Source organism: Chrysoperla carnea, chromosome 1, assembly GCF_905475395.1.
Source record: "Chrysoperla carnea chromosome 1, inChrCarn1.1, whole genome shotgun sequence".
NCBI classification, from domain to species: Eukaryota; Metazoa; Arthropoda; class Insecta; order Neuroptera; family Chrysopidae; genus Chrysoperla; species Chrysoperla carnea.
This window is the reverse complement of record NC_058337.1, coordinates 31,624,607-31,696,695: the sequence shown is the minus strand read 5'-3', so window position 1 is coordinate 31,696,695 and position 72,089 is coordinate 31,624,607. Positions and strand designations below refer to the sequence as shown.

At 28.1% G+C, this 72,089-nt stretch overlaps 1 protein-coding gene across 1 annotated transcript; it reads left to right on the top strand.

Annotated features, from left to right (window-relative positions):
- The first annotated feature begins 15,038 nt into the window (after positions 1 to 15,038).
- Positions 15,039 to 50,405, top strand: LOC123299228 (phospholipase B1, membrane-associated-like). Its single transcript, XM_044881575.1, has 7 exons — positions 15,039 to 15,129; positions 16,760 to 16,902; positions 46,344 to 46,620; positions 47,433 to 47,819; positions 48,209 to 48,360; positions 48,668 to 48,836; positions 50,245 to 50,405. Exons 1-7 carry the CDS (start codon positions 15,039 to 15,041, stop codon positions 50,403 to 50,405), a joined length of 1,380 nt encoding a protein of 459 aa, XP_044737510.1.
- Positions 50,406 to 72,089: the final 21,684 nt, after the last annotated feature.

Sequence of the window (72,089 nt, the reverse complement as noted above, 5' to 3'; positions counted from 1 at the left end):
CCTTAAGTTAGATTATTAAACGGATGTTATTAAATTGAGGAAATGTTGCATTATGATAATGAAGAAACAAGTTATTTTATTTTATACATGATATTCCTGTTTTTGTTGAGAGTCCTTTACTATGTGATCTAGCCAGAAGCATCTGTCTTATATTTTAAAGAATGGAATTATTCCTTTGCTATTTATGAACTCTGGTTCGGTAAAGCTTGTTTTGATAAATTTTTAATTTTGATAACTATCACAAAAAGTAAATTAATTAATAATTCAACGGGTTTTACGACTTGATTTTTAATTCATTGACAATACATAATTGTGAACACTTAACTGCAAGATCTTAGCATCCTATTTTATGTGTTAAACTAACGATAGTTCGCTGATGTAAACTATTAAAAACTAAAAAATTAGTCCTGTAATCTATTTTCTATTATTGTGGTAAGTTATTCGTAAAAAAAAATATCTTATATATTTAAACGAGCAATTCTTGTATATATATGTATATATATATATATGTATATATATATATATATATATATATATATATATATATATATATATATATATATATATATATATATATATATATATATATAAATATATATATATCAACGATCTTGGAAATGGTTCCAATGATTTTCATGAAAATGAGTATGTAGGGGTTTTTTGGGGCGATAAGTCGATCTAACAAGGTTTCATTTTAAATAAACGTCGTTTTATTCGTTGTTTCATGAAAAAATGAAACATACATCGCAAGATATGACTCTTCCTGACATCTATTGGTGTATATCGTAGTTAATGAAATAAAATACATTACCGGGACATTCAAATTGGTATTTGTGTGGAGACATTTAAAGAGTCTTCTATTAGTGATAAAATTTGTGTCTTTTTAAGAATACCGAGCAAAGGAAGAAGAGAATACAAAGCTCGGTCATCCAGATATTAAAGATAATAAGATTACCATAACGGATTTTCGTTCAGAGCTATAGCTAACAAAAATTAAATATGACTAACCTAATTTGAACGATACTACAGCACACTTGTTCATGAATTGGATTATTTTTAATTTTTCAATATTTTTATTGATAATTCAACCTGGATATATTCACCTGGATATTTCAATTCGAAAAGTAAGTTGACGATCACAAATTATTTTATTGACAATGTTACATTGATTGGTTGATTATTTTGAAACTTAAAAATATTTATATATATCTTCTAGAATTTGCATAATAAGTACTGTGTGTATGTTACAGGTGCGGACTTAGGAGCGTATTTTCAGAAACGTACCTACCTATTTAAACGAAGCGCTGATCGTCGTGGCATAATTAAAGATTAATTTAAATTGTGATAATATTGATAGTCGGTTACTTATATATAAGCTTGCAAAATGCATACTACAAACATTTGAATGACCCGCTGCGTAAATGCTGCATATGTGAGCAGTCCCTAGCCCATGCCAATGTATAGCCAGACAGTTCGAATAGTTGAGCCCTAATTACTATTTCAATATTTTAACGTATTGGACGTTTGTACAACAAAAATTGTGAATTTTTAAAGCTCACGAAAAATGACCAGGGGCTGACCCTTCGAGCAGCCAGGAATATTTTGTAGGAACGCCTTGGAATGTCATGTTTACACAGATCTGAGAACTGAAGATTACATTAACTCTCTAGATCCGCTCCTGTGTAAGTGTGTAAATTTTGATATGTGTACAATAACCTTGTGAGAAGAGTCATAAATTATTTAATATTATTGCATTTTACAATTCACGAAAGTAAATTATGAAAAAATAAACTTTTTAATATAAATTTTTTAAAACGACTTTTATTTTCTAAAAATTAAAAAAAAGTTACTTCATAATTTGACCCATTGACTTCAATATTTAGAACTTTTATTTAGTTATTATTATTATTTTTTTTTTTTTTTTTTGTAAATAAACAAATAAGTAGTGAGTGGGTTTGGTTAAATTATAAACCGGTTAATTACAACAGTTTTACAGTTTCAATGTTTAAGCAGTTAACTATTTTGTACTACAGTGTTTTAGTTGCCTCCTGATATGTTGTATATTCGTGACTTATTATTTAGCCACGTCTTACAAAGATTTGTATTATCCAGGGGCGTAAGATACCTACTGTTAGATCATTAGCTGATAATGGAATGAATGTCCTTTAGGTCGGTTTACCAATCTTTTGAACTTGGAAGTAACAAAGAAATTGGCAGATATGAAGATATGCTGAATATTTCTAGTTACAAATCGCTAGCACATTAATGGAGGAAATTATAACGGCAGACTTGTAAAGTGCTGCAATAAATATTTGTGTGTATAGAAAATAATATCCGTGTATCCGTATTTGCGTGAGCTCAGCAAATTCCCTAAAAGATTGAAAAAATAGCACATTTTTCTTAAAATCGAATATTATTGCATTTTTAGTTTTTCAAGAATGTTTGCTTCGAAAACCAAGCTTGTAGAGAAAAAACACAAGAGTACTTTTATACTTAAAACTGATCAAAAATACAAAAATATTTATTTTGAAAAAAATTCAATTATGTTTTACTTTTTCTCATTAATTAACTTGACCTTTCGGATACCAAAACTTTTCTTGATACCAAATTTTACCACTAGAGAGGGGACAGACACATAAATGCATAGATACATATGTATATATATAAATTTAAGCGATGGTCACTTTTGACATCTATTACGTAGGATCGATGAATAATTGAAAATTTTTTTTTGAAAATTCTATCTTAACGATTGGATAACTTATGATTCGGCTAAGAAAACGAATTGGATTTAGTTTAAGGATCGTTAATGTAAATTATAAATCAATATATACACTATACGAGCCGCCACTAGTTATTAAAAATGTACTTTAATAGCTACAAAAATGAATTTTTATAACAGAATCAAAACAAAGTCGCTTCCCTATGTATGCTTAGGTCTTTAAAACTACGCAACGGATTTTGATGCAGTTTTTTTTTAAATAGATAGAGTGATTCAAGGTTTATATGCAGAAGAAACATTGTGAATTTTAGAGGTTTATAAGGTGATGTCGTAAATAAACACATTTTTGTATTTAAAGATATTCTGTGGTACCTATAATTAGTATCAAAATTCCAATTCATGTTTTTTATGATACAATGGCATTAACTATAAAGACAAATAACTTGTCGAGTCAACCATCCCCGAGTCAATTACTACTTGTAATTGACAAACTTTAAGGCTTTAAATTTTATGTCAGCTACTCTAACTTCCATAATCAAAGCTTTTGAAGAATTGAAAAAAGTTTGTTTGGTAACTTATAAAATTGAAAAAACTCTTAAGGGTCGCGTCAATGGAATACATTTTTTTAATTCTTGTGATTTTCACATATTTATTTATTTTTTTTGGATCATATTTTTGAAGAATTTATTCAATTTACTAAACTAATTTGGCGGTTTTTCTGGCAACTTGGAATTCGGATTCTATAGCTAAATTAAAAGCATTATAACTTTCTTGACCTATCAAAATCTTATTATTATTCGTGCATGGAAGACACAATCAAAATCTTTGTTTTAATTAAAACTGACTTAATGAAACATACATCATTATATTTTAAACAAACTATTTTTTTAAACTTTCCGAAACTTTCAAAAGAAATATTTGTGACAGGTCAAATGAAAACCTTGAAACAGTGAAAAATTACATAATTGTACAAAAAAAGGTATGCTAGCCGCAAGTACACATTCAATGATTCCAATATGTAAGAGTTCACATAATTTAAATTAAAACTTGAATAGTTATTACCTATTGATTTTATGTTATTAAGAAAGAGAAAAACTAATTTCAAGTGTGTACATAAACTACGTAATATATTCTCTGAATTATTCAAGGGAAATGTAAATTTTTTTTTATTCTTATTTCTATTATCAGTTCTTAAAAGCTTTATAAATAGAACAAATATTAGAAGAGATATCGGTCAAATAGTCAAAAAGTAAATCGTCATAGTCACATAAGTCATAAACGATTAGTGATACAAAATAAAAAATTATTACCATTTTTGGTCTAAAGTGCAAAGTTATGGAGATATAGCCTAAAACGGTTTTCCTTAAAATGGATGCATTCTAAAGAATTTGTGCATTTACTTTCAGAACGTGATACTGAACCTATTTAAATAATAAAATAACTCCTGTAATTTAGTGCATTAGGGACAAGAGTAATGAGTTTCTGTATTACCTGTAGCATTAGAATTTTGACCCAAGAGCCAGTATAAATTAGAAAATTTCAAGTTTTGCTGTTCTATCCAGGTGTATACCAAAATATTTGACTTCATTTGACTGTGGAAAACTGACTGTTCATTATAACAAATGGACACGTTTATTTTCTCAAAGTGAAGGTTACTTGAACGGATTTCATCTCGTTAACTTGAAAAAATTCAAAAATATTTTGAAATGAGACTGTGCTGAGGAATATACTGAAAATATTTGAAGAGTTTGAGCAAAATACTTAAATCTTTAGCTAACAGACCAAAATTAAACTGAACTTTAATTCTGAAAGGAAGTTTAAATGTTTATTCTATTTAATAATTGCGCATAAGTTATCTGTTACTCTCGATGGTGGGGATGGCATTGGCTGGGATGCAAATTAAATTTATTTCAACAGAAATACATTTCAGAACAGTTTCTGTAGATTATATATTTCAGAGTTCTTTAAAGTTAAAAGTCCTGGCAAATAAAGAATTTGACAAATACTGAAACTAACATTTTCTCAATACAATGTAAAGTAAAATGAAAATGATATAAATTTATGTATTTCAAGTGTTTTTTTAACCACCGATTGATAGTGAAACCTTTAACAAAGCTTTCTAATTGTGTATTTTCAGATAATTATTTTCAATCAAAAAGTTTTTAAATATAAAAATTTTTTTACAAAAATGTGTAAAAAGTGGTTTAAAATGATTCAAAATTTCTCAAAGTTTTAGAAAACTTTATAATATGCAATAACCATTCATTTATTTTATAAATAACCATCTATTCACGGGGCATATTTTTGTATACCATCACTTTAAAATTTAATTTTGCTTCTAATAAAATACATTTTGAACTTAAAATCACTCAAAGTATACACGCTTAAAGTTTAGCCGTTTTTTCGAGTTTTTTACAAAATTTTTTGTGAAATATAAAGCATGCTCTTGAAGAGAAACAGTTACAAAATGGTTAAGTTACATCTAACCTATATGAAATTGTAATATTGCAAAACATTTGGATGTTCAACATTTTTTTTTTACAAATTATTTGAAATCAATCAGCAGAACAAATTAACTGGTTAATCATTTAAAATATCGATTAATTCATAAATTGAACAATTATAATTTTTTTTTTCAATAAAAGAAATGTAAAAAGTAAATAAAGATCATTGTATTTTGACTACTGAATAAGTATATTTTTTTTTAAATTTCTAATTACATAAATTAATTTCATTTTAAATATTATAATAATCATTTATGCAATAAACAATCGGTTTTAGAAAAAAAAAAACAGTATATGTATAAGTTTACACAGAAAAATTCACACATGTTCTCCTACCTGTTGTTTAATTTTGTGTTATTTAATTCAATAAAGTTCCTACTATCTAAACTATGCAAATGATATTTTGTATAGAATAATATTTTATATACAATATATCAATTTACATTTTGAACTCTCTTTCTATAATCGTGCCACTTGTATATTTAATGCAAAGAATGGTGATTTTGAACTGAACAAGTGAAATTTACAAAATTTAAAAAAACTCCGACAAACTGTCCTTGTAAACCGATTTTAGGAAACTTTGCTATAAAATATTTTCAATCAAGTCGGTTCGATCGTTTTGGGGCTACGATGTCACTGAGACGTACAGATAAACACTTTAAACTTATAACACTCTTTTTTAAATCAATATAAAAGTGATGGTCAAGCACATCAGATGAGATGAGAAGGATACTTAGAGCTACCATTTTTTGGGACAAATTTTTGGAAATATTTTAATTGAAATTGAAATATTTGAGTTGACCTAGTTCTTTTGAATTACCTAATTATTTTACCATTTCACTTTTCGAAATGAATCGAGCCAGGTTTATTTGACCATTTATTTCCATAGTAATTGTCATAATCGTCAATTTTTTCTTTTTTTTGGTACGGAACCCTAAACTCGAACTTGAAAATGCTAAAAATACTCTCCGTTATATTTCCTTTCAAACGAAACCAACAAAAGTAAAATTCGTTCACCCGTTTAGGCGGTACGTTGCCACAGACACACACACACACATAGCGGTCAAACTTATAACACCCCTTTTTTTAGTTCGATGGTTAAAAATAACATATAAAAGATACTGTACTATCTTGTGGAGTTCAGAAATTAGGAAATCGGCAATTTCAGCTTTCTTCGAAAAAATGGAAAAAAGTAAAGATGTGAAATTTGTTTTGTAATTTGTAATTCTGTACTTTTTTTTAATTGCTAGCATCAAAATTGACTGAGAAAATAGCGATATTTTTTATGAAAAGTGTTTTTTCATCTTATTTTAAAAGCTGACATGCGAGAAATCAAAGGCTTAAACAGTTCTTCCCAGATAACTATAAAACCGCACATTCCATTGAAAAAAGTATTGTCATACCATATAAGTTACTAAATAACAGACAGGCTCGAATAGTTTTTGTTCGTCTAAAATTTATAATTTCTGAGCTACGGATCGAAAAAGGGGGTAAGAGTTCATATTTTCATTATAGATCCTTAAATTGTTCTTGAAATTCCGTGAAAAATATTCCGTTTTTCCATTATTAAAAGTTGAATGATTCGATTTCAGTTTTCGTTGAATGCGTCAAAATTCGTTTGTACATTTGACTATCTTTCTTTACTTATATGACGTAAAAAAACAACGATTGCATAATCAACACTGTCTTTACATGGTATGTCGACAATTTACTCAGACAATTGTTTATTTTTATTTGTAATTTATTTTTAAATTAACTTCCCTGATTTGTAATTGATGAAAACCGAACATTAGTCGAGAGAAAATTGCTAGAGGAATTATAAAAATATTGGTTGTCTACTATCTTTTTAGTTAAACTATGAATTTGCCAGGTACACACAGGGAAGCTGGGGCTATTTATATACCCTTGTTAAATATAATAATGTTCAGTCATTTCAGAACATGGTCCTCTTTCGCAATCGAATAAAAATTAAATGTTAATTTTTAGTAGTAAATAACATTGCATTTTCCATTGTTCAATTCAATACCAAAATTTCAAATTAACATACGGTATATCAAGAATTTATTTACTTTTCCCTCACCAATTCTTTTCCATACTGTAGAGTCATTAATATACATATTAAACAAAAACAAAAAAAATTTATAATCACTTGTCAATATACAGAATATAATCATGAAAACACCGGCATTTTTTTATACAAATATATTATTGTAATATTGAAATTGAAAACTATCGTGTTCAGTTTACATTCGTAATCCTAAAAGTGATCTTACCAGTACTACCGACACTCACACACACAATCACACACTCGTTCCCACATACACACATACACACATCCACACATCCACACATACCACTGTTACACACAAATAAAATTTTGCTTTCATTTTTGAATGAAGATAAAACGTGATTTTCATTCATAATCAATTAGCCAAGTCAATAAGGTTTAAATAACATTACTTTTTTCACTTTTAACTTACAATATGATTAATTAATAAATAATTATTTAAGTGTTTATTTTTATTTGCATTTGAATTTTAAACAAAAAGAGTGTTGTTTTTTTTTGTCGCATCGTTTGATAGATTTTTTATTATCATCGTTTTGAAATGTTAAAAACTGTTTTTGTAAAGAATAGTGTGATGTGTTTTATGCTTGTTGTTTAAGGTGATAAATTATAATTATTATTAATGTTAAAAACATTTTAGTTTTTTTTTGTATTGTTTGTGGTTTAATTATTTCGTTTTTTGGTTAAAATTAATGTATCTATTAATTTGTTTTTACAGGTAATTATTAAAAATTTTATAAATACTAGAAAAGATTGTTTAAATCAATTTAAACATTAATTATTGAAATAAAATAAAATGTATGGATTTAAGTGGAATTTTAATTATGTATCGAAAAAGAAAAACCTTTTAACTATCGAGCATTGTAGATTATGGAATGTAATTAATTTTATAAATTAATTTACCGCTTGTGAAAATTTTATATCTATTTTTTAATTATGCATAATCAAAATAGTTACGTGAAGTGTTCAAAGGCTGAAATTAAAAAAAAAAAACTATTAGTTTTACTTTCAATTCAAGAAGCATTTTAAAAAAACTCTTGCATATTGATTTAAAATTTTGAAAGGTTTCTGCCTTTAAGATCTTTCATAATTTTTAAATGCCAGGAATCGTTTTGTAATCCATATTCGATTTTAAGATTTGAAAAAGAATACATTTTCGTATTCTCAGTTTGCCTGATTTGAAAGTTCAGATGTTCAAAAAAAAAAAAAATTGAATATATATTAGATTAAATTTAATCATTTGAAAATTGACATTTATATAAATATATTTTAGAGCTTTTATTTTAAACGAAGGGCTATTGCAAGTTGTATTATTTTTCAAAATTTTATGGGCAACAATAAAATACAACTTTGGAAAATTATATTTTATCTTGAAAAAATTGTAGAAATACCTACACATTTATTTTGCAATCAACGAATTGATTAGGAGAAAATAATTTATTTTTAAATCATTCAAAGAAAACAGATTAAGGTTTAAAAAACTAAATTTTAATAAAATATTTATCAAAAGTATAAAAATTTTAAAGGGTTATAAAATTAAGGGCAGACTTAGTGAAAATAAAAGTATATGACATATTGTTTTGTTGCTAATGGTCTCTTAGTGTAGAATAATTTAGTAAAAAAATTGCAACTGTTCATCAATATACACTGTTTTTATTAATTAATTAATTGCAAAGCCTACTATATTTTTATCGATAATTAATTAATTCACATACTGTTTTTTATAAAATAATTTCAACATCTAATAAAATTTCCACCCCTTCTGAACTTACTGTAACTAAAACAGAAAATACCCTATTATTATCGTTTTCGTTCCCCAACCTTGAGATATAATTATTACAGAAATTTCGAAATGGTTTGATTGAAAAAGAAGTAAATTATTTGGAATAAAAGTACAATTATGTGAATAATATGCATTAAATCTTATTTAATATTATTTAGAATACACTTTATTATTTTCTTAATTATACATATTTAATATGATGTGAAATCATTATTTTTTATTTTTTTAATTAATTTTATTCATAAAAAATAGTTCAAAACTAATAGATCAAATTGCGAAATCACTATGAAATTCTGGCTTAGAATCAAGTTCGTCAAGAAGCATTATATGGATAATTTTCTAAAACACAACCTCTAAAAGTATATACATTATTAGTTTGATGACAGGTAAATTTGTTATCTAACATTTTTAGCAAGTAAAGAAATGTTTAGAGAAATAGAAAATGTTGAAATGATGAAATATTTATAAATCGAAAAAATGTAGAAAATTAATGTATGGAAATTATTTTGTACAATTTTTTTAATCTATGTTCAGCATTTTCAACATCCCTTCTGAAATGATTGAAACTGAAAAAGTATTAAAATATTTGTGAAAATGAAATTACAATTATGTGAATAACATATACTAATAAATCTTAATAATTAATATAAATCACAGATTATAATTTTTAATTTAAAACAGATATGCAACTCCCTGAGAAATTTTTACTACTTTTAGTTCTAAGAAGGTGCGTTACTCCAGATGGCTCTACACGATTAAATGATTGAGCCATCTATTTGGAGAATAATTTACCTATTTCAATGGTTATTGGGGAAGCAATATTTTATACATAGTAAAAATAAATAAACAGTACGTCTTTCAAATTTTCCATGTCGTTAAAATTCGTTAAGTTTCTTTGGGTGTATTCCAATTGATTGCGCTTACTAACTTTCTTTTGGACCATTTGTGTAGTGACTTAATTGAAGTGTTTAGGCCGTTTTCATTGCGTTCATTAACTAATTAGTGTAATTTAGCTTAGGTCGTTTTATGTATGATTATAAATGTATTTTCTGATTTTTTTTAATGGTATTTACTAAGTTTATTTTAGTGTTTAGGTCTTGTAAACCGTGATGATTACCTTTAGGTCGTGTTTATTTGAGATTATTATTGACTATTAACGAAATAAAATGGTTAGACATTGTATTTAACCAAATTAGTAAATAAAAATTTTAAATAATATTAGTAATAAAATGAATGCTATTTTGTTTTAAATATTGCAATAAATTTTTATTTTATTTTACTTGTTATTTTATTAAAAAAACCTCACTATATTTTCAACTCACTTTATTAGAAGACCAATAAGTACCAAATATTAAAAAAAAGGTTAACTAAATAGAAATAATTCAATTAATACCTAATTCCCACCTTTTAACCATTTAAAAAAAAGGGGCCCGTCGAGACTTTGTACAGAGGAAATAACACGTAAAACACAGGTTGGGGGCCGCGGAAAGGTTGACAATAGAGTGAGTTAAACATAAAAAAAAAAAAATTATAACAGAAGCAAAATAAAAAAAGAGAGAAAAAAAAGGAGGATGGAGTTGTATTTAAATTTGGATTTTGGGCTTGTTAAGGAAGGTGCAAATTGCAGAAAGGATTTCATACTTATTTAAGGATAGGAGGTGGGGAATATAGTAAGGACCAAAAACGCCCCTACGGGCTAGGGAGCTTAGTAGTGATGTGATTTATGTCGCAGTAATAATATCCACATCTACATCTGCTGTCTGGGACAATATGTATTCGATGTAGATGGGGAAAAAAATGTTCGGTTTAAGAGCCTTACTCCAGAAGGCTTTTTTTACAACATTTCATGATCAGTAGAGTTGTTGCCTCTCTATTTATGTAATAAACTATAATCTGTGATATTTATATTATTTAGAAATATACCAAAGTGAATACTAAGATCTACAAAATTCCCAAAATATTCGCGTTAAAGGAAAGTCAGCATTTTGCATATATTTTTCTGGAAGGAAATTATATTCATATATACATTTCAAAGTAGACATATTGTTATTTATAATATGTTAAAAAATGTGTAGAATAACCTAACATAAGTTTTGTGAGATAGATAGACAAACAAAATTAAATCATATTTTAATGATAAGAAAAACAAAACCAGTTTTTAAAAAGAAATATTAACTTGAATTACATATAAAAAAAAACATCTAACTTATAGAACAGACCTACACTATTACAACGAACGACCTGTCATTTTTATTTTTACTTAAATTGTTTGCTACTAACTTACGTATTAAGACTTTTTTTCTAATCCAGTTTTGTAAGTTATTTTTCATTTTGAAAATAATAAAATAAAAATAATAAAAAAGAGCATTGACGCTTATATCAAATCAATTACCACTCGAATCCCAACTATTTTCATAATATAAATAACATAATAGTGTATATGGTCATGGTTGATTTAGTTTAAAGAAACTATAATTAGACTATCATAAAAATTCGACTTCGAGTGCTCAGAAACAAAAATCAGTTCATCGTAGCAAAATTTAAATCGATTTAACCTACTACTACTTTAAGCTTCTTTCTACACAGAGAAAATATGCTAGATTTCAATTATTGTAAATATTTTATTTTTAAAAGTAAAGACATTATAGTGGAACGGTCCGAATGAAGAAATAAAGATTTGCATCACGTTACAACGATTGAAAATTTTCAATTTTTTTCAGGTTTTTTACATTTTTGTTTTGTAATGTTTCAGCTCAAAATCAGGTTCTGAAAAAAATCGTTCGCACTATCCGAAAGTACATAAAAAACCTACAATTAAAGCAAAAAATGTTAAAATCCGATGATTTGCCTGAATTATAGGAGCTGTTGCAATTTTTCAGAAAAATTCGTTTTTTTCCAAAAGTAATATTATGCATCGGGCTAAAATTTACCATACTTTTTTTTTTAATTTCAACTCAATTTCTTCATTTTTCGAAATTTTATCGGAGAAAGTTGAAAGCATGAAGTTACTGCGGTTTCTTGTAATTTTGAAATTATTTTGTGTAACTATGTATACATAACAAAGGACCCTTTTTTTTATTTGATAAATTATCCTAAAAAAACTATTATAAAACATGTTCAAAATCATCCCATGCTTTTTTTCTACTTTAAAATGATTTTTTCTTAATTAATTTTTTTTTACTTATAGAAATTATTTTTTACTTTTTAGTTTAGCTAGTTACAAAAGCGTGATTTTTTAGTTTTTTTTTTTAATTCTTTAAATTGTTATTTATTAATATTATGGAATGTTATCTGCGCTTCCACCATTAAAGATTTTTTAGTTAATTAATAAATAATCCTGAAGACCCTGATCAGGATAATCGACGTTTTCAAGTGGGTGAATATTACGTTCAAAGATTTCGTTACTTAGATAAATATATACCAAGCTAATAAAAGCGTGTTAAAAATCATAGTCATTGATAGCAACTTAGTGAAATTAATAGTTAATTTGATATTTATCCACATTAAGTTGAATATTTAATTGTTTTCGATAAATTCGTTCTTATCGTAAATTTGAAAAACGACTTTTTTTATAAGTTTCTAGATCAGTTATAAGATAACTAGAGATATTTCTAAAACTCTTTCGAATAGGGACTTGGTAGGTTCCACAAGGTCTTATTCGACTAACTAATTTAATTTCTTCAAATTTATTGCTTTCTACATGTGACTAAGACTAACGAAAATTAATCCTACATTTATCTCGGCCAAAGCGAGATTTCTTGACTGTCTCACTTAAAAACTATGTCCGTATAAGACACTATGCCTTTTGGGAACAAAAAATATTTCAAATATTTATTAAAAGAAAATGATATTCTTACAATTATTAAAATGAACAAAATAAAAGTTAACTTACAGAATGTTTTTCTAATTATCGAAGCAAAAACAGCGCTACAGCTAATTTAACTACAAGTACTTAAAAAATTGCTTAATTTTTATCTACAGAAAGATTTTCTGAGCTCAAAATGGAACATAGAGAGTGTGCATTTTTGTAAGCTTTAAGTGTCGAAGTTCAAAACTTCCGTAATCAAAAGAAACTGACAATACGAATGCCTAAGATGATGGCCTCTGTAATTATCACTTATTTATTAACTCACGTGATCAGGTACAAACATTGAAAACTAGTCTTTCTAAAATTTATTGAGATAATGAATTTATCAGAAAGTTTAAATTTAAATTATTCAGAAGTTCACATTTCAAAGAATTGGAAGTTTTAAATTCACTATTGTTTTAGTGAAATTTTAAGGGTCACGATATATCTATCTGTATCATGAATATATGTTAATTTTGATTAATATTATTCCATAATTTATTTTACAACAACTGAACAATTATTTCATCAAAAGTAACAAAACAATTATTAATATATAATAATATAAAAATGAAATTATGAAGATGTACTCTTTATTATTCAATGAAAATCCATTGTAGGTAATAAAAAAAATCTTAATTGATTTTGAACAGACGATTACAAAATAATTTATTATTATTGTTATTAAATTACTTTTTATTCGACTACGAAATATTAATTGAACGTATAATTTATATTCAAAATATCATATGATTTTTCAAAAAAAAAAAGGTCAATTTATATTTATGTGTGTGTACCTGTTATTACATCAATTTTTGAATAATAAATAAAAATGTAGTAATATAAAAAATGTATTAACCTAAATTGTATCTACAATTTGTAAACATCATGTAAGAAATGTAATACGAAAGATTAGACAAATTAGTTGTCAAAGTTTAAGAACATACTCAAATATTTTATTTTGAAACAAATTACCCGTTGACAAATCATATCGTATACGTCCAAGTATAGTCAGTGATAGCATAATACAAACATTTTTACAACTCTCGAATCGCATGACACACTTTTTTATTTATTTAATGTAATTTTTCATCCTTTTTATTGTTACAAATTTTTAGCCATTTTTAACTTCCCAGTATAGGAATCCACTTATAATGGGTCCGCTTTTCTAAATCGAAGTTTTGAGAATATCTATACGTTTCATGGTCAGGACAAAGTATTGAAACCAATTTGGAGAATAAATATGTATGTGTGTGTGTGTGTGCATTTTTTGTGTAAGTATGTGCGTACGTTCGAGGAGTTTTTTTCCTCATTGTTGAGGTGTCATTCGAAGCGAATTAACGGCAATATAATCTGAAAAGAATTCGTTCGAGTCGTTTCGTGTAGACCGAGTTTTTTTTAAAATTATTTCCCTATCGATATCATTTAAATTCAAATTGAATCTCTTGAGAATGACTGCAGGTTCGAAAAATTTTGAGATGAAATAAAAAAACTTGTAGTCATACACTCATAATATAAATTACATTAACTTGAATCAGTTTATCAGAGAGTATCTGCGGTTCTTCTACTATGCTTGTATTTGAAACTTTTAACCTTCTGCACTTGTGAAAACAATGAGATGAAACTTTTAAATTTAATTATACATTAAATCCTTTAGAGATAAGAATCACTGCCACGCAAAACATACCTAATTTAATGGTTTCAGATCTTTTACGCATGGCAGGGAACGTTGAATGAAATGGATAACTATAATAAATATCAATACAAAATTATGTCACTTTGATTTATTTTCGTATTAATTTAAAATTCTTAAAAATTAATTTCCTTGTTCTTTTTTGCAACACTTTGGCAGTGTCATTTATCATACACATAAAATTTTTTAACACCTTTTTCAAACTAATAATAAAAGCACTGTCATTTACAAAAAAAAATTTAACATGCAGTATATGAAACATTTCTATAAATTGTAAACATAACTAGAAGGGCTGACCACGCGTAGCTATGGCTAAAGCTCTTGTTATATTACATTGTAGTAAATTATGCAAGGGGAACAGTAGGAGGGCATCAGTCATGAAGACAACCATGCTGTTTTACATAGATACAATTTGTAAAAAAGCATGGCGACCTCCATGACTGATTTTCTACTACCATTAGACCTTAATACAATGAAATTATTATTTACAAACGAAGGCGGAAACGTTAAAGCTGGTAAAAGAATCGACTGGATTGAGATTTGAAAGAGAAGGACTTTTGAACACGATTGATCAAATTTTTCGTACAGTTTATATTAAGCAAAAATTAATATAAAAGAATTAATTTTACCATTTAATATTCAAATTTATTCAGTCTAACCTAACACGTGGCCGGTTATGCTAACACTAAAAATTGGAAGAGTAAGAACAATTGAATTTCACTGTATTTCGTTTATTACAAAATAAATTTATGGCATACCTTAGCCTCAACAACACGTAGTGGTTATGCTATTAAATTGTAGCTTATATGAAACGTTTGTATTTTTAACATAGCGCCATCTATTGAATACTTAATCGGTCCAGTCAACAGATATCGCCATCTGTTAGAATCGTTGTAGCTAACAGATAATTATGACAGTCAAATAATAGACAAGTAATTTACAATAAAATAATATTGTGACTATAAATTGAGATGTAAGCTATCCTATCTTTCTAGTTGGATCAAATTGCACACGGTGTGCAAATCAAATTTAAAGTCGATTCAGTAGTCTAAGAGTTCATCGCGGGCAAACAACGTGACACGTAATTTTTATTTGCTTAATAATTTTACTTTATTTCTATTTGCTATGTAAAAAGACGCTTTTCCTTAAATTTTTCTCTTAAGAAACACTTTTTAGGTGACCTTATTACGAGTTTAAGTGTAAAACGCCTATTAAGGTGTTCTGTTTCTTAAGGACTAATTTTTTGGATACCTTCGATCATGAATTGAAGTTTAAAAATAAACAGTTTTTAGTTATTAATGAAAATCACGATAATCGAAAGAAAATTGTATCTGAGGAAATTTTATTTAAAAAACATAATTTGAAAACATGCAACAGACTTACAACTCACCAAATATCAATATTTCGATTGTAACTCAATCATCGTCAGTGTAGATAAATTTATTCAGATAATACATCATTACAAACATTCTTTATAGGGTCAGAAATAAATATGTAAAAACATTACCTAAATTTCAATAACACTGAGAAAGTTAAAATACAAAATCGAAAAAATAAATTCTTAATAAATTTAATTTAAAATGTAAAGATTACTTGTATTGGGTTATACGAATAAATTTTAACTACTGACGATGATTGCGTTGTAATCGAAATATCTATATTTAGTGAAATGTTTTGTTGTTTTGTTATTTTTATAATAAATTTTCTATAAACTATGTCTCATCTGGAAGTCAACCAAAAATATTTCTAAAATGATTAACTAGAAATATTTAATTGAACCAATTCAAAACGAATTTTGAAAGTAGGTAGGTATTACTTTTACAAGTACATTATTGCATTTTAAAGATGATAATATAATGGCAACTCCCCAGTGTACTTAGTCGATTTTTAACGAAAATCGACTTACAAGATTATTGACAAATGTTAGAAATATTTTTCAGCCATTTTTCCATCGTTCCCACCAATTATCTTAGTCTATTTTTGAGCTTAGTAAAAAAATTTATCTATTAAATTTATTATTCAATTGAACGCGACGAATTTCAAATATGTATTTTTAAATAGTATATAATAATTAAAAATGAGAATAAGATTTTTTTTTTCGATAAATAAATATTTTTAAAATTTATCTTATTTTTTTGTTTTCAGATATGGCCATTACGGCGCGAACCGTTACATGTATAGTGAAACATCGCGTCGTTTTAATATATTTTATATTCTTAATTGGTCCTAGCATTCAACAAATTTGGAATCCTGTAGTATTTAATCATATCGTTCGACAAACACAAAAGGTAATGTAAACTTTTTGATTATTGTTGAACTGCATTCTTCCTTGTTTTCGAATAATTTGCATAACCTTTACACAATATATATTAGGGGTATTGTTTTGGATATTGGGATATTTCAATTATTAAAACCGATATTTATTCAATTATTAGTAAAACAAGAATATCAAACAACAATCTCTTTTTGTGCAAGAAACAAAAATTTCAATATCATAAACTACTTTTGAGTTTTCATGCAATTAAAATGTCTATTTTATTTCAACAACAATTTTGAAATTTAGCTTATTTCAATGAAAACATCATATGGTAATGTAGGTATCAAGGATGTTACGGAGCTCCGTTACCGTAATCGAAACTATAACTATCAAAAACGAAAATATATTCGATACTATAGACTAGCCGTAATGCAAATATGCCCGAAACTGTAGCCGAATTTGATATAAAATTATCGAGAAGGTGGTTCGGGCAGAAGCTTGCTTGTTTGTGGTAGAAAATAGGCGATTTGGGAAAGGTTTAAAAGTCTATCAATTGACAAACTGAGTTCGTACCATATAGAAATTATTTCAGATCGATTGCACATAAAATCAACCCCTTGATTCTCTGTTGGAAGGAATAGTTTCAACTCCTTTTTCAAATTTTTTAAGAAATTGATTGGTTTTTTTTTGTTTGTTTTTTTTTTTTTTTTAATTTTTTGTTTGAAATGTTTTTATTAAATGCGATTTTCAACTTTAAACCACATTAGATACTTCAACAAAAAAACAAGCATTTATTATTTTCTTTTAAATATTCGAAAATTCTTTTTTGTAAATAAAAAAGTATTTTTGTGAACTTTTTTCTTCGAGGCCGAAGGGACAGTTTCACATCTGAAATAGATGTTTTTCAAGAAAAAGTTTTTATTTCACATTCATATTTTTCTTGAGTAATTAAAGTTATTAATGTTCCAGTAGAAATAAATTGTTTTTCGAAAAAAAACCTAAATCCGAGATAATATTATAGCATTTTTTCTTCGATTCAAACAAAATTGAAATTCGGGTTTTCGGAAATTGATTTTTTACAAAAACAACAGCAATTTATTAATTCGCAAAAATGTCAATTTTAAAGGTTTGAAGAGGAATAAAAGCTTTTTTTTGGTTGAAGTGCCTGTAGTAGTTAGGGGTTGAAAGCTGCATGGCATAAAAAATTTTTCAAATAAAAGTTTTTTTCAGAAAATTAATTTCAGGAAAAAATTTATATTCCATTTAAAAAAAATCAGTTAAGGATTAGTTAAACCACTATTTAGGCGCCGGGGTTTTAACTCTATAAATTGATTTTGTATTACCAAATTTAGAATGTATATATTTGTTATATACATATTTGTACTTTCACAGTTCTTGAAAAAACTAATAGTCGTCGTACCTGAAACTATCCAAAACTGTCGTATAATCGGAAATAATTTTATATCCGTAGCCGTAACTGAAATCGGTATTATATTATTCAAATTCGTATCCATTTCCAAATATGAAATTTCGTATCAATTTTCGTAGCAGATATTACCTGATATTTCGACGGGATATTTTTTGTGTGTTTTAGAAATTGTACTTTTTTTTTGGATTAAACAAGTAAAGAAATCAAATTTTAAAATTAGAATTGATAAGTGTATCAATTGATTTTAATTTTGAACCTTGTCCATCATTCTAAATTTATATATAATTTATATTTCTATAAATAATAATTTCTATTAATATAAACTATAAATAAATCCAAGGGTAAAATTAACAATATTTCTAATTAACCTTTATTCCGCATTATTAATTTTAATTGTGTTCCTACTTCCGTTTAATTAGAATATTTAAATCAAGTATTCAAATGATAAATAACTGACCTGAAAATTACCTTTGTACATCGTATAAGCTCAAAAAAACAAAAATATTTCTTTTTCTAATTAATCTCAATTGCGCATTATTAATTTTAATAGTTTTCCTACTTCCGTTTAATTATGAATTAGAATATTTAAATCAAGTATTGAAATGATAAATAACTGACTGAAAAATTTTAAATCTTCGTAGTTTATTGGATGAGCTCAAAAATATTATAACAATGATTTGAATCGCTATTAAAATAATTATTAATCAAGGCTCGAGGCGAGGGCCGTATTACAAATTTGAGGGGCATTGGTCCGAAAATGAATAGGAGCCCATAAAGTACATACCATAGTTAGTTAGAATCGGTATTTTAAAAATATTCTTTCCTTTTTTGTGCATTTTTCTTCGATTCTATTTTTTTTTGCGAAAAATTTTTATTTTGTACTTTTTGAATTTGTATTTTGAGTTCATTTGTTAAAAAGACGTATTAGCTCATATCTTTAACTGTCAAAAACGCGGGCATCCAATTTGGTGACGTAATATCGGTATCATTATATGAAATAACACAGATAAGTTTGACAGATATATTCATAGACATCTGATTATAATAAATATGAATACTTATTATTTATGGATATATTATACCCAGCTGTCTACACTGAACTAACTGATGGTTTATGACTCATACCGATGTGACATCGCAGGAGGGCTTACCCGAGTAATATCATACCCATGCATAGGACATCATCAGTTATATACTTTTATTATACTTCCGATAAACATACTATATATAAATACTTAGAACAAGCAACAAGCGTGTTTTTGATTTTTTAAAACTATATTCTTATATTAAAGTATATTATTTATATGTTCTTTGCATCCCATAGGGAATTGCGATACTAGGTTTTGCAAGCAAAAAAAAGTTGTGTGTTCCTTATTTTCGGACTTTTTTCAGTTTTTCACCTGATACACAGTTAGCACAACTTATTCTTACTTGAAGAACATACTCCCCTAAAGGGGTTCTAAAAGGCAACTTTAAAAGGCGTTTTGCGGTTTTAACAAAATTTCATTCCTGTTCTATAATTTTTATCAGTTGAATAAAATTTGTGGATTTTATCAGTATAAAAACAGAAATTTCACAATTATTGAGGCAAGCAATGATTCTGTTTTTTTTTCTATTATAGTAATTTAGAGATCCAAAAATATCAAAATATTTTCGAAATTAGTTTGCTTCAATCGTTAAATCATCTTTCAATTGATTTAAAAGAAATTAATAATTAATTATTATTGATGTAACTAAATAATTAATTTTTATACATATTAATTAAAAAAAATTAATATTATATATACAAATAATAAAAAAATTAAATAATTTTTTTATATAAAATTTTTTATTTATTTACCTATTTAAGAGGTCTCTTTGAATACTTTCACAAATTATTACTCTTTGAAATTGCTATTATAGCCAGTTAGCAAACAAACAAGCGAGCAAGGCAATGAGTAAGTCTAATAACTCTTTATATATAGGTATAATAATATTATTCAAGTATATTTTAAAAGAAGCAAATTCTCTGAAATATGAAAAAAAATACGCACCTATAAAAGTTTATTTTATTATATATAGGTGGCAAATTTCATTCAATGAACACAATGTGGCTTTTATAGACATATAACATGGATAAATATGCATTTTGTGGTGATATTCCTGCGACTGTGTGAATTATTATTTTTTAAATTGTCTCAATTCTTTGTAATTTCCTATTTGCTTCATTACGACAGGCCTGATATTTTTTATAAAGGAAAAATCTCTAAAATAGGAAGGAAATTATTGAATATCCGTTTTTGTTGTTGTTTATTTGTTAGACTGTTGAATATCCGTTTTTTTTTTTATTTTTTATTTTTTTTTTTTTTATCTGTCCATTAATTAAATGTGATTCTTTACAGTCATTCTGCAGAGTTTGAGTCTAGCAAGTGGTTCCAATTCGTAGCCATGCCGAAAAATTCGAAAATGTTAATTTTTAACTTTACAAGATGACTGTTCAGTATCACATCTAGTGAATTATCAAACAAGGCAGTTTCCAGAACCATCAGAATTGTCAGACTTAGTGACAATTTTTCAAACCCCCACGTGGGTTTTGTATAGAAATTCGAGGAAACTTACAGGGTGACTTGGGGCATTACCTACTATCATATTTAAGGTTCAGCAGGCCGTAACCATGACCATCAGTAAATCATATGGCCAGCTCTCTAACTATATCTGATATCAATTGAGTTACCTATAACTAACAATCTACGTTGTGTAACTTTTATAAAACAATATGCAATATTTTTATTTTACTCGAAAACAAAACTACATTGACAATTGGTATTCAGCCTATCTGCATTCTGATAAAATATCCTCATTATAATAAAAATGTTGTTCAGTTATTATCAATATTTGCCCAGAAATACAGAGTGATTTAAGATAAATTTTAATCTAACTGCATTTTGCCGTATAATATTAAGTTTTACTTATACAATCTGCTCATGCAGTAGAGTCTCAGTAATCTGAATACCCAGTAGTCCGACACATGCAGTAATGCAAACAATTTTTTTCAACCGTGTAATACCCAAACTGTAAACGTAAAGTATATAAATCTGATTAAATTATTATATGTATAAATCTGATTATTATTATCCCACGGTAACATACTATAGAGATAGTAAGAGAAAGAACTATCGGGAATAATATTAATCCAGGTTATAAACTATCTGTGTTCTTAATTTCATCGAAATCCATTCAGTAGTTTTGCTTGAAAGAGTAACAATCATCCATCTGTACATCCACACATGCATCCTCACAAATTTTCACGATTATAATATATATCAGGTTAGATTAGAATAATCGTCAAACTTTACTAAAATGAAAAAAAAATTTTCGACTATATGTTTAAAAGGACTTTTTTTTGTAAGAAAGGAATTTCACATTTGATTTTTTGAAATACTAATGGTACACTCTGTACAAGGTGTCACTAAATCATCATAATACAAAAACTAACAAAAAAACAACTGTGAACGCCTTACGAAATTCTGAAACAAAAAGTCTTTTGACGTTTTTGACCAGACGCAATAATGTATCGTTAATAAATCAGGCCAGCTTAGCTTGTTTAATCTAAGAGAAATTTACTTATAAAATAAAAAATGCATACTTTATATTCTAGAATTTTGAACATAAATTTCTATGTAAGAATTAAAAATGTAAAAAATTTAATTAGAGTAAATTTTACTTCCAACAACTTTCCTTAATAAAAAAATTTAAGTTTTCCTCATAATAGTTGAGTAATTCTTAAACTTAAACTTAAGTCTACGGTGCTTGTAGAGACTTTTCGTCTTAGATTTTAGTTAGGAGTGTAACCATGGTAACCATGTTAACCATGTTAACTGTTTGGTCAAAGATTTTTGGCCACTCTGTATACGTCTAAGGTTACAATCATATTGTTAAAAAATTGATGAATTGATTTTTTAAATTATTATATCTACGCAATCAATTTAGTTATATATTGATACCGTGACTGACTTTCCTTATAAACGCGTACTACGTCCCACCTCCAAATAAATAAAATATTTAGTATATACCAAACCTAAACAATTCTTACGAAAATTAAACTGATTTAATTCGATTAAAACTTGCTTTAAATTTATAGAAATTTTATTTATTTTATGGGCAAATAAATTATAAAGCTTTTCGTTTACATTTCTTTTCAGGAAAAATTTTTGAGGAAAGCAAATAACGTTTAATAAAACTTATCTTTGAAAATTGATGATTTTTTTTCTTGTCAAATTTCGTACAAGAGCACATTTCTAGCACAGAAAATCATGCGTGCAAACTGTTTTTGCTACACCCTGAAAAAACAGTGTTTTTGGTATGTCCTGAAGAAAAAGCTTTGAGTGTCTGTACAATATGTCAATGGTTCTGCTTGCCTCTTAAAAGGATCAATTTCATTGTCTTTTTATTTTGAAGGGTGAACGCGATAGTTAGCTATATTTTTTGAAAATTTATTTGTGAACGTATTTTACATGGATGCGAGTGCTGGTAAATTTTTAAAACGAGTTTGTCACAATCTCGGAAGCTTCCACCATAGTTTTCTCTTTAAGATAAGTTACTAATTTTTAAGCCCCCACCAAATAAATATTGATGAACTTATTATTTCTGGTTGCTGTTTAAATCTATAAAAATGATGGATATTTTAAAGACATTCCCAAGGAAGGACAAATAAATTACGTTTTCTAAGGATCATATAAATCGTGTATATGCATTCTCATTAATGTTCTTCCAAATACAAATCCTATGTTGAAGTGCTTTTAAAATAATATTTTATTATGTAACTTTCTAAGGAATAATTTGAAAAACTATTATTCATAAGTTAAAAACATGATAAATGTTTTCCTATAAAGAAAATTATACTATACTAGAGTGATACCCACCCGCTTTACTGGGTTTAAAAGTAAAGATTGATAAAGATTGCTCCCGCTTATCCCTTTCGAAATAATGGTAAGGATTGTTTTACACAGGTAAAATATATTATTTTTTTAAATGTATAATAGTCGTAAAATTATTCATTGAGTATATCAGAAAAGATGGCCGTGCAATATTTTATATTGACTATTTTTACAGAAATCTGTAATTTATGGTAATGTCAAATGACTACTTTTACAGAAATTTGTAATTTATGCAGTCAAATTGATGAAGGTAGGGAATTTGTGTGTCACTTCTTTTAAGAGTGATTTCTTATAAATCATTAGACACAAACTTTGTTATTAGTTATCTCCTAACTTTTCCAAGTTCTAACAGAATTCGCTCTGAAAATTTGGAACGGAAGTCTCAAATAATTTGATACTTAATAATTTCATCACTTAGTTGGGAAGAACGTTCTTAAAAAAATTTGGGAATATGCTTACGGATTTTATTCATACGATGAATAATTAATTTCAATTTTTTCATGTAGCAAAATTTATATTTTTCAACAGTTGCTTTAAGTAAAGAACGTTTCATAACTTGATAAATTTAATTATTTTAGAAATTTGTGGCACCGCGTTAAAGTAACTTTGATTTCGCAAAGAAAATCATGTGTTTTATCATCCAGATGGCAGTAGTTTTAAGTATTAATTATTTGATGGCCCTTTAACAGAAAGAGATATGAAAATTCAATGTATAATAAAAAATTAACAATGATATAACCTTAAATAAGTTCCTTAATCGTGTAGAGGCATTATATTATTACCAGCGATGTCAAAAGGTAAATCATGTAATATTAATACTAAAATATAAAAAAGTACTTTCTCTTATGAAACAAAAATTGAGATGTTATTTCTTTATACTTCCTCATTATATCATCAATCATCCTGTTTTTAGGCTTCTAATCAAAACACATTGGAAAAATCTTTTATAATAATCAGCATTTTTGCCAGTCTCAATAAATTAAGTTTGAATTAAATTAAGTTAATATATTTACAGTAATATATGTTGTTTTCATAAAACTGATCAGGTTTTTTGTATTTCTATCAAAATAAAATATAAATATAATTTTGTAATACTTACCAATAATACTTCTAAAAATAACTTTACTATGCTGTAAGAAATCGGTTTTACTTAGTAGTGCAGTTCCTAAATACAAAAACTGAAACAACTAGCCAGATAAAAACGAGTTTGTCGTATAGACTTTCTTAGACGAACTGGGCACATGTCCAGCAGACTAAATTTTACAGGAGACAAAAAAACCTTTTTGTTGAATAGAAGGCTATTCAAGTTGCCAAATATTTTATGGAAATTTATAGGTCTATCCTAACACAATAGCGCCTGAATTTTTTTTAACCCCCGAACTAAAAAGGGGGGTGTTATAAAATTGACCGATATGCGTGTGTATCGTTGCGCCCAAACGGATGAAGATTTTGATTTTTTTGGTTTCGTTTGAAAGGTAATTTAATGAAGAGTCTTCTTAAATAGGTTTCAAGTGCGAGTTTAGGGTTCCGTACCCGAAAAACTTGTCAGGGGCTTTTAAATTTTGTAAATTTCACTTGTATTTTTTTTATTGGAAGTGATAGAAAATTAAAATATTGTGCTGGACTGTGCCCTTCCAAAATTTTCAAGAATATTTCAATAAGGAATATTTTGTACCGGAGCATTTTCGTCAATAGTCTCCCGTTCTTTGGTGATTCATTTAGTAATCTGAATATAAAATTTCTGATATTCTGATAGAATGTTAACACTTACTTTCTTTATAACAAGGAAGACTACATCACCTTCTCTTCCACAGCTTAGCTTGAAGCCATATGTGAAATTATTATCACTGGTTACTGGTGTAAATTAAATAAACAAAGATACATTGAAGTTCATTTTTTGTCCCTAGAGACTTTTTCCCTAGACCAGGGTGTTTTTTGTAATACCTACACCACCAAGTTTTATAATCTGTAATATCATCAGTTGTTACTTCGGACACAAAAAACTTGTATATGTTTGTACTTTGAGTTATTTATTGTTTCTTCGTATTGTTTAAGCAAGTAGACACGATCAAGTGTTCTTCACCTCTTTTGTCTTAAGATTGTGAACACAAAACTCATTCACCCAATCTGACGACAGTCAAAGGTTTCCTGAACGGGAATATGCGGAAGGGGTAGATCTGCATGTAATCTATACATATTTCCCCAACATTGCGTTTGTTTTGGGAAGGGCAAATGCCTTGTACGAATTTGAAATTGTATGAAATTTCCCTTTCCAATATAAACGCAGAAAAAGACAGTGACATGTTTCAAAAAGTATTAGTTGGACCAAAGCCATTCTCGGTGAAAACAAGCGTCTCTTAAGGCAAAGTGTTGCCGCAATACTTAACTCGGTTTCGAAAAAAATGTGGACTAGTGCCCTTCCCAAAATAATTGATTAAATTTTAAGTACACTATCACCTTCCTTATCTGCGATTTGATTTTTTGAAAGCATTTGATTTTCATTCAATAATTGTTTATATATATATTATATTAATTCTTCAATTTATGATGATTGTGATATTTCTAGACGAAGTTCTACGGTTTCATACAGTAGGTACCTAACCTTTTCTGGTAAGAAACTGTACTATATATTGTTATACAATACCATATTTCTGTAATATAATTAAATTCAGAAGTATTAATATACATGAAACGGCCTATAATAAATTTAAATATTTATTAATTTAAGAAAATATTTTTTATTTTTTCAATAAATTTTATAACTTTCAATTTCATAATAGTCAAAATGAATAATTCCTTTTTATATTCTTTAAAGAGCCTAAAAGAATAAATTTCGTTTGTCAAAATTCTGCCTCATGGTCTTTCCTAATTCTTTAATCAGTGGATAAGCGTGTACTCGTATTTAAAATCGACGAGTGAAATTATTGCAGTAAATATTTTTGCATCGAATCTTAAAAGAAACCACCTTTGTTCCTCCGAGGTGTCGCCTTAATAGCCTTTAAAGAAATAAACGTATTGAAATCTGCATATTCACAAAGTCATTTTCTAGACGTCCAATAAACATTTTTTAAATTATTTTGGAGAAATTTTTTTCACTTGTTAATAAACTCTAAGTTTTCAAGGCGAAAGTAAGCGTCCCATTAGCTAGATAGCTAATAGCGTTGAGCTAGGTAGCAAATGCTACAAGCTCCACGGACTCAATGTAAAAAAATAGTTAATGAAGACGCTGACCAAAAGAACAGAAGTTTGATTAACGAAGACAGGCAAGTTTCTTTAAAAGGGCTCTATAAATAATCGCAAAAAAAAAAAATCTTGTTGAATAACTCGAAAAATAACAATAACAAAGTTACGGAAAACAGTTTTGGGGGAAAAAATTTAGCTTTTTTTCAGCAAGTATTTTACCTCATAAATTTTTGTTTGCAACTTTATTTTTTTCGAGTTATTTAACGATCAAGACATTTTGTTGTTTTTTCACAAATTTTTTTGCATGACCGCGCAAATTTTTGTTTTTAACATTTTGTTTTTATAAAGATTCATTGACTTTCCTTGGATTCCGAAATTCTAAGAAAGGTTCTCTGTTAATACTAATACTACAAAATACTTCAATTAAATCCTATTTATGTGTACCCCCTTTTAAATCTGGTTTTGAGAGTGTTCTTTCACTACGATTTCAATTTATCATCTTGAATAATGTTTGTTTTAAGAAAATTTGTTGCACCGTTGTGTATATGTGGGATGAACTTTATGTTGATTTTATTTAACCTGATTGAAAAAATTAAATCACAGATACATAATTCAAAAATAATATATAATTTAAAATTTAAAAAAATACTCATAATTTCTTAATAATAATATATATAATTTCTATATTATAATTATTGCTCAAAGTGTATATACGTACCTAGGTATGTAATCAATGCTTTTGTAAATATTATATGCGATCAACGATGGTATAAATTAAATTATTTTCTAGGTCAAATATACCGGTATTAAAAAAATATTATTTTTATACAGGCTGATTTATTAAGAAGTTTCTTGCTCATATATTCAAAAACGAATTGGAATATCCAACAAGTAAAAACAAACAATTGATTGAGTAAATTGTTGAAATACCATGTATAGACAGTGTTGATGACTCAATCGTTTGTTTTTTTACGCCATGTAAATAAAGGAAGATATCCACTTTTAGATAACCGCACACATGAAAATGATATTCCTATATAATACATACTAAAAAATTTACACCTAATTTTCGCCCTCTCGCGGGTAAACAGTGATGTTTACGAAAAAATGTTTCAAACAAAAGCTGTTTATTTTTTTACATTTGAATTTTTGTTTTATCTCTAACGGTTAGCAAGATGGATACTACGGACCGAAGACCCAATTGACTTATCCTGCTCATTTACGAACTCAACCTTACTTTAATGTCCTTAGGACGCTATAAAATTTTCAACTTGATATCTTGTTTCGTTTTTGAGTTATCGTGTCGACAGACAGACAGAAGAACAGACAACCAAAAACGGACTAATTAGATGATTTTATGAACACCTGTCCCAAAGTTTTGTTGGTAGCATCAATATTTTCAAACGTTACAAACTTGGGACTAAACTTAGTATACCTAGATATATTTCTTATACATGGTATAAAAAGAGTAAAAAAAAAGGTCTTCTGATTTAAAGTGGAATTGAAAAAAGTGTACCTTGTTCTATTTTCCTCCGTTCAGGTCAAACGACGGTCAACTCTGTTTTTTCTTATTAGAAGTACCTATTCTTCGTAGCAGATTCTGATTCTTTGCCTAAAAAAAAATCAATTTTTGTTGAAAATATTTTTCTTAGACCTCATTTTTCGATACCTGTTTTTTACGACTAAAAACGGTCAAATAGTATAGGAAAAGAAGTTTTGAACGTAAAAATTACTTCCTTAAGAAAAAAAATAAAAATCTGTATAAAAAACCCATTATATTGACAATTTCTTGCGAAAAAAAATTGTTTAGTGAAAATTTTTTTACCGGAAAATATTTGAAATCCGGTACCAATAATTAAGGTCAAATTTTTGAAGCAGTTGTGCGGCATAAAACCAATATCTGCTACAAAAAGTATTTAAGAGATTGACCTCTAATTGAACCGAAATATTCCATCGAAAAGTATACCACACAAACTTTTTTACAGTTTGCCGAAAATAATTGGATTCATTTAAAAAAAAACTAACTGGAAACTTTAAGATAAATTATTCTGTAGATGTGTAAGTCGATCTATCTATAACATATACACAGTCTGGTGTAGGATATATTGGCACAGCCAATAATTTCTGATTCTGTAATTATAAAAGACATTCTTTACGCAATCAAATTGTTTTTTTAGATTTTCGACTTGAAAATTTGAAAATGTGGTTGATGCCTAAGATCAAGTAACACTTAATTTGCATTTCGTTGAACATTTTTATATCATTTCTACCTATATGGAATAAGAGATAGCAAGCTGAAATTTTTATAGCGTGCTCAGGACGTAAAAAACGAGTTTGAGTTCGTAAATAAACAACATGGGTCAAGTGGGCATCTTGTAAACTGTTAGAGATATTATAATAGTTTAAGTATAAAAAAAGTTTCTTATAAAAAATTTACAACTTTTGTTTGAAACACTTCTTCGTAAATATCACTGTTTACCCGAGAGCGTGCAAATTAAGTTAGAACATTATACATGTAATGTATTGTACAAAGTATATAATTATTGTGTATATGTATGTGTTTGTTTATTAATATGCCCACTGAGGAAGTGAGAAGATAGATACTCTTACTATTTTTTGGGTAAGAGTGACTATCTTTCTTTACTTACATGACGTAAAAAGCAAACGATTGCGTAGCCAGCACTGTCTATATATCGTATATCAACAATTAACTCAGTCAATTGTTTGTTTTCACTTGTTGTAGCAAAGACCAAATCTATGCTGACATATATGCTTCTTCGCTTGTATTTAGGCCTCAGTCTTAGATCTGTTAATTCTGATAATTTAAAAGGTTCGTTTAAATAATATATTAAATAATAAGGCATTTCAAAGAAATTTCAGTTGATTTTAAGGCTTGAAAAACACATGTGGCCACACTGCACTGACAATATTGATTGTTGCTATTCTGTTAACAGAAATTGATTCGTTTACACCTTAATGAAAGTGCAGTTATATAATCAAAAATTTTGATGAGTTACTAAAAAACAAATGAAGAATCCTACAATTTATAGAACGCCAATTTATCGCCAACGAAATAAACTACTCGATTTTTCCCGTTTAAGATATGTATGCCCCAATGTAGTCTAAATACTTCTTTTCGACCGAATGAGATGTTATTTATCCACAAAAATACAAGTATCTGCCAGTCGAGTATGAAAATAAATATCCTGTGGAAAAATTTTGGCATACGCCTTAATGAATGGCGAGAACATGTTTCTAGCCTGAAAAAGGGAGACAATTCACTGATTTCCTCTTTGATGCATATTAACACGAAAACGAGCCACTATTTTAGGAACTCTAATAATGAAATATACAAAATATTAAAAACCCCCGCCCAATTTTTTGGGTACGGAACCCTAAACTCGATCTTGAAACATATATAAGAACATTCGCCATTTAATTACGTTTTTCCTCAAAGCATTTTGAAGATCGTCGCCAATTTTTTCTAAACTCGCACTTGAAACACAGCTAAGAACACCTTTTAACTATTTCGGGTGTTAATAGTAGATGTGATTATGTATCTGCGTAAATTACCAACAAAAACTAATAACTACTAACTACGATTTATTTTCCAAGTAGTTCGCCGCTATATCCTATATGAATATATTATTTAATCGGTAAGTAAGATTCAACGAACCATACTCACATTACACAGATGAAATGTCTGTCTATGTGTGTGCTTATGTGTAAAATCACTTTTACTTTAAATTTTTACATTTTTGCATAAAATTATCAATAATAGATTAATTTCATTATTTTTTTCAAAAAACTAAATTTGATATACTTATTAGTACATTTCTTTGCAGATGAGGTAACTAAATTTTAAAGAACCTTGAAGAAGTTACATGAATCTTTTTTGTAGTAGTTATTGCAAATTATTTAGTTACTTGTTTTTGTTGGTGTGATAATAGTTTTATGAATTTTATAGCATTATTTTAAAAGACCTTGATTAGAGAAATTTTTTTCAAAATAATTTATGAGGCTCTAAGCGATTTTATTAATATATTTTAATTAAAATTCAGAACTCATAGATAACCATTTCATAACGAATTCTAATATTTTCAGGCTTGATCTTTTTATTCGAATTTTTAGCCCAATTAACCTACGGAAACCCTAGGATAAATTTGACAAAAATGTTATTAGAAAACAAAAAATATGTTCATGAAGAAGATTATAATACAAAAAAGATAGGGTTTTTTCTTTTAGCTTGACGAGTTTCCGAGGCCCTAAAAATATTTAAAAAAAAAAGTCCAGAGTTGTGATTAATCCAAAAAATTGAAATGTTGTTTTGAAAAGTTCTCAGACCAAAAAGCAATAATTTTACAAAAGGGCTTTTTTCGCAAAACTTAAAAAAAAAAACACTTATGAGCAAATTAATAAAGATCGATTTTTGCCGGATTTTCCGCTTTTTAATGCACGGCATTCGATAAGTTTTTTAAGACCTACAACTTTTTCATTTAACAAAAAGTATATCCAAAAATTAATTATTTATTTAAAACTCTGAACGAAACGGATGCACCGATTTTGAATTTGTTGTTTGTTTGAAAGATAATTTGATCGAGAGTATTCTGAGCTACTTGTATCTCTTTTTTAGTTGTCTAGTTGGATTGAACGTTATAAGATTTTTAAATTCAAAATTTCATTACGCCTCATAGTTTTTTATAGCTAGTTATATAGCTATAGCTAGTTATGAGAGGTTTTTCGATTTAGTTTCGTACATGATAGTACAAACGAGGGCGTAAGTTTCAAAATTCTAAAGTCAATGATTTTTAGTTTTACAAAATATTGAAAAATGTTTTCACATGCCAAGAATTAAAAAAATAATGAAAATCAGAAGATATTTTTGATTAGGGTACATGAAAATTTTTTCAATTTTTTATTTAAAAAGCCGTCTGTGCACAGTAAAAAAAAAGTTACCAAAGATCAGAATCAGAACTTATTTGTAGTATTTTTTTAATTACTGGCTTTTTAAATTTTTACTTTACATAGGAGTGAGCTTCGAGCGTTTAGGCTTTCTATTTTACCAATAAATGGAAGTAAAGCTTGTGTTTTCAGCGAGTGGAATTAAGCAAGACCACGCATAGCTTGTAACTATTAATGAATTCAAACGAGCTTCACGGACGAAGGCCCAACTCAGGTCAGATGATATAAAAATGCATAGTTATAATAGGTATAATGAAAAAATATAGAACTTAAAAATATTCCAGTGCATTGCACAATTTTCTAGAATGCACGAATCATGTCGGATTGACGTCATTACGGGTCCGTCATGTAACATTAATTACTGTCCTTTTGAAAATTTTTATAATCAAGTATCAATAATATTAATTAAATTTTTGCATTATTTATAATTTCTATTCAAAACACAATAACAAAAAATTAGACACGACTTCAGACAAATAGTGTTAGATGACCATTTCAAATTATTATTTAAGTGGTGATTAATATGCGTACTAAGAGATATAAAAATTTAATTACATAGTTAATATACATCACAGTACTTCTGTGATTTTATGATTCATATTGGCTTTGCATAGTTGTACCGATTGTAAAGGATATCAGGACAATGTGTGTTCAAAACTTGCATTTATCATTCATTTTTGATCGATGATATAATCTATATGTATTTTCAGTCATGAATTTATTGATTATTTACTCTGACGTAGGTAAAGATAGGTAATTTTTGAAGATAGCCTTAAAGTCATGTAAATTTTCCCTTACGTATTAATGTTTAATTTTTTCAAATATTGCATTCCAAATGCATGAATATCAACTGCAAAATTTTTATTACTATTATTTAACACTAGCCATTACCCATCCGCTTTGATGGGTAATTTCATCTTTAAAACGGAAAACTACCGCCTTGTAGCCTTCACTTCCCTTACGCTCACGTATTCGCCCTTTTGTTCACAATTTCATGGATTTTAAATTGTTGATGCAGAACTCTTATTCTTTTTCTAAAATAAAATTAGTCTTTTATTCCTTACTATCCCGAAATAATTTTCCATAAGATACATCTCTATTTCAAGTGCATCTAAACATACATCACTTCTATTGCATTTATAAATGAAATATATTTATTTAGATTTCATTTGCCCCAGGTTTAAATTAAAGTGCCAAGTTAAAAATATGCCAATACCAGAATGAAAAAAATGCTGAATCCTCCTAGGCCAGTGCCATGAAATTTGCGAGTGAAAATTTTATGATATAGACCCATAAAAATATGATTGTTTTAAATTCCGTACAAACGTATATCATAATACATATGTCTACAAAAAATATATATGTATTTCCATTTAAGAAAAAAATAAGTTGACCATCGTTTTACACAAAATTCGTCCTCAGAAAATAAAACTAGGCACATTTTTCATTTCCCCCGAAAATTACAAGACTCATGTTTTATTGTTTTTAGGAATTGCTATCCTGTTTTTATAAAAGTACCCCTGTATAAGAATGTAATGGAATTTTTCAAATCAATATTGATACACTCCAGAACGTCTGAATGATCTGAAATTTTTCACTCGAGAAAAAACCGGATAGATATTATAAGAATAATAACCGGCTCAGTGGTCGTGCGATTTAAATAGTCTTTAAAACGTTCGGCTACTGACTGGGTGGTTGCAGGTTCGAATCCAGGCAACAGCAGTGTGAGCAATTAGTAACCGACGAAGCAACCGACTCCACACACATCATATCGAAATTAAATACATTAAAAAATAGAATGATGTGGGTCCCCTCTGTTATAGACATCTGAAAAACGGAGGTTAAACGTCTTTTTATAAGAAGAATAAGAAGTTTTAATACTGAACGAAATGTTGAAGACATATAACATGAATCAAAAGATGGAGTCACTCATGGGGTCTGTCGACAGGAGCAAAAACTTAAAACTTTGGAACAACTGTGTTTAATTAATGATAGTATGAATAATACAAATTTCATAATTTGAAAATTGAAACCATTACCATGTATGTATCTCTATATATAATAAATGCGAAAGTAAGCATGTTTGTTTGTTTGTTTGTTTGTTTGTTTGTTTGTTTGTTACGCTTTCACGCTTAAACTAGCGAATGGATTTGAATAAAACTGTACAGCAATAAAGCTCATATATTAGAATAACACATGAACTATAATTTATAAAGATATATTTAAAAAAAATAAAAAAAAAATATTTTAATTTGACATTTGACATTTGACATTACCATAAATTACAGATTTCTATAAAAATAGTCAATATAAAATATTTCACAGCCATCTTCTCTGATATACTCAATGAATAATTACTATTATAGATTTAAAAAAATAAAAAAAACATACAATAAAATACATATATTTTACCTGTGTAAAACAATCCTTGCCATTATTTCGAGTGTTATAGAAAGGGGATAAGCGAGAGCAATGTTTATCAATCTTTACTTTTAAACCCAGGGAAGCGGGTGGGTATCACTCTAGTAAATAATAATTATTGCATGGGTGTCGTTTTTAATTCAAAAAGTTTTAGTTTCCTAGGTTACGATGGTATATTCATAACATGTTGCTGACGCGTAACCATAAGATTTTACCCTACCAAATATTGTTTACTAGCTTTATACCCGCCCGCTTCACTGGGCCTAAAATTAAAAATCAGCGCTTTAAAGCCTTCACCTCTCTTGATCTCACTTATCCCCCTTCCATAACTGTCGAAGGGATTGTTTACACAGCTAAAACATACGCAGTTTTCAATTTTTTAAAGTAAAAAATAGTCATAATTCATTGAGCATATGAGAAAAGAAGGTCATGAATTTTTTGACATTAACCATTTTAAATTTTTAGAGAAATCTTTAATTTATGGTTCAAAATGGTGACCTTAGATGGAGCAGTAAAATGTCAGATTAAATTTTATTTTAAATTTTTTTTAAATATATCTTTATAAAATATAACATCCTTACTTTCACATTTATAATATATAGGGATAATGATTATACATATATATACGCGCATATAGAACTTTCTACTTCACTTAACGCGCTTTAAACTTAGACTGTTACATTAAGCCCTAAACTTATCACGAACGTAGGCAGCACACAACGCTTTTTGGTATTGATTTTTCCATGATTATTAACGTTATTTTATAGTTTTTCGATCCCGTGTAAAGTAAGACGTGTTTTTTTTTAGCTTTTTAAGACTATAATTTATTTGTTTATTTTAGGATTCATATAAATAATAAAAATTCAAATAATGCACATATACCACTAATAATTACAATTTTCAATATGAATTTTGAATAACTATTTCTTCATCATATTAACATACATAACTATTAAATAAGATTATGGAAGTAAAACAATAAATTTTATTAACTAATTATTGTTCGTCATATTATAATAAATAATATAAATAAAAACATGTATGTAATAATATTAATTTCCTGTACACAATACATGCATTTAAATTAATTATTATTATTAATAAATTAATTTTTTACTGATCAAAAAACCTACAAACATATACCTAAACATCATATCTACATATTTAATAAGTGAAAATTATTGACAGTCATGCCTGTATCTGGATATTAAACAATAATTACCAGTATTTTATACATAAGTACTCTTTTGAAATAATTTAGAAGTTCATGGAATTTATTAATTCAAGTATCAGTACACAATATGCAGTTTTTCAATAAATTAGATTCGCAATAATATTTATATTTATATTTGTCTATATTTATTTGTAAGTAATTGTAAGTAATTGTTTAGGTACCGGTGTATTATTTATAGATTACACAGATTCAAAATACTAGTTAAGAACTCGTTAGTAGGAAATACAACGGATAACTTCTATTCGTTGTGTGCGTAGTCATGGTAGGGACAATAAAATCGATGCCAGCGCTTCCAGTGAAAAATTTTGGCATTAAAGGGGCCTGTTATGACTAATTTGCAGTTCTTTACATGTTAATGTTATAGAAATGTCAAATTAAAATTATTGAAAAACACGAATTAATTAAACTTAATGCATTAAAAATTGTGAAAATAAGAAATCAAATTGCACAAATATTATTTTTCATATGTAAATTATCATAATTATTTATTTAAATTTGTGAGACAATAATATTTAATTTTCAATGTAAGTCTTAAATGCAATCTATACAATTATATATGCATCCATACAATTCTATAATTAAAGTAGTGTATCGTTACCATGGAAACGAAACTCACGCACGGAGCGAATATCAAAATGTATAAAATAGGGATGTATCATTTAGGGAAAAAATCAATTTTTCTGCAAATAATCGATTTTTGTGGGAAAATCGACTTTTATCCCTAAATATCACATCTCTGTTTTATACATATCGATGTTGGCTGTACACGAAGGACACACTTAGGCTATAGAGCCCATTGTGATACCATATATGTGTTTTACCACCTTTCCGCTGATAATTTCATTTATCAGCTCCTCAATTATTTTCAGAGGCTGAGTAGTGCACCTCCTTGATGCATATACCATGCGCTACACCAGCCCATCACAACTATTAATTAAATTATTTTGGTTGTGACGGCGGGAATCGAACCCCCTACCCTAGGCATACCGCGTATGGAATTGGTTACGCCATAATCAACTGAGCTACAAGTACTACCACTAAAATATCGATATACTTTTGTGACCTTTTCTCGTAAGTGGGCCTTCTTACCAGCAAATTAACATTAAAAATATGAATGAATGTTCAAGTAAAAAGGAATTAGTAACCCTATCAGTAAAAATATTATTATATAAATTAAATAGGGGAGAGTAATCTAATCATCAACGGGAATGAACTTCAAGTTAATTCTTTATTGGGAAAATGATATCTAACTTATCATAAAAGACTTACGGTGTAACTCTTCGGAGCTTTTTTTTTTCAAGAAAGATTCAAAGGCGAAATAAAAATGTTTTTCAATCCAAGCAAAAATTAATTTAATTAATAGTTGTGATAGTGAAAATGACTAGTGAATGTATATGCATGAAGGATTGGCTTCTTAAAATATTTGAATGGCTGAAATAAGCGGCCTAAAGGTGGTGTCGTAATGGGTTCTATAATCTAAGTGTGTACCTTATGACCTATCCTAACCTTCATAAACATACCCATTTGATAAGAAGGTAATATCAAATCACATTTTTACTCTCAAATAAATAAAATTAAAATAAACGGTCCGAAACATCAGACAAGACTTTATTATATTATAAAATTGATATATTATTCTTGTAATATTATTATTGAAAGCATCCAATTGTAAGAATTATTTAAAAACAAGGAAAAGCTTCAATTTCTTAGCTTCACTAATTTGGCTTAATTAAGTTTTATTTATTTCTTTATTTGATTTATTTGATTATGTGAACAATTTGAATAATGATGAAAATCGGTTGAAAATTGAAGGCTCCAGCTTGATAACAGACATACCGACATACCGACGGACGCAAAATTTTTTGGAATCGCGAATCGGGGACCCTCAAAACGTGTATTTCCGTTGAAACCCCGATATCGATTTTTTTTTCGATCGCAATACTTTATTATATTTATAATATAATAAATTAAACATTTAGCACATAGTATTATAAGATATTTTTTACCTCTATGCATATACAAACAATAACAATAATCAGTAAATAATCATTGACTTTTCACTAGTTCTTTTGCTGATTCTGGGATTTTTTCACAACTTCTGTTCGAAATTTGTTTTCTCAAGCCTCAATTTTTAGCACCTGATTTCAGATATTTTCAGATGATTAAATTGTTTCCATCAAGAACATTTTTAAGTAGCTTCTCAAAAGAATAAATTTTTTTTGAAATTATTATTTTTCATCAAAAAACAAGTAAATTTCGTCCGCAAAATTTTTTTCCAATACTGTTCCTACAGTTAAAAAAAACATAAAATCAGACCTCAACGAAAATTGAGGTTGGAGTTTTACAAGATGAATCAAAATGTTTTCCGGCTCATTCACAATGACTGTAAAATAAATCTAAATCTTAAATCTAGCACGTTTTGTCTGTTTAGTCTGTTCACACTGTCACACTTGTCCAAGACTTTGATCACTTCAGAGTTTCGGTGGTGCTCAATGCGTGCTAGGTATCTAAAATCTATCACTGAAACGCGCAATTTCTTGACGCACTGTGGTGGCTTCGAGACTTCGGTGAATATCGTCATTACGCACATACCACGGAGAAACACTAACTGTTCGCAACACTTTTGATTGAAATCTTTTCAGAAGTTATACCCATAGCTGAATGCTATCTATAGGTCACACGGGTTTAAGTATTGTTGTATATACACGAACACTTTATTGTTCAATGGTAGCTTAGAATTTTGACCCAAGAGCCAGCATAAATTAGAAAATTTAGCTATTTTCTTTTCAACCAGTCGTGTTTATGCCAGCTAAGTGATTTCCGACTCATAAGACAGTTTAATTGAAAAGCAATCGACAAGAGCAGTCGAGTAACCATCTAGAGAGTCGGAAATTATTTCTTGACTTTGCGGACCCGGGATTGAAGTCCGTCTTACGTATGGAGATTCAGTCGTTGAAAAGACACTCGTTTTTGAAGATTTCTATTTCTCACTTTCAGATAGGTACCTCTAACTGTGAAAATGACTGAAACTAATATTCTTACGTAAAGATTCTTACCGTTTATCTAGTTTTAACTTACCCGAGCTCGACTGGGATATGAATGTGTGCAAGGTAAACAAATCCAGTTTGAACCTGACATTCTATCTATAGATCTATTTATAAATCAATAACCTGTATATGGATATTATAAGGCGTTTGCAACTTTTTTTCGTCTAAATGTTTAATGAACTAATAAGAAACAAGTCTATGTTTGTAAATAATAATGTAAAATTGCAAACAAACAGGTTTATTAAACTCCCCATATTGATAAAATAATTGAATTTCAACTATTTAGAATTACAATTTCTTCATAATACATAAAATTATTAATATGTTCGTATTTTTGTATTGTGGGAAGGTTGTTAAAACTGACCATACTTTCGAATAATATCCATATTTATAGTTTAATATAGAATTTGCACACTACTGCAAAGATTTGGGGAAAAAACTTTTTCACATCCTTCCAAAGTCTAAGACGTTAGTCTTTGACCGTTTGTCTACTTAGACTTAGGTTGCGGATTCGAATCCAGGCAGCGGCAGTGTGAACAATGATAATTAATGGGGGCGGTAGAATTCATCACATTGTCGTCGCTTAGATTAGAAGGAAGTAATCGACCCTACCCTCATCAAAATGTAATTGTAAATATGTATGTAAGTTAAATAAATAAATATTAAACAAATAATGATGTGGGTGGCCTCTGTTATAGACGAATATGTCAGAGAACCGGAGGTTAAACCCCATTACTACATCTTTCCAATTGAAATGGCATGCTCTAAATTTACGATAATTCGATGAACTTGAGGGCTATTTGTAAAAAGTAATTCCAGCATTGTGCATTAACAAGATTTGGTCTTTCATATGCTCACAATAATGTTAGCTGTCAGATCCCATAGTAGCAAAATTTTTGGTCGTTTAGATCGTAAGATAATCAGCTGCCTAGTTCTCGATTTCGAGAGTCAAAACATGTAAAACTCACTGTCCTCCCAGTAATTTTTTACGGTATAAAAAAATTTTCTCGACAAAACTGAAAAAAGGTAGGAGCGAGTTGAAAGCAATATTTCTAAGAATAAATAAATAAAAACAATACATCACGTCGTTTTGTTTTTGAGATATAAAGTTTAAAAGGTTAAAATTTCGGTTACTTTGGGATTATATAAGCCCTACTCTTAATCTGTGGAAAAAATTCGTTAAATTCTGTTGAAAAGTGGGTTTTACCATAGTTTTAGCATAGGAACTGCAAAAGTGCAAATACCTTAATCAATTAATCTTGATAAAAAAAAAACTTCAAGCATGAAAAATGGTATATCTTTACTATACATTTGCGATACTGGATCAAGATCCAGGCCAAAGAAAAATAGTCTGAATTTACTAAAGCTGAAAATTATTATACAGATTCTATATTGCATATAAATAACAGTTATGACAGTCTTTCAATTAAACGTGAGATCAAAACTGTTCGGTCAGCCCTAAACGTGGTATTCAAATAAATTTACTAAGCTGAAAATTGTTAAACAGACTGTATATTGCATAGTCAGTTATGATAGTCAGTCAGTTAAATGTGAGAACAGAGTCAGTCAGCCTTAATGATGTACAATAAATAAATAAAATGCAATTAATTTTTTTAACTTGAAAATTTTTGTAGAGGTATTTAATTGTATATTAGCTATAAATAAAATAATCAGCCAACCATATTGTGAAAAAGTTCCCATCAGTCAGCCAAAAAATAGTAAAAAATATCAAAAAATTTTTTGTTTCACTGTCTGGCGGGAGTTGTTCCACAATATGGTTAGTAAACCATTTTATTTATGGTTAATATATACAATTAAATGTATTATTGTACATACATATAGGCCTGCCTGACCAGCTCTGTTATCACATTTAATTGATTGTCTGTCATAACTGTTATTTATATGCTATATACTATTTGTTTAACAATTTTCATCTTAAGCAAATTCATTTAAAAATCACGGCAATCATAACCCAATTTGAACCCTGCGCTACCGTTTGCTTGACTGACCGCAGTATCCCTACTATAGTCAATCCTCAAATGATCAGCTTTAGTAAATTCAGATAATTTTTTTTGGTGTGGCTCTTCCATTATACGTATCTTGCTGATTGCTTGTGTCTGTTTTACTTGCATTACATGAATTGGAAACATTTCTAAAAATATCACTCCTAATTTCAAATGAAATGCAAAGATTTTTTAAATTTTGTAAGTCTTAATGAAAGGAGAAGTTTATTATCTTTAGGAAAAATAAATAAATATATTCGTCTCACATAGGTAATGGAAAACTATAAAAACTCGCCGTGAGCTTATCTAGACAAGGATAGAATCTAGACAACTTTCCCTATTATATTTTATCTTTATGTGTCTGTCCTGTCCCCTGCTGTAGTAGCAATAATGTTGAATGTTTGTACTTTTTTTATTTTATCAATTTTGTAATTAGTATTTAGATAAAATTGAAAGTATAAAAACTTATGTGAAATTGTCATTTATTTTATAAATAAATAAATGGCGTAATATGTTAGAAGGTGAATGTTAATAAATTATAAATTATATAAATTTGTTTAAATAATTTAATTGAATATTACAGAAATATTGTTGTTTTAATTATTGTAGTGATCATCGTGTCCTATATCTTGATATTATTTATTTTATTATTTTCTAATTATGCTGGCAGTTATTAAAAAAATTTTGTTATCGACCGAAACACGTGCGTCCGTCAATATTTTATTATTTTAAAAGTATTGATTAATCAAGAGATGTTAAATCGTCCTTTGGAAACATGGAGAATTTCACGCCTCATAAATATACTCCAGCACAAATCCCGTACTCCTTAAGCTAGGTTAGGTTAGTTTATATTGGCAGTCCACGAAGGACACACTCAATTTATAGAGCCCATTGTGATACCATATATGTGTTTTACCACCTTTCCGTTGATAATTTCGTTTATCACCTCCTCAATTTCAGAGGCTGAGTGCACCTCCTTCATGCATATACCATGCACTACACAAGCCCATCATAACTATTAATTAAATTAATTTTGCTGCGACGGCGGGAATCGAACCCGCTATACTAAGCATACCGCGGACAGAATTGGTGACGCCTTAACAAACTGAGCTAATAAGGCGACCCCGTACTCGTTAAAAACAAAGAAAAAATTTGATAAATTTAGACTATCGATTTAGACTACCAATCCCAGCAAAATACATTTTATTGGTGAAAAATCGATGCAAATTACCAACTGTTCTCGCGACAGCAGCTTTTTATGCCACAATTTGGAAATGCAGTGAGCTAAGGTACAATACATACCATAAAATTCGTAGATCCTACGAACAACTGAGCGTAACTTCCGTTAAAAATACTCAGTTTCATTGGTAAAATCGATCCCATGAACTTACTGTTCGCGAAAGTCTCAATTAAAACTCCTTTAAAAAATCCAATCAGGGTTGGTCTCAGCAACTAGAATGGACTACGACGAACACCTACAATGGAATTAAACTCAAATAATCTCCAACATTTCTGTTGTCGCGCTTGGACATGCAAAGAAAAACACATTCCTAGATTACTACGTACGCAAAACATTCTTCTCTTTTGCAGAAAAATAAATTTTAAGTACTTAAACTTAATACTGGATTCATTAGCTTTACCAATATTTGATATACAATTTTAATTAATCAAGTGATTATGATTATGGTTTACAGAAACTTCTAAAGAATAACAAATGCACGGTTATTATATAATCTAACGATTAATAATTTACTCACATATTCGATTTAAAATTTAAAATAACCAATTTTTAAATCCGGTTGTGAAACAACACAGAATATACAATAGAAAAATTTAATGAAAAAGTTGTTCTAGTTTTTCTCGTAATATGTGCAAATGTTTCCTCTAAGATTCTTACAAATAATCATGAACGTGTAATATTTATCTAACGGAAGTAAAAGACTAATAACATTTAATATATCTACCACACCTTTTCAACACACATAACACTAGACACGACTAATCATCATTTTGTTCAAATTCAAATAACTCTCAATTTTTTGAAGTTGTCATCAAATAAAATCAAAATATAACACCGATGGTGTAATTTTACCTACCTCTATACACAGAGTATGCTTTGCATAGTTGGATTTGTTGTATTGATAGCAATAGAACAGAATGGAATAGATTGATAAAACTTCACAAATTTTAGGTAATTTGGTAAATTTTTTCGTAAACCGAACACGCTCGAGCTGGTTCGGAGATGAGATCTGTCAGTTAATCGAAGCATTTTATTTTTTAAGTAGAAGGTTCGAAAATGTTGTAAGAAAATTTAAAAGTATTATTATTGTCACAGACTGCAATAAAACTATAGTTAGTTCATTTCAAAAGTATCCACCCTTAATAACTCTTGACCTGATGTGATTATTGTTTTGAGTACATGTCGATTTAGATATCAAGGGGGAAGTTCAAAAATGGTACCTAAAGAATTTTAGGTTTAACCCCTTCGCCATTAGCCACCCCAACTTTAAAATTTCAAGTGGCATCCCCCACCTTGTTACACCTAATTTGAAAGGGCATAAAGTTCTCTGATCAACCATGATAAAAAAAAATGAAATCGATCGATTGGTTCTTAAGATAAACTGCACAGAAGATGTTATTCACCCATTATAACTCTTGACCTGATGTGATTATGGTTTTGAGTGAAAACACGACAACTTAGATATTGACGGCGGAGTTCAAAATTGGTATCTACAAATTTTAGATTTCATTCCTGCACCCCCAACCACCCCAAGTTTGAAATTTAAAATTGCATTCCCTACCTTATCATTTGATAGTGCATACAATTCTCTCTTCAACCATGCTAAAAATTGAAATCGATCGATTGTTTCTTGAGATAGACTAGCTATGGATTTCATAACTTCTACCTTCTATGTAGTTTGTCTTAAGAACCAATCAATTGATTTTATTTTTCTGCCATGGTTGAATAGAGAATTTTATGTCCTTTCAAATGAGGTACAACAAAGTGGGGATGCCGTTTGAAATTTCAAAGCTGGGGGCGAAGGGGTGAAACCTAAAATTTTCTAGGTAGCATTTTTGAACTTCCCCATCGATATCTAAATCGATGTTTGTTTTTTCACAAAAAAATAATAACATCAGGTCAAGAGTTATTAAGGGTGGATACTTTTTACACTGTATGTAATGAATTATAGGTGCAAGTTATATATGTTTTAAATAAATCTAAATGAAATGAATTATAGGTGTCTGAATTTAGAGTTTTTTATTTTAATTAACGTTTTGAAATAGTTGTCAACGATCTCAAAAATATTGACGGAGATAGAAAAGGTGGTTGACTACTGTACTAGTCTCTAATAATTTGGAGGAACTCATGCTCATATGAAGGACTGAGGATACTCTGTAATTTCAGAATACAAAACATCAATGTATGCTAATTTCTCTATTACGCCAGCGGGACATAACGTAGGTATCTAATCAAAGGTACACGACATCAAGAGTCTTTTTGATTAAAGAATTCCAAAATACGACAGACGAAAATCTGTACAATTAGAGAAGCAGCCAGTATCTTCAGCAAATCTGACAAACCACTCAGGGATGCTATGATGCACTAATGATGCACTCAGATAGGCAGGCTGTAACAAAATGAATTGCTTTAAAAATTACAAGATCAAAATAGTGAGGAGTTGGTGAAATACAGGGAGGCACTGCCCTGTGTAGGAGACACGACAAAACAAAGATCACGAGTAACAATACAAGAGAAACTATAGAACATTTGCTGTGCCAATTCCCCGTACTGAAGAATCGGTGCCAAGATATGGACATCACAAAAATAATAAACTTGTCAAAAAGATAAAGCTACGATAGCAAAGCAAAGATCTAAGAAAGGTTAATGGGTTGAAACTTTTATCAACGATTTCGAAACTGTGTCCTCTTGTAGATGAGACTGACACGCACAAAAGCAACCTCTCAGTTCCTTGAAATTAATTATCATTAATTATTATTATTAATTAATTAAAAAGAAATTTCGTGTATTTTTGAAAATGAATAATCCTTTATTATCTTTTTTATCAACTTTTCTTTTTAAACATACAATCTCCGTTTACAGACTTCCTCATGTACATAGAGGCAGTGTGGAGCTCGGACTACATATTTTTTTAGAAACTATTTAAAAAACTACCGAAATGTATTTTTGTTTTCTTTAATTTCTTTTTGTTAACAAATTATTTAAAATATTAATTATAAATTCGTATAATAAGATGTATATTGGAATGTATATGTAAATACTTATTTCAATTTTCATATTTACAATTCAATAAGTCATTAAAAGTTACAAGTCATTAACTTGCGTTGAATAAATAATACAAAATAAAACATACTTACATACGTATAACATGCACTTAAAAGAAAGATGTAAATAAATGTCTTTTGAGGAGTGTCATCATATTGTGACGCGACTCAAGTAAACTGCATAATGAACTTCATAATATTACTAAGTAATTTCTAGAGTTTAAGTGCATTGGAAAACTTCATCAAGTACAAATGACCCTGGTGTAAAAAATGTTTGAAGAAAGAATAAATTTGGATAACTCTGAATTTGAAAGTAAAAAAACGTTTAGAAATTCGGAGTTTCTAAGACATTTAAGAGTTTCGAACTTTTCAGAGTTTTTAGACATATTGAGACTTATTCTTTCTTGAAATATTTTTTCCACCCTGTTGATGAATTTAACATTTAAAAATAAGCTGAAACAAGTAATTTGACAAAACTTTACTTAACTTTCTTGAAAAAGAATTAGAGAACCGTCGAAAATTAAACCTCAAGCATCTGGCTTTCGAGGCGAAGATGTTGCTTGGTATGATATTTTAAATACTCTTTTAACAAAATTTTTGCATGTAAAGAGCTTTTGAAACAATTGAATAAAATTATCAATTGTTTAACTTTTCCGTCGAAACTGATTCCTTGTATTTAAATTGCAAACTTTGAGTAAGCCCTATGGATAAACGATTCTTACCTTAAGCACCGCTTTGTAGTACCCAAAATCGACTCAGTGGTCGTGCGAATTAAATCGTCTTTAACACGCTCGGCTATTGACTATAGGAGCTCTCGGCAAGTTGACGGTTCGAATCTAGGCAGCGCCAGTGTCAGCAATTATAATTAATGGCGCGGTAAAATTGATCACACTGTCGTCGCTTGGATAAAAACGGAGTAACCGACTCCACCCCATCTTAAAAATTTAATTGTATACGTTTGAGTTGAAAATATAATAAATAAAGATTAGAAAACTAATGATGTGGGTGGCCACTGTTATAGATAAATATCTGAAAAACGGAGGTTAAACCCAATTATTTTTCTTATAGTATCCAATTTACTGAATTTAAATTCAAGACTTTCAATGCTGTACCTTCATGGGTGTAAAAATACGTTGGTTTTTGAAATCTCAAAACTTCACATTTTATGCCAACTTAACTTTTATGTAGGCTTTTTGTCAAACTTTCAACTTTAGGACATATCTGAAGCAACTTGACACTAGGGCCCATTTTGATAAATTGACTTATTTTGAGATGTACAATATCTATTAGAGCGTCTTACAGACCTTACAGACCTTTTAAAGCATACTGCAGAGTACAAATCGGATGGTATTGCTTTAAAAAAACAAAACACAAGTTAGTCAATCTCTTTGGTTTTTTATTAGCTTTATTATGTGTTTTCACCTTTTTTAGAAACCTAAATTACATGGTTATTAACAGTGGAAATCATATATTTTATCCAAAAAGAGTTAGATAGTAACAAAACAAAGCTTATAAACAATCCTAATAGCCAAAACCCTTGTATGCTAGAAAATCGAATATAAATCAATGATTATTTTGAAGAATTTTTTCGTAACTGATATTTTTTCACAATAAATTGCTTTGGAATTTTTTTCCTCTACAGATTAGAAGTGAGATTTAGGAGAATCGCATAGTTTTAATTTACTTAATTTTACTCCAATTATCCTTTATTCAAACCTAAATGGTGAAGTTCAACCAAAACTTTTTTGATAGATGAATATGTTCTGATGTTTGGCCATGGGAAATGGACTAATCAGGATATGTTCTGGCTAATTCCAACAAAATTATTTTTGTACGTTTAATATTAAATACTTTAAATTAAACCTTATTTACCCCTTATTCAGTAAGATCTTCATACAAGCAATCGAGAAAGTACTATCCGGAAATTTTTTAAATTCGGAATAGTTTCAGGTATTTGATTATTTTATAAACAAACTTTTGTTATTGTTTCTAGGAACGAGAATATAATTTTCCAATACGTTATCCATATCGTGAGGATAGCTCAAGAAAACAAAGAATATTTCCAAAACAAATGCCATTTCCTTGTACAAATTTTATTGAAAATGGATGGGCACGTTCACCGCGACGACCCACAAGTGTCCACCAATTACGACCTGGTGATATTGATGTAATTGGTGCAATGGGTGATTCTTTGGTGGCTGGTAACGGCGCTTTAGAAGAATGGGCTTTGGGTACGATAATTGAATATCGTGGTGTTTCATGGGTTGCAGGTATGATATTTTTTTAAATTAATTTGAAATACGTGAAAATAATTATTTAATCTGTAAATTGAGAAAATTGTATCTCAGTTACGACGATTCAATTTAAGAGTAGGTGTTAAATCGAATTTAACAAAATTTATCGAATAGAAATAATTTTTGTTCAAGAAATTTGATTAATAAATACCAACTTTTTATTTGATCTAATCTATTATTTCGAATTGATCGCTAGATAATAGTAGTTTCACGCTTTAGCAAGTATTTGAATTAAATTTCGAAATTCAATTTAAACAGTATTACTGTTTAAAAAAAAAATATTAATGCTTTATTTTATTTAGTGACTAATTGATCGCAGCTTTAAGCTCGAGGGAGGGAGGAAGAACAGTTTCTCTTTTTTAAATTTCTATGAACTCATGTTTCGGGTTGAATAAGGTTAGATTGATTATTTATTAGTTAGATTGATTGTGTAGGTCGTTAAACTATAAAGGTCGTTAAATAATAAACGAAAAGAAGTTCGATTTCTAACAACTGTTCCTTAACTTTAGTAAAATTAGATAAAAATTTTTGTTGCGTTAATTTTTCGTAGAGTGTATTTCATACAAATTAAGGCTAATTGTTCATATCAGATAAATTGAAATTTATTAATTAATTGTTTTATAAAATAGCTGTGATATCATGGTGATATGATTAGTCAGCCATAATTATTGTTTGTTAACTCACAATAAACGTAACTATATAAATATTATATATATTATACCTGTTTAGAGATATTAAAAAATTAACATAATTTATTATACATACATATATTTTTCTGCCATATTTAGGAGGTGAAAATACATGGAGAAAGTTCCTAACATTACCAAATATTTTAAAAGAATTTAATAAAAATTTAACGGGATATTCAACCGGAACTGGTGAATTTTTACATTCAAATTCACGCTTAAATGTTGCATTTCCGGTGGCGGCTGATGCAGATGCATTAAAACAAGCAAAAATATTAGTGAATAAAATCCGTAAAGATCCAACAATTGATTTTCATAATGATTGGAAAATGATTACTATATTTTTTGGTGCAAATGATTTATGTTCGGCACAATGTTTTAATCCTGAAGGAGCGACACCTAATCAACATGCTAGAAAATTAATGGTAGCTTTAGATTATTTACAAGCGCAATTACCGCGTACTTTTGTTAATTTAATTCCAGTTTTAGGTAAGTGTATCTAAATTATTGAATTTTAACAATGGAAGCGCCGGAAATAAAGTTCTTTTAAAATTGCCAACAAAGAAAATCGAATGCGGACTTTATCCAGTGCTTCTACATTTTTCTGATTAAGCAAATCGTAATTTTTATACAAAGTGTTTTCCGACACTTGTCAAAAAACAATTCATCTAATGAAAATCTAATATATTTAGCCTTTATCAAACAACACTTTTTGACAAAGATAGAAGATATGTGATATACCTTTACTTGATTGACATCTGTCCGAATCAAAAAGAAAAATCAATCTTATTAACTAGAGCAATCTATCCTCATATATTAAAACTTTACAGACAGTTCTTGCGTAACATATTTGTTTATAATTATTCCAATTTTTTTAGATGTATCAGTCAGCGTTCGTGTTAAACGTAGTCCAATGTGCCGATTTTTACACACATTATTTTGTTCATGTTTTCATCAGCTTGGTAACGTCGATGAAATGTCTGTGATAACAACATTAACTCGTGAATATCAAAGAGCAGAAGAATTATTGGTAAGTTTCTTTTGCAGTTCATGCAAAGTGTACAACAATTTGGTAAGACATAATGCATAATATTTTCTTATTAGCATACTCAAAGTAAGTTATGTACACTTTTATGCAATGCACATTACAGTTAAATTATTTATTTGGCCTAGATACGTGGATTATTTTAATTGCGTTATCCAAACTTTAAATATATTGAAATGAAATATTTTTGGAGCAGAATTGAAAATTAACATCTAAAATTTTTTAAATTATTTCTAATGTATCTTGAACAGCTTTCTAAATTAATTTCTAATTTTTCTTTTTCCTTTTTTAGATCGGCAGTGGTCGTTATGACAAAAAAGATGATTTTACGGTTGTAATACAGCCATTCATAAAATCATTTAATGCACCATTAGATCCACAGCGACAATACGATCAAGTGATTGACAATTCATTTATAACATATGACTGTTTTCATTTTTCACAAAAAGGTCATGCTTTAGGTTAGTATTACAAAATATTTTTAAGAAAAGGTATTCCATTAAACGACCATAACGTTTTCCAAATCAATCTACATAAAGAAGAAAGTAGAAGAATGTAATTGAGTTTTATGGTCGTTTTATGGAGTACATCCAGGGTAATAGGGAAGCTTGGAGTAATTGCTCCTAGGAATTTTGGTAAACTCATAATTTCTACAATTTGTATTTTTATTAAATATGATCGCAAGCTTTACTTATCTGGTTATCAGAAAATCACAAAAAAATTTAAATCTAAGTAACTTTTGGCGCAAATGAAAAAAAATCTTAATTGTGTTTACGCTCCGATCACCCTACACTTCGGGAAATGGAAGCCAGTAAATGTCACATTAGTCGAATGGGAGCCAATCCATAGATACATGAGAGCCATACATATCTCATTACCCGGTTAACCTTGAATCAAAAAAATAAAATTTCAAAATTACACATCGTATTCTATTAAAATTTCAATACCTTAAATTACATAGATTTGGAGACATAATTAATGTAAATACAACACAATATGTATGCATTTTTATTTTATACTTTTGGATTTTTTATAAGGGTGGAGCAAAAAAGAAACACAGGACTCGAATAACTGATTGAGTGCAACAGCTTTATGAAACATACACGAAGAGAACGTCATTTGCAAAATTACGAGCATTAAAGAAGTCCATTTTATGGAAGCTTCCAGTACCTGTGGGCTCCTACTACCTAATGTTCCCCAATGTAAAAATGTCGGCAGCATAAGTCAGATTGTTTGCATTCAGTCGTTGCCGTCTCACGCAAACGATGTCAAACGCAAACGAAGGCAGGCAGAGACTCAAGCAAGATAATATACTCGGATTAATAATTCTTTTAGATTTATAATTTATAATTTATAGTCTTTTGTCTTTTCACCCTTTTTTTGTTACTTTTTTTTTTGAGACAAAAATTTACAGAAACTTTTGAAATGATTGAAAAATTCAATTTTTGGAAAAAAGTGATTCCATTTTTGGAATTTTTGCCACTTGCAGATCTCTATGCCCTTTTGTTGACATGTACTGATATCACTGACTGTCTTAGGCAGCAGACAAAAACAATGAATAAAATTTTACTTCTTTTTGTAAGAGGGTTTAGCGTTTACGAGTTTTAATTTTGGAATTTGACACTCACTTCAAATTAATGCAGTGGATTTATCAACATGCCATTGAATACAGTTTCATGATAGCTGTGGCTCACATTATCCGGCAGTTTTCGGAGAAGGACTACACGAAATAAAATAGATTTTCTAAAGTCAACAATCATTGATTTTAAATTACTACTTTTTCTGAATTTCAGCTGTCTCATTAACTTGTGCTTTAATTGCTTAATATAATTGCTTGTGAAAAAATTTAATATTTCGTTATTTTTTTAGGTGCAAATTTATTATGGAATAATATCTTAGAACCTGTTGGCAACAAAACTACACAAATGCGTGGTTATATGGAACAATTTTTATGTCCAACAAAAGAAACGCCATATTTATTTACAAAAAAGAATTCTATACGATATTATCAAACTGGACGCCAAATTTAAATTAATTGAAATAATAAAAAACATTAAGTTATATTATTTAATTAAGTGTTAAAGACTTTTATTTTATAAGTTGAAATGACTATCAGGGATTAGTGCAGTTTTAAAATAATACAATTTTATTAAATTATTTTGATTTTTCAGATATTGTGCATGTATCCTAAAATTCAGGATACTACCCAGATAAACTTTAAATTTTTCATTATATGCCTCTTTGAAAGATTAGAACCAAACTTTTTTGAGAACATTTGTTTTGCTTATTTGGATATATTGAGTCTATCTTAAAAAGGACACTAAATTTTAATCAAAAGTTCTTAGTTTTAAGGAGATGAAAGAGGGGGGTTAAGTCGAGATTTTGTGCATAACTAGAAATGTATACAATTTTTGAGGAAAATAGTCATGGGGCTCACAAAATTTTACTCAAAAATATCTCTAGTCATTTGCCGTCGAACCAATCGTATTTACGCAAAGGTAATGAATAGCTTGGACAATTTTTTTCTTTTCAAAAACCGGTGTGCTTTGCAGAAAAAATAATTTTTCTTAGCTTCCTTAGTACCAAAAAATTTAAATTAAATATTTTTTTATCACATGGCTGTTTTCTTAAATAAATCGGTTGTCTTCAAGATAAATATAAAAAAAACTTGATTTTATAATCAATCATTAAGAATAAAAACTCCTTGTTCAAATCAAGGATGCGTTTCAGAATAAGTTCAGATCAACCATGTAAGCCCCGAAAAAAATTCGTTAGATCATTCAAACATAATTAAATTCCTTCTCTGATCATTTTCATTTGCGATTATTTCAAGATATATCTTACTAATAATTTTTTCAAATATAATAACATTTTAACCGGAGAGCTCAATGGCTTTTTTGAATACATATTTTAGGAACGTTGAAAACATTAAAGGTGATAACTTGCAAATGTATATATGGTGAAATCGACAACCTGGCTTGGACGTCGAGGGGCTTTAGTGACCTATGAATTTTTTAATTTACAATTTTTCCTTTGTAAAAAATGTTTTTGAGGCACTTTGAAACTTACACCATTTTAAAGTCTTATATACAATTATACGAGTTACCATTGCCTTTTATGATTTGACTGGGGCTTTAAATAGCCTGGCAGATGATTTAAATAATGCAGTTAATGAATGTAAGTTCAGGTTTGACTATCTCAGTTTTTTGATAATGAACCGATTATGATCTAATATGGCTCATTTTGTTTGTAATTGCATTTAAGAAAATTAGTTTGTCACCCATCCCTACTCTTTTTTCAGGAATACGACCTTTATGAACCATAGTTCTCGCAACGTTTTTAAAATAATAAACGAGAATGAAAGTACCAATCTGAAGGCTTTTGGGATCGTTGAATTCAAATCTGACCATAAAAAATGTGAAAATTCAAAATGTCAGCCGGATAATTCAATTTTCAGTTACTAAATTAAAACAGACACATCGAGAAAATATTATTACCTTGGGGTTTTCAAAGTTGCTGAATCCGTACCTGCCCATAGTCTTTCCCGCCCTAAAATGTGTAAAATCCATCATTTATCAGTTTTGTATTCTTTATTGTTGAAAACACCATTTTAAACAGCATTAAGATTCAATTCGCGAGTTAAAAAAATTGGTCTTTTTTGAAGTAAACTTACATGAAAACAAGTGAAAAGTTTTGTCCTATAATTTGCGCCCTCACGGGTAAAACATGATGTTTATGGAAAAAATTTTCAAATAAAAGTTGTTTATTTTTTTTTATAAATAACATTTTTTACATTCAAACTTCTTTAATGGTTCTCAAGTGGATCCTACGGATGCATGATCCAATTGACCTCTGTTGCTGCAATCACACTCACTTTTTACGTCTTGAGAAACGCAAGAAAAATTTCAGCTTGATATCTATTTTCATTTTTGAGTTATTGTGTTCACGGGCGGGGAGACAAGCGGCAATGGATTAATTAGGTGATCTTATAAGCAGCATACCTATACTAGAATTTTGTTCGCATCATCAATACTTCTAAGCATTACAAACTTGGGACTAAAATTGGCATACCTTGATATATTTCAGGGTATGCTACATACAGAGTGTAATAAATGTAGTATAGGAACGTGCCCCATCCAACTTTTAAGACTAAATAACAGTCTACGTTGGTATGTATTGTATACGAAATGCACTTATAAAATTATTTTTATCAATTGAACTCAAAATGAAATTTCACATTAATGGCCACATGTTTGATTAATTTATACATGATTTCGTGCCTATTTAATAAAAATTTTAAGGTCATAGTGTTAATATCATTTCGTAATGTACAAAACCATTTGTCACGAGGCACAAAACACTACTTTTGTTAAATCCGTGTTGGCAGTTAACAAATTAAATAATAATTAATCTAAATTATATAATTTTTATCACTATATTATTTTAGTGATATTTGCTGGGATAACCATTCAATTATAAAAATTTTTCTTGGGAGGATTCTTTAAAATTGGCCTATGCCATGTCATAAATCTTTAAATAGTTGATTAAGTTTTATAAAATTTAGTATTAAATACAAGTTTATACAATGTTTAAAAAAATATAATTTATTAATTATGCAGGGTGTAACTTATAAATTTGCGAAAAATTAAAAAAAATCTTAATTAGCAGATTCTTGTACTAACAATATAGTAAATAGCGAAGCAAATTATTAAACAAACTGTTAACAAACAAAAAAATAATAATTGGACAGAAAAAAGTTTTACAAAGGAAAAATAATTTTTTTAAAATTTTCTTATATATATTTTTTTTAATTTAACATCAGAGACCACTTTCTTCATATAAATCTATTTATGATCGGATTTTGTATGCTCTTAATCGGCCTTACTAAGATGTTTTATTCTTCATAGTCCACAACTTCTGAATTTGAAAAATTTAATACCCCAATAGCCTGAGCAAAAAAAGTAGGTTCCTAATGCAATTTCATACAGAAGGGATTTTCTTGCTGGAACATGTTATGGCGTATCCATCGAATGTTAACCCAACTTATCAAGACGGGGGGAGGTTTGTGAGTATCATCCGTCCGTTTCAAAAACACGTTGTAGAGCCATGCATCGTACGACAAAATAGTAGGGATCATTTTCGTAGATAATAACATTTTCTGTAATATAATAACTTTCATTGAAAACTTTTTTTTGTATAATGCATATGTTTTTATTTATAGCGCTCCAAACTTATCATAGTTTAACGTATCATGAACCGTAAACTATATATTTAGAATAACCGTATTGAAAAATGTTTGAAAAGGTATTTATAATAATCTGTGGACTATACAGAAAAAAAGCTTTTTAACAACAGTTATAGAAAATGTTATTATCTAAGAAAACTATCCCTTCTAGTTTTGTTGTGCGATGCACAGTTTCCGAGATATTTAATAAAACGTGTTTTTTTAAAAGTTATTTTCTCCATATTTCATATCTATTTCATTTCCTTGGAATTATCCTCCGGAAAGTATATTTAATTATACGAGTTTATCGAAGTATGGATGGATATTTTTTACTATTAAAAGCGAAGAGCTAAGAAAATTTTAATACTTATTTACGATACTAATGCAAAAGAACGTTATCAATGCGTTATCAAAAATGTATCGTATAAAACTTTATCTACGCCTCTAAAATGTGAAAATAAACGATAATTATTATTTAAAATTTGCTTTATAGTTTACATTTTGACAGTAATCTGGAGTATGGTAATGAATTCATTACGATTAGGGTAGGTTAGGTTATATTGGCTATCCACGAAGGACACACTTAGGCTATAGAGCCCATTGTGATACCATATATGTGTTTTACCACTTTTCCGCTGATAATTTCATTTATCAGCTTCTCAACTTCACTCACTTCTTTTCCCACGGGAGTAGATAAAAAATTTACAATTTGAAACTACTCATTTTTTATTCTGCTTAGAATTTACATTTCTGGTTATTCTTACATTTAATATAAGAACTCGTACTTAGCTGAAACGAAGATATCCGAATTTTTGTAAATCAATTCTAAAACTTTACAGACTTAGAAAATTTGTTCCCCGGTCTGGACATATTCATATGAAGTTTTGTTAATCGAGACCATATTGGAGTTTTGGATATCAATCTTAGTTTTTTTTTATTGATGTGCATTTTGATTTTTTTTTTAAATAATTTACGCATGCAACAATAAATCCGAAGATTTTGGCATGGTCAATTTTATCTTTAAACGTAAGAATGCTTTTACAGAAGATGGTTTTTAAATTTTCGCAAAATTTTGTAAATTATTCTCTGTATCTATTTTATTAATTCAGAATGATAAAAACATCTTATATTAAGATATTTTTATTTTTAAGTATTTTCCAGTTTTGAACATTGCTCAAATAAATTTTATCTATAGTCCAGTATAAGATGGCATCAATACAAAGTTTGTGGACATTTTTTGTCAAAAATGTACCGAATTTTGTGGAATTTGTTAAAGTGGTATTTATTATTAACTAATATAATACTAAATATATGTTTTGAAATATCATGTTTCTTCCTATTGGGTTTTCGAGGTGAGAGATTCTTTGGTGTAAATAGAGGATGAGTCAATTTAATACCAATAATTTCAAAAATAAAAACAATTACTTGACATAAATTAATGTTTTTGATGTTTATTTTTTTGTTTCTATGGTACTAATTGAGTATATTTATACAAAAACTGATATTTAATTATATAAACCAAGTAAAGATATAAATTATTTATTTGGCTAGACGTGAAAAAATTTTGTAAACTTAAAACAGCTGCTAGACCAAAGAAGTTCTAGCCATTATGGCGCCGAAATTTTAAAAACAAATTATTAAATAGGATTGGTAATTTCTCATTAAGCAGATTTTATTTTAAGCTAAAATAAATGACGAAAGAAAGAACTAACTAAAAATAACTATCTATCTCCAATCAATCTAGCATATTTTAATCGGCGAATGGGAATCAAAATTGAAAAAAAAAAACTATTATTATTATTTTGTATATATATTCTATTAATTGAGATTCACGCAAAGTCCGAAGATTACTGATTTTGGTGACTTTGGAGATATGGAGATAAAAGTTGGACAAAAACATTTGACAGCTAGTTAGATACACCTTCAAGAGAGAATATCTGTCATATTATTGCCGTGAAGATAAAATACATATTCAATTCGCCAAAGGATCTATCAAAAAATAACTTACATAATGTGTATAAATTTCAGGAAGAGAATTTATTCCTATTATTTTCTGAAGAAAATTTTTATTTATGTGTACTCCATCCTTTGGGTCTTGCTGGGGAGATCTTAAAAAATAAAATAAAAACTTTCAGTGACTTTTCTCCTCAGATGAATGTTATGCATGATATACACGCACTCCCGGAACGTGTATTATATGACAATTGTTGCTGATGAATCCCACAGCTTTAAAACGAATATTTTTTATATGAATCCTTAGAGACTCGGAATCTTCTTTTCAGGAACTATCAAAATTTATAGTTTCGATTGTTTTCATATCAAAACTACATGCTGTTTTCATTTAGTTTATTACACGTGTTTCTTATATTGATTCGTATTTGACAGTCAATTATATGGAAATGCTTTATTATTCTCAAATAGGAAAAACAACAATATCTTTCGCAACATTTTTTTTATCTTAAAACAAAATCCAAGAAGGAACATGTGTCAGAAGGTCACTTTTTGAAATAGTGGAATTTCCACCCGAACGAATTTTGGCTCAGTCATTATAAACGGTCAAAATCGATAGTCTCAGAAGATTTAAGTTAAATCCTTTATACTTACAAAAGCTTTGGGGATTTTGATTATAATTGTTTTCGATATACCATCATTAAATGCTGGACTATTATGTATGTTTATTATATTTAAATTAATTTTATTGTAAATAAATTTATATATTTAAGTGTCTTTAGTAAATAAATATATTTTAAGTTATTTCTTGTTTTTGTTTTTTTTTATTTGATTATTTTATCCATTATTATACTGAAATTATGATTATAATTAATATTATTTTAATAAAACAAACAGTTTGTTAGTTCAATAAAATCGTTGAGTATATTCGTTGAGTGCAGAACGGTTTTTAGCGTTGCTAGCGGAAATACTTTTATTATCTACATCATTTCAATATATTAATAATTTCGTTTTCACACAATGATTTCACCATTAATGTAATAATTTGGCCTATATGTCAAATAAATGGTATCATTGTTCAAAAAAAGATAATATTATTACAAAAATGATACATTGTGAGAAAACTCAAGCTATATTGGTTCAAGCCAAAAATTATGTTCGATCATGGATTGGACTTGAAAAATTTCCACTAATGGCGCTGAATTCAGCTCTACACAAAAAGAATAATAAATAAATATGTGGAATCATTTTTATTGAACAGATAACAAGGTTCAAACCAAGTCCAAATGTCTTAATAAAATATCTGCATTTTAAAATAAATCATAACAAAATACATAAAATTTTAATTCAATGTTTTTATTTTTAGTTTTCCCGCTTTATCATAGAATTTTTAGGCTATTTTTAGAAGAAAAGTTGTCTTGTAACTCTAATAATATCGTTTTCACGATTTCGGATTTATTAAAAAATAGTTACTGCCGAAATTATGTCATCCTAAATAAATTAAATTATGGAGTAAAGAACTTTTTAAATTATTTCACAATGGAAAAGTCTATATATCATTAAAATTTCGAAAATAATCGGTGTAAGTGCAGAATTAGAATTAATGCAACAAGACAAAAATTTCAGTAAGTATTGACAGTTCTTGGATAGCTCTTGGTTTTTAAGACAGACCTAATTGAATTAGAAACAATAATTTTTACCAATAATTTCCATATTTGGTGTGATTTTTAGTGTAGGTACCCACATCTCAATTTTCATAGGAGGCAGGTTAAAGAAAATAAATTTTGATTTCAACAGTTCTTTCATTTTCATTTATCATTTGATATATTTTTCACGGCACTGTCACCATTTCAGTTATAGTTTATAATGAGACGACCATCGATATTTACTAATTATAATTGATAAATTTACAATGATTATATTTTACATTTATCAACCATTAAAAAACAGGGGTCATAAGTGTGCAAGATTTTCACTTTCTGTTCAGTTTTGACGTCGTACTTCTCAAATGATTTTATTGACATCAATCTTGTTTTCATTTTAAAGTTGATATTGAGCAGGTAAAATTATAGATTTTTCCTATTAAGGTAATGAACTTCCATGAGCGGAAGCGAAGTTCATTGAAATCATCTAACTTAATCTACATAGTTCTAAAAATCCACCTAAACCTGTCATAAGGAGTTCTCGCCTTATATTAGAAATAAGTTATACCTAAGTTATTTTAATAATAACCCAACTTTATCTACCTGAATCTTTGGAATTTGTAAGGCACCTTTCCAGAATCGTTTTTGATTTTTTGTTTGATTTTATTTCGATAACTTAAAAAGTTGATCAATTAATACTGGATTACAGATACCCGACTGTTTGGGGAGCTTTAGAGTTTTCAGAGCACAAGCTCACCACTAAGCAAACGAACAATTTATTTATCCCAAACACCCTGGTAAATCAAGTGAGCATAACTTGAAAAATTTACCATTTCCACCTGAATTTTATCAGACGTTTCAGTAAGTCCTTAAGCAACAAGTTTCCCACTTAGTACACTGTCACTACAATGGGATTTGGGATTTTTGTTTAAATCTTTATTCTTTTAAAAAGTTTGCATGGCATGGGCGTACCAAGAAGGGGAATGTCGGGGTACCTACTAACTCCTGAGCTTGAACTTTCTATAGAGTTTGTTATGTATATGACTATGACAAAACATTGTTGAATTTATGAAATTTTTAGGCTCACGATTTCTGATTGCTTCTTTCTAAATTAATAATATTAAAGGCCTGTTTTGACATAGTCGATTTTTATTTTTTAACTCTTGTTTTCATGTAATAATGATGAAATGTCGAACATAATTACCATTTAGAATTAATATTCAATTAGTTCTTATCAAAATAAAGTTAAGTTACTAAGTCATAAGTCACAATAAAATTCAATTCGATAACAGCTGCGCCAGACATTCATTATTAAACTTCAAATTATAATTAATTAACAATATTATTGCCTAATTCAAAAATTTAAAATATAAACATTCATTCAATAAATTACCTTGAACCTGATAACATTTTAATATATTTTTATCGTTTTTTATTATACAATCGAACGATTAATGGCTTTTTTACTATCAATTTTAATAATTGAACTTGATACAAAATTTGTGGATGTATGTATGTTGATAGTAGGTAATTTTGGAAACTTTTTTTTTCTAAATATGTTAATTACGTACGCTGGATTGGTAGCTAACATTGACCTAAAATAAATGCGGAAATTGTTAATATTCTTCGTTTAATCAGATACACTTGATCTTATTTACATATTTTTGAATGTTTTGTTGACAAATTATGGTTGATGGCCGTTATAATTTTTATCATTTTTGCACAACCTTTTAATTTTTTGTTTGATAGGTACATGTCAAGTGATTAATTACATTTGATAATTTTATTGTGCATGTATAAAATTTTATAAATAAATTAATCAAAGTTTGTCAGTTTGTTATTTATCTAATTAAGTATATTGTTTATCTAAATAAAGAAACATTTAAGTAAATATCCTAGAACAATTAGAAGTTGGAACAATAAATAAATTTAAAAATAAGTAAACAAATCAGAAATTTTGAGTTTTATAAAATTTTTCTTTTTGGAGAGTTTATTAATCCCAAAATGATTCCCCTCAAAAATTTCAACTCATTTTACTTATATGCACAGGGTATTTGTAGGTACATTCTTATTTTTAAAGCCGGAACAATTTATAACATTTTATAACAGAGGTTAATCTTAGTTGTATGCCCCAATATTTGCGTTCAAAAAAAATAAATACTAATTTTTTAGTAATTATGTTCGACATTTCATCAAAAATGAAAATCGATTATGCCAGACCTATAAGGGCGTATAACCAGCTTTTGACCTGGTATTTGATTAGAAGAGAGCAATCAGTAATTGTAGGCCTAAAAATTTCATAAAATCAACAGTGTTTTGTCATAGCCATATACTTCTCCAAATAAGTCTATGTGAAAATTATATACCTACCTATTGATAAAGGGGAAAATCTTAAAGCCACTTAATTTGGCTTTCTCTGAGATACCCACGAATACTCTGTCTGATTCAGATTTTTGAAAGTAAAAATTTTTTCTCTTTAACAGTGTTTATTTATCATTATCGTTGATTAAAAAAAAAATAAATAAATAAATATATGTTCTTGACTTCAGTAAGATACTGAAAAGTGAAATTTATAATTGCAAAACTCGCTTGTAGAAAATTAATTTCTGTTCAACTAAAGAACGTGTCCATCATGACCAATAATTTTATTTTTTTGTTTCTTATTCATCTTTTGATTAGAATAACAAAATTGGCGGACATTCATCTCTTTTAATCTAATGCCGAAATTAAAAATTTATTGATTTTCGAATTAAGAAATTATGTTTTTTTCAATATTAATTTAATGTTAATGGACTTATTAACTGCGTCAAAAAATATTTTGCACGTTATAATACTTCCAAAGGCTTAATAAAATTCACCTACAATTTGCATAATTCAGAGCCAATTTTTCTTTAAAGAATGGCTTTGAATTCATCTACAAAAATTCAAATATGTAGAAGTATGAAAATTATAAAACTTACAATAAATATTTATTCTTAAAATTATTAAAAGTTTTTGGTAATTATTTTCTTTTAGTAATTATTTTCAAACACAAGTATAAAGTGCAAATAATGGTCCTTTTGGTAATTGAAAAACTTGAGGATATATCAGAGACCGGAGTGTAATTAACAATTAAGTTTTTTGATTTTCCTATTTTTCGAAAATTTGTTTTTTTGTCTGTAATATAAGTAAAAAGTCATCAGGGTTAACAGGGAAAGGGTTAACAATGTATTTCTTTTATATGCATTCCATTGATTATGAGTTTCTTTTATAATATAAAAAACAAGCAAACAAAAATTTCCAATAAAATAGATTTCATTAACACGATACTCCTGTCCCGATTAAATCGTCATGTTTTTTACTTTTTAATTTTCTCTTATCGATCTTTCGGAAAACAGGTAATATGCCAAATTGTCTATTTTTTTGGTTTAAGCATTTGTTATGCAACTTAATCGATATAGATACAATGAAGTTTGAACTACATTTTGGTAAATTTTTTTATAAATGAAGTTAATCTACAGAAGAATTAAGGATTTTTCTACAAATAAAACAAAAAAAAATTATATTAACTTTTTATATATTTTCAATAAGTAAAAATGTTGATAAAACTAAACATTTTTATTTTCTCCACATATTCAACTTTCGTAATTATTTAATAATTAATTATCTAAATATCAGTCTACACAATTATTTTAAAAATTAGTAAAAATCACTAAAATATGTATAATATAAATATTCAATTAATATAATTGAGAACAAATGAAATATAATAAATGTTTTCTAATATTATTCCATTGATTTTTGGCACTATTTTTTGATGATTCGACGACACAATGAGTTAATAAATATTTTTTTAATTATTTAAATTACGCAAATTATTATTAGTTAAAATTTCGATTAAAAATACTGATTGAAGAAAATTTTAAGTTTTCTTTTCTCATGATGAAAATGATATTAGTTCGAAGAAATAAATACAGATGGCATTAAAGATGAGATGCGGTAATATTTAAAAATTCATATGGATGTTACTGGCACTTGAATTTCAGGAACACATTTATAGTTATTTTTCTGTAATGTAAAGAAAAATCTCATTAGTTTTCGAATATTGGCTGATTTTTGATTTGGTTTCTCGTATGAAAACTAACTTACCATTTGAAATTTGAAAAATTGTAAGTTCTATATCATCCATGTAAAAAATATCACAAATTTACACTATAACTATTACTTAAAGCACTTTAACGCCAATTTTTCAAAGATGAATTTGATTCTGATGATGATGTTGATGCGTTGCTATTGTATCGTCGTAAGCCATGCCGTGAGGAATCACTATTTGAACTTTTTTTACGATTATTATTAAAATCTGGTTTTAAAAATCGATCAATCACTTGCCGGATTGTTGAATGTTTACGATCAAATGGATTTGGATACATTTTGTTTATATTTTTGTTGTTATTAAAAACAAGAATTGCAGTTAAGAACTGTAACAAGTTTATTTTAGCTGTTAGCACAAAGAATATTGAATAACTTCTGATAGTCGAACGATGTAAATAACATGCTTATATAGTATATTTTGATCGCGGTTAATCGCGTATTGTCGTATATATTTATTTAATGGTGGTAGTTTTACAATACAACTACACTAGCAAATTATTATTATAAAACAAGTCGGACTTTTTTTTTTTTTTAAATAGTAAGTAATATGATCTTGATATTGGCTGGCTGGGTATAAAATTATGCGAAGGCCAATGTCAGTTTTTCTCACACACACTAAAATCTTAATGATGAAGTACTTACTTTCTCATAAAGACAAATGCATTTTTTCTTAATATTTATTGGACGTTTTGTATTAAAATTTCTTTTTGTGGTAAAATTTTAAAACGTGACCTTTCTTTTGTTGGGAATTTCTAGTTATGAAATTTTTTTATGACACTTCATCAAATAGAATTTTCATTGGAAATAGTAACTAAAAATACTCTTATGGTATAATATCGATTTCATTTATAGACAACAGAATATCGACATTCAATTTTTAAACCAAAGATATATTTAACTTTGCGACGAAAATAAAGTATATAAATAGAATGCTTAAAATAATTTCTTCGAGGTTTTTAGACGCCGTTTATAAATTCTTGTCTAGCTCATTCAAAATTGTGAATCAAACGTTGTTAGGAGGAATGAGTTTGTAATGTTTTTAGTTCAACGTATCTTTTTTGAGACCAGTTTTTAACGTAAAGGATGTAGGTTAGGCTAGGTTAGGTAAAGGATGTAGCTTGATTTTAATTTTATTAGAATAATTTTTACAAACTAATAATAAAAAAAACTATAATAAAAAATATAACAACTCTTTTCGTTTTGTATATCAATTTTTTGTTGTTTTTCTATGAAACTACTGATTCGTTTATTTTTAATTGAATTAATTTCGTATTTTTGTTAGTTACAAAGATAATATAATGAGAATGTAATACTTAGAGGTTTCTTGCAATTTTCAAAAAAAAAAAGAAGAAATTTATACATTTTTTTCGACTATTTCATGCATATTTTTCATGCACAAAGTTCCTTCATATTAGAGGCATATTAATATTAAAGGTATTGTATATATTTAATCGAAAAAAATCGATTCTCCAGGTTAGTATATATTTTATTTTTTTTATTTAGTCTGAATTCATAGTATCTTTGCAAATGCAGACAAAATCAAAAATAGCGATTATATGAATTAATTATATAGCGAGATTCCATAATTTACTCTATAAATAAAACATGACTTGCTGTGCTATATATTTATTCTGGTTCTTTTAAAGAATAAAACATAAAAAACAGAAACTTGTTTTAAAAATCGAAAAAGTTTTTCTACTTGATTGGTTTTTATTGTATTTTATAATAGCCATGCAACAACACTGAATTCATTTTCAAAAAGTTTCTAATATGTACTATTTCTTTCTCTTTATATGCTTGGAAATAATGCAAAATCATTAAAAAGATTTTATGTTTAAAATAATTAGAAGAGGGGTTCTTTATATGAAAACTTTCTTATATTAATTATATATTTTTTCAAACGACGCGACGGAAGATGATTTTGAAAACTGATTGAAACTATTTCGTGGTGGGAACGGGAATTTCAAAACATGAATACTTGGTTATTATTAATATTATGCTCCTGTGTAAATTTGTCGCTTCGATCTATTCATTTAAATGAAAATACGTGGTGTGCTTTCATCCATTCAAGTTGCAGTCTCGTTTTCGTATAATATATGGTATAGCAAAAGCTATTAAAAAAGTCACGTGTAAAGGACTAAAAAAGATACACAATAATTTGAAAAAATGTACATTTGGTTTCGTAACAAAATTATTGAGTTAGTTATCAAAAATGTTTTCTTTCTTAAAACGCTTAAATATCATGAAAAGCATAGACCGAGAGTCCGTCATGTAGCAAAATTTCCATGGTTCTTTTTTTTCAATCAATAAAGGCAAGCTTGGTAATAAAGAAATATTAGATTTTTCTTGTGGCCAGAGTGTCGATTTATATAAAATTCAATTTCTATAATTTTCCACACCTAAGTTAAAATTTCCTTGTTATCAAATTGACCTTTACCAATCCTCAAAAAGTGCAGACAAAAATAATGTTAGAAATTCCCCTTCATTATAACTAAAACTACACAAACCGTTAAATTTAAAAAAGGATTAACAAATTCCACGAGAAATTTATTCCGAATGCTCAAATAACTAAATACTTAATACATATTTTCATTTTAAACAAACACAAACTACAATATCTGCTTCATGTTTTACGAAGCAGCAAAATTCATTGAAGGGGAAATCCTTAAAAAATATAGTATTGGAAGGCAGATCGTCAACTTAGAAAAAGCATCTAGAATATTTTAAAATTAGGTTATTTATAAAATATTGAACACAGGAAATTTTTTTAAACATATTTCTATCCTAAAAAGTTAATGATTTCTTTGTTTATGTGTTTGTTTATTTTAAAAATTTTTTGACGCAATCATTAACTAATTTATAATGATTTTCAAGAAAAAATTATTTAATATACCTTTTAATAGCTATTTCCATTAATATTTTATTTAATATCAATTATTTTTTTAACAATTTTGAACAAAAAATGTACAAATATATTATTTACCTCTATGTTATCTATCGTAAATACTTTTTTTGTAGATAGATTGGTAATTTATTGAGCTGTCCTTCTTTATCCCATTTTATCATACGAATAGGTAGCTATCACCAAAAATTTGTGTCGATCGAGATTTGTGTCGAAGTTCATTATTTTAAATGTGTAGGCTTTTACAGTTTGTTCATTTTAAAAGTATCTCCATCCTTAATAACTTTTGACCTGATGTGATTATCATTTGAATGAAAACACGTTGATTTAACTATCGAAGTGGAAGATCTAAATAGTACCTAGAGAATTTTAAGTTTCACCCCTTCACCTCTAGCTCCCCTAACTTCAAATTTCAAATAGCATATCCTACTTTTTTATAAATCTTTTGAAAGGGCATAAAATTCTCTATTCAACCATGATAAAAAAATGAAATCGATCGATTGGTTCTTAAGATAAACTACACAGAAGATGAAAGGTATCCACCCTTAACAACTCTTGGCCTGATGTGATTATTGTTTTGAATGAAAGAATCAACCAATCGATTTAATTTGTTTTATCATGGCCGAAGGGAGAATTATTGTATGCCCATTCAAGTGAGGTATCACAAGATATCGGGTGCTATTTGAAACTCCAAAATTTTGATGGCTGGGGGAAGGGGCTAAAACCAAAATTTTTCTAGGTAACAATTTTTAACTTCGCCGTCGATATCTAAATCGATCTATTTTCCTTGAAAACAATAATCACATGAGTTCAAGAGTTATTAAGGGTGTATACTTTTGAAATGAACACACTGTAAGTAGAAACTATTTAGTGCTACAAATGGTTGTTTTTTTTTTATAAAAGTTAAGGTCTCCGTGGGCGTACAAAAGCGCTAGATAAAATCATCAGTACTACATAGCTCATTTGTTTGACATTTAGTGATCCTGGATAATTTGGAAAATTTACAATTCAGTAGTTTTTTATTAAAACATCCTGACAATATGATCATAGCGTTGTTGTTTTACATAGCGAAGCTCACGCGAACACGTGATGAAGCCTATGTAGCTCGCCAGTGTACACCATTGGATTTCTTATTGTATTATTCGTAGGTACTTAATTCGAAAATTATCTCTTTTAGATTTTCAGCGCAAATGTCATGTGGAAATTTTCAATTTTGTACTAAGAATGATCTTAATCTGGTAGCCTCTACAAAGTCTCCTGAATTTGCATTTGCATGTTCAGCTGACTGACACTTCGTAGTGCTGTAAAGGTGGCATCACAAACTTTTTAATTAAATAAATGTAAAATAACAAGTCCATAAACTTTCAACGATGTTCACAATCTCAAATTTCTGTGATCGTTATTATAGGTCGAAAATGCCACACTAACAAATCGAAAGGAGTTAATTTTCGTATTAATACCATAGGTAAAAATTAATTTTGTGACACGGACATCCTACAGCAAAATTTTACTGACCGACACACTTGTATATGGAAGTTTTTTCACTTGTTCACACACCAGTTTTGGTTTTTATAGATCAATAGTTAAATAATAAACATGTTTCTGGTTTTTTTGTTTTGTTTATATCAAAACACAGACATATCAATTTAATTTGTACCTTATAAAATTACAAAACATTTAATAATTCAATATACATTTAATTAGTTTCAGACCTTTTTTCTCCATCAGTAGCTTTTTTGGGTTGTATTAGATCTAATATTATTAACTTAATATTAAAAATTATCGGTTCCATTACAAGTTTTTAAGTCCGTAAATTTGGCTTTTAAGATAAAAATAAGATGTTGGTGTTTATTTTCATTTATGACTTAAAAACGTTTTTATTGATAGAAAAGTAATTACTAAAAACAGTGGAAATTTTTCCAATTTATTGTTTGCTCTTTTGAATAAATATAAAAATAAACACCAACCGCTATCGAGGAGATAAATCTATTGTAGGCAGCTTAGAGATTCATTTCGATACTTTTTCATTTTTTAAACTGATAAATATAATTAATTATCCTTAATTTCTTTAATCACAAATTAACAACTATTCTTTTCTTTCCATAAAATATTTCCAAAAATTTTTAGTGTAGGAAAAAATTTCCTAAAAGAGTGAAATTACTCAATTTGATGACAAATAACACAAAAGTGAACTCTAGATTTGAAACGAAAGTTTAAGAAATTACAAATTTTCCAAACTCAAGAAAATGCCATGTCAATTTATTGGTGGAGATAAAAGGAATATGCGCCTCCTCTATCTGTAACCAATAAAAATATTAAAATACTAAATGGTATTTTTTCGAAGACTAACGATTTCTGGGATAATGATATATATTACTTTATGACTCTCTTCTGCATGGAAAAAGATGCAGATACACGAATGGCCATAAATTTTAGTAATTTCTTTATTTAAACTTAATATAAACAGTTGCTGAATAAACAGTTTATTTTACCGGTGACACATATAAAAAGCAAATTAAATTTTTTTTTTTAAATTGACGTCAATGTATCAGTTGACTGAACTACCTGAAACATGTTTAATAATTTCGAATTTTCTGCACTTCATTTTTGTTGTATATTTTTGAATATATTAAAATTAAAATGTGCCAGTAATGGTTTGAATATTTAACTATGAGAAAAATTTTATTATTAGGTTGACAATATATTTATGCAGTCAAGTGAAATATGAATTGTGTTTTTGTAGTATCATTTAATTGTAACTTATTTTATAAATAATACGAATTTTAATTCATAATATAAATTAATTTTTGATGGGAATCGAATAGAAATCTAGAATTAAATTTTTCATCGATGTGTCGAAAACATCGAAACAAAGGTGCAAAGGATTTACTTACAGTATGTTCTCAAAAAACAGCAGTTATTACGTCTTGAATTTTGGCCAAAAAATATTGAATAATCTTACACAATCAATAATACTGCAAAGTTTTCAGTTCTTTTCCCAGAAGTATATAAATCCGTATGATAAAAAACTATCAGTTTATACTTTAGAATTGTTCCACAAAGATGTATAAAAGATCTTATCAATGTTGAAACAGTTCTTGGAAAAATACAAAAAATTAGGCATTTGATAGCAAGAAGATTGGAATGTTAGTTCAAGATATCTCACCGGATTTTTGGCAAACCTAAATATTCTATATAAATATTGTACTTTAAAGAGATTTTCATTTACTCATATTTATCTGACCAATCTCTTGGGCCATTTTTCCTAAAATTAATAATTTAAACAGAAAATTGGTAAAAAGCTTATAAAATGACACAATTTATTTATCGAAATACATCCACATACTCTTTTAATATCATTTCCCTAGTTACTACCCACCGACGAAATTATGCAGAATTATTTTTAAGACGAGTTTTGTTGTTAAATATAACTTTGGTCAAAGGAGATCATGTATCTTGTCTTGCGTAAATTATGATTGAAGGCTTGGAATTTAATAAAATATTTTTGAATTGAAATATTTCCCTATTTCAATGGTCATGCAAAATTAAAATTTTTTCATGCACCTAACTGAAATTAGTGTGCGTGTTTTTATTCGACAAATGTCTATGGCTGCCTTTTCGCTCTTTCACAGCAGATAAAAACGCTTGAAGCAATTTTATCAACTATGGTACTTTCAGAAACAAAAAATGGTATGCTTAATATAGGATAAGGTATTTCCCAAAAAAGGTAATACTGTCGACTTGAGGCTTCATAATATCTATCACGTTTTTACATGCTACGGAGCGCAAATTAGCAAATTAAAAAAAAATCATGTTTTAGAAAAGTGACATAGGCTACGTTAATTATCAGAAAATAAAATATACAGAACTTAAACGACCATATATTCACCATAGTAACCTCACTATAGACAAAAATGTATTTAATAATTTAAACTAGTAAAGTACCGTTGCAGTCTTAATCTCAGTTCAAATGGCATAGGCTGCAGGTTACAAAAAAATCAATGTAGTAAGCGTAAATCGCCCAGTTATAAATCTTCAATAATGTATGAAAAAAACTTTAGTAAATTATTCCAGTGGTTAATGGACCGTAAAACTGAAGGCCTTTAAATCTGCATAGTGTAAAATGTCGAAAGCAGACACCCTAATAATAAGTAGTCTGTAGACTTAAGACTTCCCGACTGAAAAATGGAGTTGGTTGTTTATAAGTTATCTAAATTTTTTACAAGAACAAAGAAACACTACCGTTAATTTTACTACTACCTACTTTTACTTGAATTTTTCCCATAAATTAAAATTTCTTGTTGGAACTCAATTTCTAGTTTAAGGTTTGGTTGGACATGATTAGAAGATTGTATTAACTAAGCTTTAATTGGACACTTTTGCACTATACTCTGAAGCTTTTAAAAACTTGACTGCTTAATCAAGGTAAGTTTAAGTGCTTTTTCAAAACAACAACTAATTTGTTTGAAGATTGAAAAGAAAATATGTTTGGATTCCATATTTCTAGTGTTTTGATAATAATAATAAGTTATTTTGAGCTACGAAGCTATTATTAGATATATATTGTATTTTGAAACTTACTTTATGGTCGGTTGACAACATAAGCTTAAGTGATATTTTTTCGAAACAATAAGTCATAAATAATAATAAATAATACAGTAGAACGCCGATTATCCGAGCCCCGATTAACCGAATTGCCAATTATCCGAATCAGTTTTGTTTTGGTGTAACAAGAAAAAACTTGAGTCCAGATATATTTCAGTTGTTATGGTTGAAAGCTAGATGCAAGACGTTGGAACGATGTTTTTTTTCAACTCAATAGCATTGAATTACATATATAGTTAAGTTCTATGTGTGACAGTTCGTTTTTCTTTATTGTCCGTCTATGCCCGATCATCCGAATTTTCGACTATCCGAATCGACCCCGGTCCCAATTAAGTCAGATAATCGGCGTTCTACTGTAACTATTATTTGTCAATTTCAGATTTAAAATTAAAAATTCATTGACTTTGAAACTTTAAGACGAATAATAGAAATATTGAAACTTCACACGTGATAAAAAACTTTTCGAACCGTATTAAAGAGCATGCCCCACTTTCAACAAGTTTTTTAGATTAAAAAGTTGAGCTAAATATAATAGGGAATATATCGATGATTTTTTTGTGACAAACAGCGGAGAAAAATTTTTTTTCTTATAATTATAAAAGCATCCAAGATAAAAGCCATAAAAGATTTGCTTGTATCTCTTTCTATGAAAACAGTAGAATGGAGTTCTTATGGAAAACATAGTATGTGACTTCCAATACCATATCTGAACTCTCTGTCTTATTAGTAGTTTAAATGAAATGAAATGTCTTTCAACACGATAACTCAAAAACAAAAAAAGATATCAAGCTGAAATTTTTCACGGGTACTCACGGCGTTAAAAGTGAGGTCGAGTTCGTAAATGAGGTTAATTGGGTCTTGGGTCCGTAGGACCCATCTTGTAAGCCGTTAGAGATAGAAAAAAAGTTTACTCATGAGGGCGCAAATTAGGTGTAAATTGTTTAGTATGTAATTATATGGGGATATCAGTTATGTATGCGTCACATGTATGTAGGTGTAATGTGATAGAGTAATCAACACTGTCTAGCATGGTATTTCAACAATTAACTCAGTCAATTGTTTGTTTTCACTTGTTAAATAATAAATTCAAACGGTACACTGGCTTTATATCAATAAATATAAATAGTAATTATTGAATTATTCATCAATACTTGTATCGAAATAAAATTGAAACTGCTCTCCTTTGGCTTGAATAACTCTACGATATCTAGAAGCAGCTTAGTTGTACCATTACTACATATAGAGGTGAAAATAACTATTTTTAGGAAATCTGTCATAAACTTTTAATAACAAAAAAAAAAAAATGAATGGACTTTACAATTTACTTAATAGTAGAAAAATAAAAATCTTGTGTCAAGTTTTTCCAATCAATCAATATAAACAATTAGCTATTCATTAATGATAATTGTTAACGGAAAATTAATTTATACATATGTAATTAGTCATTTTCTTATTTTATTATTTATTAAATTACTCAGAAATTATAAAAATATTCAATTTTGTCATTTAATGTAAATATGCGGGATATACCTATACGAAAGAAAAATTGTACAGTAACTTTTCTAAGTAATTTCTGTTTGTGTAATATATACGTAAAATTCGCACCAATGTGTGAATTATGACAAATTGGAAAATGAATTTTGATTCGAAAAATTTTTATCAATTTCTGTACTACTGTACTCTAGATCTAGAAAGACGCTTAGGCCTTCTTCGTCATTTGCATACATTTCATTTTGATCAGCAAATTGGTGTTAGAAAACTGATCGGCAATTAGTTTCAAACCAGTTCAACTAAAAGTAGCATGCATATGGGATATCATTTTTAACTAAAGTAGTTGAAAAATGTTGAAATAGAAATATTTAAACGTAAAACTATTTAAATTATACGTTTATTAAAGTCTGCAAGCAAATTAGTAAAATAAAGATAGTAAAAATATTTGTTTGTCCCACCAGTAGCTATGCTATCTGAAAATAATCGAATAAAACCAAGAAGTTCCTTGAAGAAATATATCGTAGTGAAACTGAATACTTGGATAACATTAGAGTATAATTTGTATTTGTAATTTGAAAAATTATAAAATCTTATACTGCTTTTGTTCTTCTAATTACAACCGAAGCTTTGATTTAAAAAATATTTAGGAAAGGAACACAGTTAATGGTGCCTAGTTATATAAATGGAACCTATAAGCTGATATGCATGCGGAAATATATGTCCAGCAATTAGTGTGAGTCAATTTACACATTAAATATTTGAATGAAAACTACTGAAGCAAAAATCAATGACATAGAATTATTCCAAAAAAATTTTTATGTTTACATAAAATCTTTGGAATTTATTGAAAAAAATTTTTTTTTTCATAGTTTGCATTTCATACTTTGTTAAACATACCTCTAAAATATTTGTACATACATTTTTTACAATATAAATCATATTTAAAAATTTAAAATGGTTGTGAAATAAAAAGATAAAAATAGAATAATTTCCATCAATGCCAGTTTAATATTTCTAGCAAAAATAATCGAATTCTTGCATCGTTACAAGCTATTACAATCACTAAATACTAAGGAGGGTAAAGATAAGGAGAATCATCTTATAAAAAAATGTCCATCGAAAAGCAGCAAATAAGGATGGCGCTGCTGTAACAAAAGTGTAAGCTTTAAAAGAAGTGTTCACAGTAATAAGAGTAAGATAAAGATAAAAATAAACAAGTTGTTAGAGAAGCGTAAAGAAGTTCTTATTAAACAGTTCTTATTAAACACCTTTTGCTATACAAGCACCATTCTGGTTAATTTTAGAACTGTTATTTGCTGTTTTCAATTGGAAACAATCTTAGAAAAAACGGAGCAGAAACTGTACTTTATTCGTATTCCTGCGTCCCGGAAGTATTTGTCTAACTGTTTGGGTTACAATAATACATGAAAACTAGAATGATAGCCATCCCCTTTCTATAATACTCGATATAATTGTTTTACACAGGTAAAATATATGTATGGTTTCTATTTTGTAAATGTATAATAGTAATTATTCATTGAGTATATCAAAGAAGATGGCCGTGAAATATTTTATATTGACTCTTTTTACAGAAATCTGTAATTTATGGTTATGTCAAATTAAATTAATTTTTTAATTTTTTATTAATATATCTTTATAAATTATATCTCATGTGTTATTCTGATGTATGAGCTATATTGCTGTACAGTTTCATTAAAAACCATTCGCAAGTTTTAGCGTGAAAGCGTGACAAACAAACAAACAAATA

Excerpts from the sequence above, each read along its gene's own strand:
- LOC123299228 (XM_044881575.1), top strand. The coding sequence starts at position 15,039 with ATGGCGACCTCCATGACTGATTTTCTACTACCATTAGACCTTAATACA. Across the intron at positions 15,130-16,759 it reads AGGCGGAAACGTTAAAGCTG|ATATGGCCATTACGGCGCGA; the intron begins GTAAAAGAATCG and ends TTTTGTTTTCAG. Across the intron at positions 48,837-50,244 it reads ACAAAAAGGTCATGCTTTAG|GTGCAAATTTATTATGGAAT; the intron begins GTTAGTATTACA and ends TTATTTTTTTAG.